The 71369-nt window shown below is 40.5% G+C and overlaps 5 protein-coding genes and 2 non-coding genes across 7 annotated transcripts; 1 reads left to right on the top strand and 6 right to left on the bottom strand.

The window, feature by feature from the left end:
• Positions 1–842: 842 nt before the first annotated feature.
• Positions 843–6580, bottom strand: tm4sf21b (transmembrane 4 L six family member 21b). Its single transcript, XM_026296916.1, has 5 exons — positions 6271–6580; positions 5797–5862; positions 5268–5419; positions 4944–5130; positions 843–993 (listed from the first exon to the last, which is right to left on the bottom strand). The coding sequence occupies exons 1-5, from the start codon at positions 6460–6462 to the stop codon at positions 988–990; spliced, it is 603 nt and encodes a 200-aa protein (XP_026152701.1). The 5' UTR covers positions 6463–6580; the 3' UTR covers positions 843–987.
• Positions 6581–9980: 3400 nt separating this feature from the next.
• Positions 9981–11539, bottom strand: mblac1 (metallo-beta-lactamase domain containing 1). Its single transcript, XM_026291878.1, has 2 exons — positions 11068–11539; positions 9981–10815 (listed from the first exon to the last, which is right to left on the bottom strand). The coding sequence occupies exons 1-2, from the start codon at positions 11491–11493 to the stop codon at positions 10576–10578; spliced, it is 666 nt and encodes a 221-aa protein (XP_026147663.1). The 5' UTR covers positions 11494–11539; the 3' UTR covers positions 9981–10575.
• An 8365-nt stretch (positions 11540–19904) lies between these two features.
• On the top strand, positions 19905–25118 carry mpdu1b (mannose-P-dolichol utilization defect 1b). Its single transcript, XM_026298914.1, has 7 exons — positions 19905–20062; positions 20604–20669; positions 20971–21103; positions 21259–21344; positions 22438–22556; positions 23066–23176; positions 23249–25118. The coding sequence occupies exons 1-7, from the start codon at positions 19936–19938 to the stop codon at positions 23369–23371; spliced, it is 765 nt and encodes a 254-aa protein (XP_026154699.1). The 5' UTR covers positions 19905–19935; the 3' UTR covers positions 23372–25118.
• An 11705-nt stretch (positions 25119–36823) lies between these two features.
• Positions 36824–42469, bottom strand: sox19b (SRY-box transcription factor 19b). The gene is made up of 2 exons (XM_026292820.1): positions 41430–42469; positions 36824–38590 (listed from the first exon to the last, which is right to left on the bottom strand). Exons 1-2 carry the CDS (start codon positions 42086–42088, stop codon positions 38329–38331), a joined length of 921 nt encoding a protein of 306 aa, XP_026148605.1. The 5' UTR covers positions 42089–42469; the 3' UTR covers positions 36824–38328.
• Positions 42470–61374: 18905 nt separating this feature from the next.
• On the bottom strand, positions 61375–70069 carry eif4a1a (eukaryotic translation initiation factor 4A1A). Its single transcript, XM_026333245.1, has 11 exons — positions 69952–70069; positions 68459–68501; positions 68132–68264; positions 66421–66560; positions 65504–65672; positions 64641–64750; positions 64267–64410; positions 63854–63991; positions 63421–63510; positions 62805–62884; positions 61375–62571 (listed from the first exon to the last, which is right to left on the bottom strand). Exons 1-11 carry the CDS (start codon positions 69972–69974, stop codon positions 62427–62429), a joined length of 1215 nt encoding a protein of 404 aa, XP_026189030.1. The 5' UTR covers positions 69975–70069; the 3' UTR covers positions 61375–62426.
• On the bottom strand, positions 65109–65245 carry LOC113125773 (small nucleolar RNA SNORD10). The gene has a single exon (XR_003295189.1). It is a non-coding gene; the product is annotated as a small nucleolar RNA SNORD10 (small nucleolar RNA).
• LOC113125772 (small nucleolar RNA SNORD10) lies at positions 65837–65976 on the bottom strand. Its single transcript, XR_003295188.1, has one exon. It is a non-coding gene; the product is annotated as a small nucleolar RNA SNORD10 (small nucleolar RNA).
• Positions 70070–71369: the final 1300 nt, after the last annotated feature.

Below are 71369 nucleotides of genomic sequence, written 5' to 3'. Positions count from 1 at the left end.
TTTGCATTAACTAGTTTTTGTAAATATCAATCATTGTTAGGCTCTGTTTAAATAAGGAAATGTTTTTACTCTTGATAGTATTTGAGTATTTGAAGTGAGAGTTATGTTCTATAAGTTTTAGTTGCCTAACTTTTCTTTATGTTTCTGTGTTTGACAGCTATACCACACTGATGTGTCTGATATCAAAAATATGTCTCAAAGTGAACTGGATATATAAATGTATAACAGAAGTACTTCAATAATTGATATTTAAGTTTTCAGGTATAGGTAATGGCTGGATGGGATTTCTAAAAATATTACTTTTTCTTGTGTGTGTGTCTATTTCCCCACTAAATCTTCATTTTTTTGTAGGCTATGATTGCCCAAAAACACAATTAATTAAATCAAATCAAATCAAATCAAATGTATTATATTAATAGGGATGCAGCTAGTGGAAAATGAATCAAAATGACTTCATTTCAATTGTGTAATCTATAACAATATAACATAAATTTACTTAGAAATTTATGTAAAGAAAAATGTATTATTATTCAAAGAAACGAATATGAATAAAAATTAATAAAAATTTAAGTACTGTACATGTATCCTAGACTTGTCTAAATCATTATTTAGCATCTCTTCGATTTCTGTATCTAGCAATAATGAAATGTGTTATATAGCTTATGTTCTGCGCTTTATTACAAAATAAACTCATAGTTTTACAGAAACAAATACACATCAGTTGTTCGGTCTCCAGCCAACCAATGTAATATGAAAATGATGAACAAAGTAATATTCATTTATAATCCCTTCGATTCCCCCTTGGAGAATTAGCAATAATGACAATATTTAAAGCACAAAGGGTAAACCCAAAGATAGATAAATGTCAACATGTTCACCTGTGCAGTGATGATAAAGGTAAATATCATAATAATGATGGCAGACTTAATGGTGACGATAGTCCCTTTAATTTCATCTTCAGGAAGTCATAGTATGTTGTAGTCCAGTTTATTGCTGAAAAGGAAAGGAAGACAGACTGTAGTTTACACACGGCAAAACTCTCCCTACATGGGTGTCATTAATAAGTTAACCCAAAAACATTTGGGGCATAAATGGTTTTAGGCATAAAAATAGTTCCAAGTAGCTGATTCTGCAAGACTTTTCCCTCCAATACATTTGTATTTGTAAGATATTGTAAGCATCAAACAATCAAGATCTACATTTTACTTCAAATGTCACTGAAATCGGTCGTGGTCCAACCAGGCATTAACTACTTTTTGCATTTTTCCTCTTATACTGAGATACAGTGTTGTTGAATACCTTCAGCCCTAACCCGAACCATAACCCTAGTTTATGCAGTGACCAACATAAATGTAAAACAGGGCTGACAACTGAAAATACAAAGTGCAGGATTTGTAGGTAATTTTTTCTATGTAGGGGCAGTATGGTGGTTTAGTGGTTTCCACTGTTGCCTCACAAGAAGGTCCCTGGTTTGAAACCAGGGAGGGGCCTTTCTGTGTGGACTTTGCATGTTCTCCCTGTACCTGCGTGGGTTTTATCCAGGGTACACCGGTTGATTGGTGACTCTAAATTGCCCATAAGAGTGAGTGTGTGTGGTTGTTTGTCTCTATGTGGCCCTGCGATGGACTGTCCAAGGTCACCCCTGCCTTTCACCCAAAAAGAGCTGGGATAGATGCCAAAATAGGAATAAGCGGGTATACATAATGGATGGACAAATGTTTTCTAAGTAAATAATACTAGAATGCATATGTTGTATAATAGATAATATATTTTGTTAAGCCCTGTGATGGACTGGTGAAATCATCAACAACATTAGTAACAACTCACGTGTCCTGTTTACTACAGTGAGTAGGTTAACAAACCCTCCATCTCCATTGCCACTGGAACTAATTTCAACATCTAAATGTAATGAATTTGCATTATTTTTACAATTATATATATTATATTTACAAGATTCAGGGTATTAAACAAACAATAAATTGCACAAGGCAGATACCAACTCTGCAGCCATCCAGGAAACACTTGGTAGAACTGACACACTTTACACCAGTAAATGACATAACAGTTGAAGAGATCATCTCCAGTCTGAGCTCATCCACCTGTTGCCTTGATGTTTTACCCACTAAATTTCTGAAATCAGTACTAAGCAGTTTGTTACCACAACTCACAAAATTAGTTAATAACTCATTACAGTCTGGAACATTTCCAAGGGCCTTGAAAATTGCTGTCATCAAGCCTCTCCTGAAGAAGAGCAGTCTTGATGCTATGGTACTGAACAACTACCGGTCCATATCAAACCTGCCGTTTTTAGGCAAAATCATTGAAAAAGTTGTTTACCAACAACTTACTGATTTTCTCATGCTAAACAACTGCTTTGATGATTTTCAGTCAGGTTTTAGGCCCCATCACAGCACTGAAACTGCCCTCATCAAGGTGACAAATGACATTCGGCTGAACACCGACGCTGGCAAAGTCTCTGTCTTAGTACTGCTGGATCTAAGTGCTGCTTTTGACACAGTGGGCCATGTGATCCTGTTACAAAGGTTAGAGGACTGGATAGACATCTCTGGTACTGCCCTTAAATGGTTTAAGTCCTATCTTGAAGACAGGAAGTATTTCATTGAAGTTGGTAACTGTGTCTCAGACCAAATGGCGTTGACATGTGGGGTCCCCCGGGGTCCATCTTGGGACCCCTTTTGTTCAATCTTTACATGTTTCCTTTAGGCCAGTTAATATGCAGCAATAATGTGTCCTACCATAACTATGCAGATGACACTCAGATTTACATTTCACTCACAGCTGGTGAATATGGACCAGTCGATTCACTGTGCAGCTGTATTGAACAGATCACTCTGTGGATGCAAAACAACTCTCTCCAAATAAACAGTGACAACACTGAAATAATCATCTTTGGGCCTCAGAAACAAAGAGAAAGTGTCACCTCGAGTCTCTTTCTCTAAAATTTAAAAATCAAGTTAGAAATCCAGGGGTAATCATGGACTCAGACTTGAATTTTAACAGCCACATTAAATTGATAACATTGTCAGCATTTTACCATCTCAAAACCATTGCCAGAATCAAAGGGATCATGTCTAAACCAGACTTGGAAAGACTCATCCATACTTTTATCTATATCAGGTTAGATTACTGTAATGGCCTGTTCACGGGTCTCTCAAAACGAGCTGTAAGACAGCTACAGTACATTCAGAATGCTGCTGCTCGGGTCCTGACTAGAACCAGGAAGTACAACCACATTACTCCTGTTCTCAGATCTCTGCACTGGCTTCCTGTCTCTCAGAGAATAGACTTTAAAACAGCACTGCTTGTGTATAAGTCTCTTCATAGCTCAGCACCACATTACATCTCTGACATGTTGATGCCATATGAACCATCTCGAACTCTGAGAACATCAGGGACAGGCCTTCTGCTTGTGCCCAGAGTCAGGACTAAACAGGGAGAAGCAGCGTTTCAGTTATATGCAGCTAAAACCTGGAATAGTCTTCCTGATGATGTTAGACAAGCCTCATCTCTGGCAATGTTTAAGTCCAAGCTAAAAACCTTTTTTTTTAGTGTGGCATGTAACATATGACCTGACTAGACCTGACAGTGTTTTATCCAAACTGATTTATCTGCACTCAGTTTCCTCTAATATAAAATTTTAATTAATGTTAATTGTTTTATTTATTGTTTTGTTTTGTTTTTTAAAACTGTTTTGTCACTACTTTTGTCCAGTTGGGGGAGACAATCGGACTCACGGTCAGTACTCTAAGTTGATTAGGTTAGGAACCTTCGATCTAAAGCCAATTGGGTCAGGGACTCAGGGGTTAGGAACCCAGGCGCTTTAGTGTTATCCTTGGAATACGGGTCTGAACAGCTGTAGACTTAAACAAGGGGTTTGGAACCTCCAGCTGTAGTCTACTCGATCCTAGACATAAGAGTCCGGGACTCAGGATCGTCTCCGCAGATAGTTCATGTTGAGGTCCTTTTAGTCCGTCAGGGATGGGACAAACGGAAAGTAGGGGACCCACAAATATGGGTCAGCGTGGTCTGATAGTCGATATCATAAGGGGCAAATATGGTGACAAAGCGGTGGCATGCCTTTCATTTTTATTCTTGCTTATGTATTTTTAACCTGTCTTTAATTTCTGTAAAGCACTTTGAATTACTCTGTGTATGAATTGTGCTATATAAATAAACTTGCCTTGCCTTGCCTTGCCTTGGTGACCTGTCCAGGGTGTACCCCTGCCTTTCACCCAAAAAGAGCTGGGATAGGCTCCAGCAGATCCCCATGACCCCAATTAGGAATAAGCAGGTCTAGATACTAAATGAATGAATGAATGAATGAATGTGTTGTTCACTGACATACTTGGAAAGTCGGAAATATGTTAATCAGTAAAATGTGCACAGGCAAGATATGTTTTCTGCCAAAATATGCAATATAACAAAATTTTCATATGTACTGACTACAGTATATTAAGCTATATACTATGGTTATGTTTAGCCAATCATACAAATTTAAATTTTCTACAAAAGATTTGCTGTTGCAAATTATAGGACATGGGTTTGTGATCTCTTAATATTATGGAATTTCCATTTCCATTTCCATTCATGTTGAATTGAATTTGATTTTAACATGTGGTAGGTTCTCTGACTACTCTGTCTTCCTCCCACACTCCAAAGTCATGTCAGTTTAGGGTTAGGTTAATTGGCAATTTTAAAATGCCCACAGTTGTGAATGTCTCTATGTGTCAGCCCTGTGACGAACTAGTGATCTGTCCAGGGTGTACCCTGGCTCTTGCCCAGTGTCAGCTGGGATTGGGTCCAGCCCCCTGTGACCATTGATTTTCCAGGATAAATGGTAAATGATGGATGGATGTGACAGGTTTGTAGTTGGAACAAAAAATGTCAGTCTAGTTTGTTTCTAGCGTGAGTTCTGGTCTCACCTCCTTGCTGGAGCATGTGCCACAGATACATCCAAACAGTCCATTGATCATTTGAATGAGACAGAGAACAACCTCCAAACATGCTGCCACTAGCAGAGTGGAGAACAGTCCCACATTGAATTCGACAACATTGTCAGGAATTTCACACCATTTCCACATTTCCTTATTAGTCAGGTAGCTCCCATCACTGTAGTGGAACGAAAATGACATGTCAGTGATAATATTTTATATAACAATACTTACCACGATACTAAACCTCGCAACAAATCCAAATAATGGAATATTAAACCTATGATATGTCCATGAGCACTGACTGTGCTGTACCTGTTTTCAAAGGGCCTACCCCATTGTGCAATGGGGTTGTTTACATTTCTCCAGCGACACAATGGCCCATTAGCAAGGCCCAGGGAAGCGACACTTAGACTGAACAGTGCCCCTACCACACCAACTGTGGCAAAACCAATAGACAAGAACATCTGCATGGAGAGCAAACAGTGGAGTCAGCACAATCAACATTTTGGAGATAGTTGTAAAGTCAGAAGTTTTCAGAAGCATTTTTTTATGCCAGTTTAGCTCAATTATACATTCTAGACAAGCTGTACTTTATGAAGTGCCTCTATTAACAAGGGTGTACAGCTATAAATGTGCATTAATGCCTAAATTATTTCTAAAAAGAATAAAAGTGGGCCAAGCACAGAACCTTGGGTACTCCATCAACAAAGTACACTACTTGAACTGAGCCCATTAACTTTCACATTCTGATACCTGATAGATGACTAGTTAGAAAAGGTTGGCAGATCCATTGCAAGAAAAGAGCATCAAAATTTCAGTGTCCATATACATACACACTCACCCCACAGCGGTTGGCGCAACACTTGTTAGCACTAGTCAGATGAATGTGGATGGCAGGAATGAGAACCTGTCAACAGAAACCGAGAGGCAGAGAAAACACAAAAGAAACAAGAGAGAAATATGACAGTGAATATCATAAACAGGCAAATGTGCAAATGCCAGAAAGACATGTCAACATCGATAAGAGGAATGGATAAGCAAGGAGGTATCAGATTTCCGGAGTGATCAGAAAATTTGGAACTGGTTCTAAACTGGAACCGGGTCTTGATTCCCATCCCTAACCTATATGGACCTTGACTGAACTAAGCTTCAAAAGTTGCTCTACCCATTTGAATTACATTTAACTTCAAAATGAATCCCTCTAATGCTAATTCATTGCTGTGATTTGGACCAGTTTAACACCTTCGGAAGCCTTGCAACACTAAATTAAATCGCACTTAATGAAACTAATTGTAATCTAATCCAATGTACTTACCAGGATTCCTCCTCCTATCAGACCTCCCATATATTTGACCTCTGGAGTGAGCTGTTCCTGTCCATCCATATCTGCAGCTGCATACTTTGTATCAAAGCCAGGGAAGAAAAGCATGATGTTGCAAATGACTGACACTACAGAGAGGATATAGAGGGGTATAGCAACAAATTTAGAACATGCTCCTGTACACATGATGATTGCAGATGGACGTTTTAAAAAGTAAAAAAGGTTTTTATGTCCCAACCAAAGTGATCACATAAAATAAAAAAGGATTGATTGTTAGCTACCACACATCAAATGCAACTTCAAATATCAGATGACAGAGAAGGGAAAAGGAAAAACTGTTTCAATATATAGTAGGTTTTTAAGGGCTGAAAGGTGGGGCTAGAGGAGATAAGGACATCCAGTCTGATTATCAGCCCCTTTATGAGCCTGACTTTATGTCATGGGAGTGTGTGTTTGTGTGTATGTTCCCATGAAAAACACCAAAGCATTTGGTTTGTGCTGTGCACATATTTTTTATGAATATTTTTACATTCATGAAAAATATTACAGATCGGAGTAATAAGTGAAATCTTATTACGTGTATTTTGCCTGTCGTGGTCTGCTCATCTGCACCTTCAGGTTCTCTGACTCTTGTTCTTAGTGGAATCATTTTCTTTTAACCTTAACATGATTTTAAATCAGAACACAATCACAGAACACTGATTAAAACTGTCAGCTTGTAGAAGTGTGTGTGTATTATTTGATTACCTTAGCAGTGAATTACTGTACCATTCAAATGTGCCGGAAGTGTACAATTGGACTCTAACCTCTATCTGTCATGGATGTGCACACATGCACACGTCTGTACAGCTATTTTTGTGGAGACATTCCATGACCTGATTCATTCAATAACCCTAATCTTTAACGGCCAAAACTGCTAGGTAGGGCTTAAGTTAAGGTTACTTTATAACACTGTTTCATAAAATAACCTTTATACTGTAGTAAATAAATTAATAATTAACTGCCTTTTACATGTTACAACTTCATTATTGGGTTATTCTTTGACAGAATTTCTTGTAATCATTATTAATCTACTACAGAGTTTGAAAAGATGAATATTCTTGTTTTAAATTTTACAATACATCTTTTACCTCAAGCTATACTTCACCTCCCCATGACAATCATAGGGAATCTTGAATCTTCATACAAAGCAATAATAAAATGCATGAACATAGAATTAATTTATTAACAGGAACATCTACAAATTCCCTTTTTATAAATTTTGCATATCTGTCTCTATACAAGCTCCTAAGAAATTTGTTGGATTTCTCCAAATTATTACTAAATATAGATTACATAACAGTGTAACAGGTGGATTTTATGAGCTTTTATTGTCCCTGAGGTCATTAGTGCTTTATTAGTGGTGTTATATACTGTCCATATCTACTGTTTTTGCCTAGTACCGCCACTCTGATAGTACTGAGCCACACACAAGACACCCCTGCAAACCTGGTATGACATCATATACAAGATCAGAAATAGAAGTAAAATACTTTGTCAGAAAACATTTTGGACATTGCTGGACACAATAATTTACATTTCTTCATTATCATATGGTTGTGCAACATGAGACATAGCACTCCTGTCCTGATGACACAAACTCTATTAGAACATCAGCTGTTCAAAGGTATAAACTGTATGTGTATCTTTAAAAAAGAAAAGCTTTAGCTTAGAGAGATGCAGAAATATTTTAAACAAAACTAACATATGGCAAAAATAACAGCAGCATTTGAGTTCTGCAGCATTAAAAGCACAGTGTTTAGACAGATCCCAGCAATGCTGTCTAAAATTAATACTCATGGCGTTATCTGCTAAGTGATATTTTAGTTATTTTAGTCATTACAGATCCTGGCTATTTATTTCATATAAATATTGCCATCAGTCATCATGTCAGTGATTGGACTGACCTTAAAACACATAAACATAAATGTTGCAAATTTCTTCTGTTCCACATTACTGAACAGTTCAAACTGTCCTGTTGCCACTGGATATATTTATTCATACCAGTGGGGTCTTAGCCAAGGGAATAGCAGGCATTCTGTTGGCAGTGATTTATACATGTACATTTGTGAACTTTATGTAGTCTAAGCTTCTTCAGTCTAGTCATTAAACATGTGAACTTGTTTAGTGTTGTGTAGTTCTGTGGTATGTAGCACCATGATCCTGGAGGAATGCTGTCTCAGTTCACTTTGTAAACAGAAAACAAATATGAATCACATGTCTTGGTTTGGAAATCAACAAACTAGACAAATTTGCTTCTCCTGAAGAAAAAAGAATCAGTAATGGGACCTTCTGTTGCTTCAAGGATCATATTCCAGTATATGTGTGGCATGGGTCCTCATTTATATTGCTGTTGATCAGGTTCTAGCTTAATTAAATGCTGATGACCAGACAGTTTCACCTGACACACAGGGCTTACTGTTACACTTGGTTCTGGAATAGGATTGGAGAGAAAATATAGAGCAAGAACACTGACAGTCAAACTTTTAAAATTTTTTTCAGTGACAACCTTCTGATTTTCAGTCAACATCTGCGGCGCAGACACTGAAGTGGTGCCAGCCTACAAATGGAATCTACATGTGCATCTGGACTCGTCACTGAACACAGACATTCTATGTCAAAAAGGGCAGAGATGACTTTTCCTCCTAAGTCGACTTAGGTCCTTAGACCTAGATGCTGCATATGTTTTACCAAATTATGGCAGCAAGTCTGCTGTTTTATGCTGCAGTCTACTGGGGAAGCAGCACAAAGCAGAAGGATGCAAGGCAGCTGGACAAACTGGTGCAAAAACCCACTTCAGTGACTGTAGTCACTTCAGGCTGGACTCACTGAAGGCTGTGGTGGAGAGATGCACACAGAAAAAGGTAGAGGCTATCCAGGAATACACTGACCATCTCGTTCACAACATCCTGATGGACCAGAGAAGCAGCTGCAGTGGACGACTCACCTCACTGTGCTGCAGGACTGAATGATACAGGAGATCCTTCATCCCCACTGGCATCAGGCTCTACAACACCTTAGCCAACATGAACTAGACTATTACTGACTACTTTTGTTTTTTATTTACTTATTTATTATTTATTTAGAGGAGAGAGAAAAGAACAGCAACAATAAACAACAAATAGACACTGCAGGTTGGTGGGGCCAGTAACTGCAGATCAGCGATATACAGCTCCAGGACCAGGGACACCAGCAGAAGGTACAGAGAGAGAACATAGAGAGAGGGAGAGAGCACAAACTAGTGGAGAGAGAGAGCACAAGGTTAGTGACATTCAATGGTCGAATATACATGTGGGGGGGTGTCCCCGGTCCCACAGATGTGCAGTTACTGGCCCCACCAACCTGCAGTGTGTATTTGTTGTTTATTGTTGCTGTTCTTTTCTCTCTGCTCTATCCACTCACCCCAACCGGTCAAGGCAGATGGCTGCCCAAACTGAGCCCAGTTCTGCTGGAGGTTTTTTCTTCTGTTAAAGGGAGTTTTTCCTCCCCATTGTTACCAAGTGCTTGCTCATAAGGGATTTGTTAGGTTTTTTGTTTTTGTAAAATGCCTTGAGATGATTTGTATTGTCTCTGGGATTAATAAAGTTGTTTTATCTCATTTTCTCAATCCTTTCACATTTGAAAATAAATGTGTAGTTTATTTGAAAAATTAAAAAACAAGGACGTGAAAGGGAAAAATATATTATTAATAATAAAAATTAATATTATTATTAAATGCACTTAAATGACACTCACTTAATTTGAAGTTCAATTATGATGACTGTACCTTGAGGGGAACTATATTTGTGCAGTGTGGAACAGTACAGTACTGTGTGGAAATCCCATTCTGAGTGCAGTGACATACAGGTCAGTTACAGAGCAACTTGACAACAGCTGAATTATGTTTCTGCTGTAAATATACACATACACTGAATAAAAAAATGTACAACACAACAGCTCCCTTTAAGTCTTTACATAAGGACTATGGTTCACACCTTGTTACAGGGATGTAGACATGAATACAAGCAAGAAGAGTTATACCAACATCCTGTTGATTCACAGAACTTTAGTTTGCAGCTGTAACAGTTAATGACAGTTGTATCATTTATAACTTTGGAACTTTGGAATTCTTTGTTTTATCTTGTGTAGCCAGATTGTTGTCTGTTATCTATGGAGATGATGGCACTACGTCAAACCACATCAATTATATCGTAAAAGTCCACCTAATGTCATTACATTCACCGAGTTACATAACCCTGTACTCTCCCCAGGGTTGGCCTGTCAGGTTCTGAGAACTCTAAACGGAGGTCCATGTCCCGGTATGATGACATCAGCAGTGCGCAGTGCGTCTTGGCGACTGACCTCCTGCACTGCGACGTTCATACTCAGATTCCTCCAGCTTTCTTCGTCCAAGTGGCATTCAAATAAGTCCCCTGCAACAAGCACTGTACCTGCTGAGGTTCCCTTTACCTGAACGCCAACATCTTGTCCTGTGTGGCCAGGAGTGGGGACTACATATACCTGTGTGATTAAAAAAAGACACTATCATAGTCTTAGGAACAAACAGCTAAACAACATGTGGATGCTGAGCTCCATCACGGTCCTCTTTTTACTGCAGTCCTTATTTACCAACTTTTTCCGAAGCGAAAAGGCATCTATTAACTTCATGAAGGTGCATCACCTAAGCTTTTGCCCCATAGTTTGTTTTACTGGAAAACAGCAGACCCGAAAGGGTGTTGCTTCTAGAGCTGCAGTGTTTGCTGAGGCACTTACGTGTTCATCGATGGTGTACGCCTGTCCGTCTGCCAGCTTGTTGGCCCTGTATGTGTCCCCTACGCTGATATCATACCCTACAAAAAGCAGTGCCGATGGAAACAAACCCACATTTCCTATGTGGTCCGAGTGTCCGTGAGTCCCCACGACCACGTTAATGTCTCCCGGTTCTAGGCCTCTTTCTTTCAGTGTCGTCAGGAGAAAAGCACGGTCCCACGGTCCTCCGGTGTCTACGAGAATGGTCTTGGGTCCTGTGATGAGGGTGATAGTCCCGTCGGCTTTAAAGGTCCCGTCGGTTTGTGGGACACAGTAGCCGACTTTAAGGACGGACACAGAGTACGGGTGACCAGGGAAGTGAAGCTGGGACTCTGGCAGAGAGGCTGTTTTAAAGTGCCCCAACATAACTTCACTTTCTGCCTCGATCATGTCTGCAGCGATCACAGGAAACCAACTGCACAGTCCAAAGTGTCATAACAGAGGCATACTGCCCTCTGCTGTGTCAGAGGTGTACCGGCATCGGCATCGGCGTCTTCTTCTTCTTTTTCTTCTGTCTAATGGCGGTTTTGCAAGCCAGCTACAGTGCATTTTTTTGCCACGCGCTAGCTTACATAGGCAATCACTTCAAGATAAGTTTATCTCTTTTAAATTCTATTCGTCATTTCTTTAATAAATCTAATAACATTATTTTTTACTTCATAAGAATGACTTCCTCTTATACTATCCTATCTATAAATTCAATTCAGATTAACCATTGCAATATAGTTTTTCTACATTAACATCAACATTATTTTCAACAGTAAAAATATCAAATACACAATACTTATTGTAAAATTAAAGCCACAAACTGTAATTTACGATTTTGAAATTGGTGCAGTCAATTGCAACACAAACTAAATTTCAAAAATGGAATGAGGCAGTCTCAAAACACTAATAATATCCATTAAAATTCACAATAATATAATAAATGATAGAAGAAATTCATAATTCTCATTAAAATGTACTGTATTGATCATTTGAAAATGTAGATTATCCTCTAGATGCAGTAGAAACAGTTATACAATATATTTACTAATATAATAGTTATATTGAATGCAGAGGCAAGGTGATAACTAACTAATTACTTGTTTTTTTTTCTTTCAGTTTTATTTGCAACTGATCACATTTATAGAGTTCACACAGTTCCGACTCTATATTAGCACAACAGATAATCTCACATTCATAGCAGTGTCTTTATTTTTTAATTATTTGCCATGAACAAATAATTCCACTTCATTCCGCCATGGAGTGTGCTAAAAATATAAGTCACAGAATGACTTATGAGAATGAATGAGCCTTTTGCAACTACATAGGGGGCAAGACTCCTTTCACAGAGGCCATGCTGTGCCACCATATCTCTACAGTAGCCCAGAATGGACAAAACATTGTCTCTGTAGGCTTTAGACAGGGAATAGCATTAGAATTAGAATAGCCTAGAAACAAGTGGGGTAATGTGTGAGGGGTTGCTCAGAAGGTTGTATTCTGCAATCTCACCACTAAATGCCACTCAATCTTTCACATTTTACACAATGCACCTTTAATAGGCTTTAATTTTTTTTCTTTTCAAATTTTGCTTAGAGCAATTGCGGTGCGTCGGGGGAGGCAATCCGCTCGAGGCGAGGGCCACTTATCGCCGCTTGCGGCTATATATTTTTTTCTTTTCAAATTTTGCTTAGAGCAATTTCAATTCCACCTAGTGAAATCAAAGTAGCTAATTTTAGTAATACAACACAAAATTGTGCAAAATAACTATACATACTTGAATAGAATTTAGCTACATCACACTGCTTCAGTACAATTGGGGAAGACTTTTTTGCAGACTGATCCATTCTTGGCAATAATTTACAGCATTTAAGCTCTCTAACACTAAACACTTTTGCCTCTCATGGATAAACACAGCCATTTCTTTCTGCATCCATCTGACCACCAACTTACACATTCAGTTTGAAACAAAACAGTAGCTATTGTATTAAAGTCATCAATAAATGAATTTTGAGCAGTATGTGTTAAAAGATCATCAAAATATCCAGGTTGCTACAGCACCACAAGACCAGACCAGGTGCCACTCCTGTCAGCTAAGAACAGGAAACTGAGGCTACACAGCACAAGTTCACCAAAATAGGATAAGAGAAGATTGGAAAAATGTTGCCTGGTCTGGTGAGTCTCAATTTCAGCTGCAACATTCAGATGGTAGGGTCAGAATTTTGCCTCAACTATATGAACGCATGGATCCATTCTGCCTTGTATCAATGATTTCGGCTGCTGGTGGTGGTGTAATGGTGTGGGGGATATTTGCAGCAATGTGTGATGCTGCCATGTCAATATGGACCAAAATCTCTGAGGAATGTTTCCAACACCTTGTTGAATCTATGCCATGGTGAATTAAGACACTTCTGAAGGCAAAGGAGGGTCCAACCAGAGGCGTTGGAACAGAACAGGCAAATTGGAGAAAAGCTCAGGAAAGGGGGGCCCCCTATTGGTTGGTAAAAACAATGAAAACTCCAACACTCAAGTCTAACTTATAATATCAAGATAATGAAAAATGATCATTTTAGGGGTATTAAAATGTTTGGTTGTTGCACTCATTTTATATGAGGTATTAACTACTGATTGACTTCATGAAAGCCTTGTTTATCTGAACGATAGTGTAACATTATGTCTAGTGATTAATTATACTCTTAATTTCTCACGTGTAAAGATTAATTAACTTCTACTGGCACTAGTACCCCATCAGCATTCTGCCAGCACCTAGAAGGGTCCCTTGAAACGATAGCAAGCCTATCTGATGAAGTTATCTATAGAAAGTGTCAGGAGCAAGATACTAACTACTGTCAGATACTGTGAAAATGAAGCGCACATATAAATCTGGACATCAGAAGGACAAGAAAAAGAGAGAAGAGGAAGAGAAACGACATCAGGATAGTGGTGAGTAAATGGAATAAATGAGAAATATTAGACTGACTTTACTATACTTACTGTGCTGGAAAAAATATGTTAGCTAGGTAGATAGCTCATGTTAGGTCGGTTCCTTAAAGGTGATTTGGGGTCTTATTGTAGGTTTATGCCATCAGAATTATGTACATATTCTTTCTTCTTCTTATTCATTTTGCTTCTCTTGGGAGCATAGGGCCTCAACAACACTCCTCCAGCGAACTCGATTCTGGGCATCTCTCTTCAACTGAGCCCATGTCCATCCGGCTGCCTTCATCTCTCGCTCAGTGCAGGGTCTCCACGTCTCCCTTGGCCTGCCTACTTTCCTCTTTCCCTGTGGGTTCCACTCCAGCGCCTGCCTTGTGACATTATCCGGGCTCTTGCGCAGAGTGTGGCCTATCCAGCCCCATTTTCTCTTTCGGATCTCTTGGTTAATGGGGGTCTGCCTTGCTCTTTCCCACAGGGTGGTATTAGAGATCCTTTCTGGCCATCTAATGCGTAGGATAGTGCAAAGGCATCTATTGATGAACACCTGTAGTTTGGTGGTTGTTGTCTTGGTCAGTCTCCAGGTTTCTGAACCGTACAGTAAAACTGCTTTCACACTGGTGTTGAAGATGCAGATTTTTGTCTGTCTGGAAAGTGCGGTAGATTTCCAGATGGGCCGCAGGGTATTGAAGGCATGCCTAGCTTTATTGATGCAGCTTTTGATGTCCTCGTCTGCTCCTCCATCCTTGCTCACCACACTGCCCAGGTAGACAAACTTGTCAACATCACTAATACAGGATCCTTGAAGTTGGATTTGATCTTGCTGCTTGTTGTTTATTCGTATGGTCTCTGTCTTTTTGATATTGATTTTAAGTCCAACTTTGTCTGCTTCCTCTGCGAGTCTATTCAGTTTCTGCTGTGCGTCTTGTTGTCGGGTGAGACAGTAGGCTGACGTCATCCACGAAGTCGAGGTCTTCAAGCTGCTTGGTGAAGGTCCATCGAATTCCTGTGTTGGCGTTCTTGGTGGAATTCTTCATGATCCAGTCCACTACTAGAAAGAAGATGGTCGGTGACAGCAAGCAGCCCTGCCTCATTCCAGTCTTAACCTCAAAGGGCTCCGTCAGTTTGCCTCTGTGGATAATGTGGCATGTGGAACTGGCGTACAGTTGCTGGATGATAGCAATGAACTTGGGTGGGATCCCATAGTGTGACATGAGATTCCAGACAACCTCCCGGTCCACACTGTCAAAGGCCTTCTCGAAGTCCACGAAGACTAAGTAGAGTGGAGATTGCCATTCAAGGGACTGCTCTATAATAATACGCAGAGTGGCAATATGGTCGATACACGACTTGTCTTGCCGAAAGCCTGCCTGTTCGTCTCTTAATCTCTTGTCTAGAGCCTCCTTCAGTCTCTCTAGCATGATGCGCGTCAAGATCTTGCTGGGAACAGACAGGAGCATGATACCTCGCCAATTGTTGCAGCTGGATAAGTCACCTTTCTTGGGGAGCTTGACGAGGTGCCCCTGTCTCCATTCATCAGGTACTTGTTCCTGTGTCCAGACTTTCTGTAACAGAGGGAGGAGCATGTTGGTTGTTGTGGGGACATCGGCTTTCAGGGCTTCTGGGGGTATGCAGTCTGGGCCTGCTGCTTTGCCTGCTTTAATATTCTTCACTGCCTTGATAATCTCTGCTTTAGTGGGAGGGTTGGTTTTTACGTCTAGAAGGCTGTCTGCTGGTCGTATAGTGGAGGGCTGTTCTGGTGGAGGTCTGTTCAAGATTTCTGTGAAGTGCTGGGCCCATCGTTCCCTCTCCTGGCTTTCAGTTGTGATGGTTTTCCCGTCTTTGTCTTTCACAGGGCACATTGGTTGCGTGTTCTTGCCTGCAAGAGTCCTGGTAATTTCGTACAACCTCTTCATATCTCTCTTACCTACTGCTGTTTCTGCCTCCTCCGTTAGATCATGAATGAATTTCCTCTTGTCTGCTCTGGCACCCTTCTTCACTTTTTTGTTTATTTCCAAGTACTTTGCCTGAAGATCTCTTTTCTCCTGCTGGTCATGACTGTGGTTGATCCTCTGTTTCAGTACTTTCCTCTCCTCCACGAGGTCCCAGGTGTCTGCTGTCAGCCACTCCTTATGCTCTCTTTTCTTCTTTCCCAGGACTTCTTGGCAGGCGTCTGTCCAGATCTTTTTAATCTCCTGCCAGTGTTCTTCTATCGTCATCTCCTCAGCCAGGTCTGCTAGTGCCTCAAAGCGGTTTTTCAGGCTGCATTGATACGCTATAGTTTTTCTGGTGTCCTTCAGGCATTGGACGTTATACGCTATAGTTTTTCTGGTGTCCTTCAGGCATTGGACGTTATACTTGAAGGAGAATCTCTGTGCTCGGTCCTTGTGGGCTCTCAGTTTCAACTTCACGGTAGCCTGTACTAAGTGGTGATCCGATGCAGCGTCTGCTCCACGCTTCACCGTCACATCTAGAAGGCTTCTTCTCCACTTGCGACCGATGGTGATGTGGTCTATCTGATTCTCTGTTTTTCCATCAGGGGATGTCCAGGTCTTCCTATGGATGCTTCTGTGGGGGAAAATGGTGCCTCCAATGACCAAGTCATTGAAAGCACAGAAACAGTTCCCCGTTGTCATTCATGTCTCCGATGCCATGCTTGCCCATGATGAACTCTTTATCGGTGTTGTCGTTGCCTACTTTGGCATTCAGGTCCTCCATCAATATCTTGAGGTCTCTTCTGTGCGCTTTGTCAATGGTAGTTTGTAAAGCACTGTAGAAGTCGTTTTTCTCTTCTTCCTCTGCAGTGTTGGTGGGGGCATAACACTGTATGATGGTGACGTTTCTTCCCTTTGCTTTGAATCGTGCTGTCAGTATCCTTGCAGAGACAGGCTCCCACCCTATCAGTGCCTTGGCAGCGTCTGATGTCATGAGCAGTCCAACTCCCTGTACGTGTTCTTCCTTTGGCCCAGAATAAATGATGGTTTCTCCACTTCCCAGTTTGATCTGTCCATTTCCATTCCATCTGGTTTCGCACAACCCTAAAATTTGGAGCCCATATCGTTTCATCTCTTTTGCTACTTGTGCTGTCTTGCCGCTTTCGTACATAGTACGGATGTTCCAGGTTCCGATCTTAGTTTTAGTCTTGACTGTCAGAAGATTGGTCGGCGCACTGGCTTCCCAAAGGCTTTCACCAGCTCGCGTCATGAGCTCTTCTGGAGAGAAATCCACCCCAGCTAAGCTTCTTTTCGGTTACGTTGCTGCGGTTTCTGTAACAAACTTGTTTTTTACAGGAGTGGGTTGTTAGCCCCCAGCCCAACCCCCAACCTGGAGGGCCAGTGGACTGCTCTTCGTCTGGCCTCTATCCTTCGACCTGTCTGGCCTGGGAGACCCTACCAGGAGCACACAGCTCCAGCCAGCATAGCTCACAGGGTTGTCGAGGCACTCAAGCCCCCCCACCACGGCAAGGTGGCAGTCCATGGGGAGGATGTACATATTGGTGATATACAGTGGGTACGGAAAGTATTCAGACCCCTTTAAATTTTTCACTCTTTGTGTCATTGCAGCCATTTGCCAAAATCAAAAAAGTTCATTTTATTTCTCATTAATGTACACTCAGCACCCCATCTTGACAGAAAAACACAGAAATGTAGAAATTTTTGCTAATTTATTAAAAAAGAAAAACTGAAATATCACATGGTCATAAGTATTCAGACCCTGTGCTCAGTATTGAGTAGAAGCACCCTTTTGAGCTAGTACAGCCATGAGTCTTCTTGGCAATGATGCAACAAGTTTTTCACACCTGGATTTGGGGATCCTCTGCCATTCTTCCTTGCAGATCCTCTCCAGTTCTGTCAGGTTGGATGGTGAACGTTGGTGGACAGCCATTTTCAGGTCTCTCCAGAGATGCTCAATTGGGTTTAGGTCAGGGCTCTGGCTGGGCCAGTCAAGAACGGTCACAGAGTTGTTCCGAAGCCACTCCTTTGTTATTTTAGCTGTGTGCTTAGGGTCATTGTCCTGTTGAAAGGTGAACCTTCGGCCCAGTCTGAGGTCCTGAGCACTCTGGAAGAGGTTTTCTTCCAGGATATCTCTGTACTTGGCCGCATTCATCTTTCCTTCAGTTGCAACCAGTTGTCCTGTCCCTGCAGCTGAAAAACACCCCCACAACATGATGCTCCCACCACCATGTTTCACTGTAGGGATTGTATTGGGCAGGTGATGAGCAGTGCCTGGTTTTCTCCACACATACCGCTTAGAATTAACGCCAAAAAGTTCAATCTTGGTCTCATCAGACCAGAGAATCTTATTTCTCATAGTCTGGGAGTCCTTCATGTGTTTTTTGGCAAACTCTATGCAGGCTTTCATGTGTCTTGCACTGAGGAGAGGCTTCCGTCGGGCCACTCTGCCATAAAGCCCCGACTGGTGGAGGGCTGCAGTGATAGTTGACTTTGTGGAACTTTCTCCCATCTCCCTACTGCATCTCTGGAGCTCAGCCACAGTGATCTTTGGGTTCTTCTTTACCTCTCTCACCAAGGCTTTTCTCCCACGATCGCTCAGTTTGGCTGGATGGCCAGGTCTAGGAAGAGTTCTGGTCGTCCCAAACTTTTTCCATTTGAGGATTATGGAGGCCACTGTGCTCTTAGGAACCTTGAGTGCTGCAGAAATTCTTTTGTAACCTTGGCCAGATCTGTGCCTTGCCACAATTCTGTCTCTGAGCTCCTTGGGCAGTTCCTTCGACCTCATGATTCTCATTTGCTCTGACATGCACTGTGAGCTGTAAGGTCTTATATAGACAGGTGTGTGCCTTTCCTAATCAAGTCCAATCAGTTTAATTAAACACAGCTGGACTCCAATGAAGGAGCAGAACCATCTCAAGGAGGATCAGAAGAAATGGACAGCATGTGAGTTAAATATGAGTGTCACTGCAAAGGGTCTGAATACTTATGACCATGTGATATTTCAGTTTTTCTTTTTTGATAAATTTGCAAAAATTTCTACATTTCTGTGTTTTTCTGTCAAGATGGGGTGCTGAGTGTACATTAATGAGAAATAAAATGAACTTTTTTGATTTTGGCAAATGGCTGCAATGACACAAAGAGTGAAAAATTTAAAGGGGTCTAAATACTTTCCGTACCCCCTGTATATATATAATTGAGATGCATGATATATGCTACTATTGCACTAACAAACAATACTAAATAAATACTAAATAAACTAGCATGCTTTGGCCCTAGTGAAGACCCTTGCTTTGGGGCCCTCTAAGTTCTTGAAACGCCACTGGGTCCAACTCGGTGCTAGCAAAGTGTACCTAACAAAGTGAGTGTATGTCCTCTAGGACTACAAAGATAGGAAATTATGCTAAATGACTGGACTAATTAACAAGGTCAGGAGGATGCGAAATCTTTCCAAATGGACTGTTGAGAACATCATAAAATTAATTATAGTAGCTTTTGTTGGATATATTAAGACACAAAATATAGGAGTGAATAAATAGTGCCCTACTGTTTCCAGGTCATGTGCTCCACCATGAATTCTCCCTAGTCAACCTAAGTAAACCTTGAATTAATTGAAAAGAAATAGGAAAATGACTCCCACATCAATCTATGAAATATGCATAGATCATTACTACAACAAAAGAATTAATGAAATATTAACATCCCTTAAGGCAAATGAATAAAAATAGCCTTAGAATTAATTTTCTATAGGTTGCTGCTCATGAGAGGCTGATGTTGCTGCAGAATAGTCTTTAATGGTGGAGGTAATTACTGAACCTATTCCAATAAGCAAATCTGAAATTAAGCCAGGACGCCGACACTCCAGCTCAGTTGGTGGCGGTAATGCACCATCAGTCAGACTGCGAAGTGCCAATAAAAAAAGGAAGCAAGAAGAAGTAGGGCAACGTCACGTCTAATCTCGACAATGGCGGAAAAAGCTGTGTTAGATAAAGGGTTGTCTTTTATGGATCCCTTTAAAGGGTTTTTGTTGACATATTTTATGCCAGAATCGTGTTACGATGAGTTTTTTCTCAGTTTCAACTTTTTGGATGGTAAGAGGCTCATTTTCGTCGATTTTTGCTTGCTCGGTGACCAAAAAGACAGTTGGAAGATGTAATATTGACGTTTTTGGATTATTAAATAATCAAAATAAATAATTTGGGTTTTCGGTGTGTAGGTGGTTTAGTTACTTATATGATCGCAAAATTCAAAAAGCTTAACTCTAGGCTTAGGTTAACTCCAAATGAGCAACATGTTTTATATAAAATATCTTCTCTCACCACTTTTTAGCTGGAAATGTCAATGTTGGGATAGATAGCTCTATCTATCGATAGACAGTCGGGACACGTGGGTCAAAGTCGTTTCTTACCTTCATTTGAACTGCAAAGCTTAAAGCAGGTGGACTAGGGTACAACTTTAGACGAGAACGACGTGATATTTTAGATAATTCAAAATAAAGTGCTTCCCAGTACGTAACAAATACTTTAAATATACTGCAAACCGACTCGTGTTTCTGTGTGTATGCTGCTATATGAACTATGTACGATCTAATCTGTGTTTATTGCATTTTTTATTATTTGTCTTTTGTATCAGTACCATGTCTGAAGATTATAGTGAGCAAAGGCCTTGGGATCGGTATCATTCTGGGATCAGTGATGGGTAAAATTCCCTCACCTCTGTCTTTCTCTCATGATGTAGTTTTAGTTTGCATGTTTATTATTTGGAATAAAGTCTAGTCACTGTTGTTTTAGCCTACATTTAGGCAGTCTTTTTTAATTTATCAGGACTTATGTAGCTTTAAAGTTTAAAATTTACATAGAAAGTTGATAATTAAGCATGTGTACAAAACATATCCATAGCATTTGCTTTGAACATCAAGTCAAGTTTTGTGCTTGTTGAAATGTAAACCTGTGTACTTTCTAGTTATACACTGTTTACACCTTTACTTCCTCATTTACAGTAAAGCTGCCTCAGATCATAAAGCTGATGGGAGCAAAGAGCGCCGAGGGGCTGAGCTTTAAGTCTGTGCTGCTGGAGCTACTGGCCATCACAGGCACAATGGCTTACAGTATCACCAACAAGTTTCCCTTCAGGTTGGACCATTTTCATATAGTCTGAACTCTATGTACAGGAAGCACACTGACCTCTATAGCTCTACTATTGTAATCGCTTTACAAATGCACTATATGCTGTTTTGGACATAATTCCACCTTAATTTTCTTATGTAATATACTGAATGTTGCCCTAGTGCCTGGGGTGAGGCTCTGTTCCTTATGCTGCAGACAGTCACCATTGGCTTCCTCATTCAGCACTATGGAGGAAGAACTGGTAGAGGTAAGTGTTATGCCTCTATGTAGAGGAAGCCCTGATGCAACATGAAACACCAATAATGACAGATTTCAGCTTTAAAATGTTACTTCACAGAGCTGTGGTATGGATTGGCTCTGACAAAACAACAAACAAAAAGCTAAATGAGTCAAAGTGAATTTTATCTAATGAAAAATAAACAAAATTACATAATCCAATGTAAACTCCTAGCTCAAAAGGTATTTAAACAAAATTATTTAACCCCAGCACTGTGAAGGTATAACAAAAATTCTATTTACAACATGCGAACTGAAAAAGTAGCTTGTGGGGTGTTGGCTGGTAGACTGGTAGCAGTGAAGAGGCTGTCCTTTAAACCCAATGGCTGAAGGCTACAGCCAATCCGTATAGTGGCCACCAGTCAAACTGAGTAAGGGTAGGGGAATAGGGCCTCGGTCAGGAAAATGATTAAGAACCACACAGACACAGTTACAGTAGTCATCTGCAGAAATGGGAGAACTTCCATCAATCAGACCTTCATGGTATAGTGGCTAGACAAAAACCACTATGTCTGCCCCTGGCACAGCATGTCACCTGGCAGAGAGACAGTAAGAACTCAGCAAAAGATGAAAGCCGCTACATACAGTGAGGTCCTTGAAAACAACCTGCTTCAGAGTGCAGAGACCTGGGACTGGTGCAACAGTTCACATTTCAACACAACAGAGACCTGAAGCAAACAGCCAAGACAACACTCGAGTGTCTTCAGGACAAGACTGTCTGAGAGGATCTGCCAGAAAGAAAAGGGATAAACTGAAATTGTTAGAGACTGGCCCAAGAATTAGTATAAAGTAGTGAATTAAGGTTTGAAAAAAACAGATCTCAGTTTCTGAATTTATTTCAATTTGCTCAGTAATACAAAAGATGTTTTCACTTTGCTGTTATGGTTTACTGACTGCAGATTGATATTAAATCATAAATTTAAAATGTAACAACAAAATACAACACAATAAAAAGTGCAAAAAGTCAAAGGGTCTGAATATTTTTTTTAAGCCACTGTGAAATTAACCAAAATCCATAAGAACTCAAAGCCACATTCTGTCTGAAAGAGTTTCTTCCCTGCCAGGTCTCCTGTTTCTCGTTGTGTATTTTTGCCTGCTGGTCCTCCTGTTGTCTCCAGTCACTCCCGTGTCAGTGGTTACCTCCATGCAGGCATCTAATATGCCAGCCATCATCATTGGCAGGGTAGGCAAAGACAGTTCAAGTTTAATACGTACACATATATACCGTATATAATATCATAATGCTTTATTATAATCCTATTTTTCATGTTTTTGATGTCAAGTCTGAGAGTTTTATGATGTTAAACCAAAGTCTGGTTAGCTGTTTTTCAGTATATTAGTACCATGTTCTTGTATTTATAACATTTGGGAAATTTCAAAATGAATGAGGTCTTTTGTCATTATGATTCAGATCATCTCATGATGTCCAAGGCTGCTCTATCTCAATGAAATTTCTTTGTCAAAACCCAGAACATATATCATGCACACACACTGATGGAGTCTGTCCAGAGATTACATCAGAATTCATCTATTGCTAATGCAGTATAACTTTTAATGTTGCAAGTTCTCCACAATTGAAAGAACTGTACAAAAAACCAAATGAAACCACCTTTTCTATGTGTTACTCATGCACATATACAAACTCAAACACACACACCACAGGAGAGGCTAACAAATGTGTGGTTGTCTCAGCTGATTCAGGCAGCCACTAACTTCCAAAATGGGCACACTGGCCAGCTATCTGCTGTTTCTGTGTTCCTGCTGTTTGCTGGATCTCTTGCACGCATCTTCACCTCACTACAGGTAAGAAAACACATGGTTGTGTGCTGATATTATGTTGTGAGGTTATCTAATAATGTGGTGGACATCTTACAGGAAACTGGAGACTCACTAATGGCCCTCACCTACATCATATCTTCCACTTTCAATGGCATCATTGCCCTGCAGGTTCTCTACTACTGGAAAAGCTGCCCTGAGCACAAAAAGAAGAGAGAGTAGGTGAAGGACATGGTTCACCTATCGCTTTTCTTTCCATATCCAATTTTAGACGCACTTAAAGATGTGTCTTCAAAACTTGAACGACACAATGTAAATGTAACATGCCAAGCAGATCTTTAATATTGTTTTAGTTCCATGAAAGCCCCCTGGTGTAGTGAGTGGTGTTTAGCTCTGAGCACAGCTGCTGGGTCCAGATTCCTGCTGTGACATATGCTGTTATTACATTCCTCTTGGTACAGCTTTGCTCTTTACAGTCAGACTGTGTTCACACAGGTGTGTTAAAATATTCAAAAATGGCTGTGCACTTTTTCCCATCCACTCTGATTACCAATCTTTAATAGTCAAGACTTTATGGAAATAAGTTAAAACAGTTTTGACCTTGGATGCATATAAGGAATGAAATAATGTTTTATTATCTCCCAGCAACATTTTTCACACTAGCTCCTGGACAATGGGAGCTCTACTATATGGTTCAAATTAGCTGTGACATCATTGACGTGAGCATGATGAATCACATTTGCAAATGTATCTAATATAATGCAAACAGCTTTTTATTTGTGTTATTTGATGCATACAGGTTGTGTTTGATGAAAGATCTGGGCCACTTTCTAGAGAATGACAATGTGACACTATGTGACATAAAGCTGAAATGTTCAAATTCAGACAGCAGTTTGAACTCCATTTTATTTCAAGTCTAAGATGACCCCAAAACACATTCTGTTCATGATAAACTTATTACATTGTGAAGTATCCAAAGGTAATTCATCAAAACATATTTTACATAACTGTATAGTATAAACTTTTCAATCATGTTAGCTGTTCGTGTCACCCTTTACACCATGTTCTGCTATAGCAGAAACACTGTTCGGAAACAACAGTGTGCCTGCCTGTTTTGTATGGTGGAGCATCCCTTTTATGTGAATCAGCCTATTAGAGGATGTTACTTCAATCTAAGATGACTGGAAGTAATTAAGATCATAGCCAGGCATTGCTGATGCATCAAGTGCATTTTTGCTTAGTATAGGGCACGTCAGTGTCTTTGAAGCAGACGTTTTGGTCTATTCTGTCAGCTGATGTGTTCAGAAAGTCATTGCTGTGACTACTGCAAATTCCTGGCCATTCTGTCACTGGGAGAGCACAAGAGCTGAATGAAATCCAGGGAACAAACGTTACATTTTCTAAAACGCAGTTGATCTTTTTAATGTGTTTTAATCAGTTAAAGGGTTTTTTATACTTTCACACGTACTGTAACATGTTGGAGCGTGATATGCATTAAATTGTTTTTATGCATTATATAAAAATATTGTGCTAAGAGCACATCTTTTATAGATACAGCTGCATCATTTTTGCTGTGAAGTTATTCTGTTTTGACCCTGAATTGTTCAGTATTCTGCTGACTTGTTCCATTTAACTTCTGTGACATTGTTAACACGTTTGGCGGTCCTCAAAGTTAAGTTAAATACTTGGGGACTCACCATCAGTCAGTCAGTCAAAAATATAGAGGCTTCTCAGATGAGATGTCAAACATATTCAAGAATCTCAAGTAAGCCTGGTCACTTATGTGTAGTATTTCTAATACTCTTATTGTGTAGTATTTAGGCACAGAGGTAAATGTAATATTAATTCAATAGGGAACGTGTGTTAAAGTTATAATAAAGCAACAGACTAAATGTGTAGATCTATTACATGTAAAATTATAAATGTGGCTGTACATCACATTTACATAAACAAGTGTCCAAAGATGAAATATGTATGTTTTTGTACGGCACACCACCGATTTCAGCGGGTGTGCATGTAGACACATATGGTTAAGCTTCAGTGCCATTGGCTGATTTAAAAAAAAAAGGGGTCAGCCCTGTATGGTAGATGATCTGTGTACATCACAACTATTTCCTTTTAATGTAGGGACTGACTAATAAAGCATATGTTGTCGTCACATGGGTCCTATACATGGTTGTGATCTTGTGAACAAACTTCTGTAGTTAAATAGATATACATTTTGAAACCATCCACTGGGTAAATACTAGCAGGCTGTCCATACCAGAGGCCCTGGAGACTGCCAAACAACGACTCACAGCCCTGGCCACACGCCTGAAGAGGTACACCAGAGAAATAGAAGCACGGAGAATAAACAGGATGTTCTCCACCGAACCATCCAAGGTGTACTCTCAGTGGGAGGGCAGTAACACGAGGGCAGACCCACCAAGGCTGGAGACTGAACAATACTGGAAAGACATATGGGAGAGGGAGGCATCACATAACACCAGTGCCCAGTGGCTGGCTGACCTGAGAGCAGACCACAGCAACCTCCCTGAACAAGAACCAGTAACCATCGCAACGGCAGATATCCGAGAAAGGGTCTCCAACATGAAGAACTGGACAGCACCAGGGCCTGACATGATCCACACCTACTGGCTAAAGAAGCTAACTGCCCTCCATGAACGCCTGGCAGCTCAAATGAACCAGCAGCTGGTTCTGATGGATGGGACTCACCCAGAGTGGCTAACTGAAGGCAGGACAGTCCTGATCCTGAAGGACCCCCAAAAGGGAGCAGTCCCATTCAACTACCGTCCAATAACCTGCCTCTGCACAACCTGGAAACTCCTGTCAGGCATCATAGCGGCTAAGATGAGTAGGCACATGGCTCAATACATGAGCGGGGCCCAGAAAGGAATAGGTAAGGACACCAGGGGAGCAAAACACCAACTACTGGTGGATAAAGCGGTCGCTCGAGACTGTAAGACCAGGCAGACCAACCTGTGCACCGCCTGGATTGACTACAAGAAAGCCTACGACTCAATGCCTCACACATGGATCCTGGAATGCCTGGAGCTGTACAACATCAATAGGACCCTAAGAACCTTCATAAGGAACTCAATGGGACTGTGGAAAACAACCCTAGTAGCCAACCTCAAGCCAATAGCACAAGTCTCCATCAAGTGCGGCATCTACCAAGGAGATGCTCTGTCCCCGCTGCTGTTCTGCATAGGCCTGAACCCCCTCAGCCAGATCATCACTAAGACTGGCTTCGGATACCGACTGCGAAATGGGGCAACCATCAGCCACCTCCTGTACATGGATGACATCAAGCTGTATGCCAGGACTGAACGAGACATCGACTCACTGATCCATACCACCAGGATATACAGCAACGACATTGGAATGTCATTCGGACTGGACAAGTGTGGTCGAATGATAACAAAGAGAGGGAGAGTTGTCAGGACTGAAGGAGTTGAACTCCCAGAAGGCAGCATAGCGGATGTTGAGGGCAGCTACAAGTACCTTGGAATCCCACAGGCAAATGGGAACCAGGAAGAAGCCGCAAGGAAAGCAGCCACAGCCAAATACCTACAGAGGGTAAGGCAAGTCCTAAGAAGTCAGCTAAATGGGAAGAACAAGGTCCAAGCCATCAACACCTACGCCCTGCCGGTCATCAGATACCCCGCTGGCATAATAAGCTGGCCAAAAGAGGACATAGAAGCCACTGATGTCAAGACAAGGAAGCTCCTCACAATGCATGGAGGACTTCACCCCAAATCCAGCATCCTGAGACTGTACGCTAAGAGGAAGGAAGGAGGCCGGGGACTGGTGAGCGTCAGAGCCACCATCCAAGATGAAACGGCCAAGATCCATGAGTACATCAGGAAGATGGCCCCAAGCGATGGAATACTTAGTGAATATCTCAGGCAACAGAAGCCCGATGCAGAGGACGAAGAGCAAGAACCATCATGGCAGGACAAACCCCTGCACGGCATGTACCACCGACAGATACAAGAAGTGGCTGATATCGAAAAGTCCTACCGGTGGCTGGAAAAAGCTGGACTGAAAGACAGCACAGAGGCACTGATCGTAGCGGCACAAGAAACAGGCCCTGAGCACAAGATCGATAGAGGCCGGGATCTACCACACCAGGCAGGACCCCAGGTGCAGGCTGTGCAAAGATGCCCCTGAGACAATCCAGCACATAACAGCAGGTTGTAAGATGCTAGCAGGCAGAGCGTACATGGAACGCCATAACCAAGTGGCCGGCATAGTGTACAGGAACATCTGTGCCGAGTATGGGCTGGAGGTCCCAAGGTCAAAATGGGACACGCCTCCAAAGGTGAGGGAGAATGACCGAGCTAAGATCCTGTGGGACTTCCAGATACAGACCGACAAACAGGTGATGGCTAACCAACCGGACATAGTAGTGGTGGACAAACAACAGAAGAAAGCCGTAGTGGTAGATGTAGCGATCCCAAGTGACAGCAACATCAGAAAGAAGGAACATGAGAAGCTGGAGAAATACCAAGGGCTTAAAGAAGAGCTAGAAAAGATGTGGAAGGTGAAGGCAACAGTGGTCCCCGTGGTAATCGGCACCCTCGGGGCTGTGACCCCCAAACTGGGAGAGTGGCTCCAACAGATCCCAGGAACAACATCAGAGATCTCAGTCCAGAAGAGCGCAGTGCTAGGAACAGCTAAGATACTGCAAAGAACCCTCAAACTCCCAGGCCTCTGGTAGAGGACCCGAGATTGAGGAAGACACACCACCCATAGGGGTGAGACGGGAAATTTTTTTTTTTTTTTTGTATGTTCTTTGATTAACTATCTAAAGGCTGTCATTTCAAATTTAAAAAAAAGTTATTCAGGTTTTTCCTTTAAATTGTGACCCATATAACTTCCACTGCCAACAGACGAGTACATAAGATCCAGTCAGGTTGTTAGACATACGTCTGCACACCAAGGTATCACGAGAGTCTCTTATTTTCATTGCGCTGGTTGCAAGCCAGATAATGGAAAGTGAATTCAGGAACTCTCCCTAGTTTGCTAACATGCTGACTGGATTTTTAACAAGACCAAGGTTGGCTTATCAGATTGATATAGTTTTCCATCTAACAAGCTAACCTCATATATGTCAGAGATAAATAACCACTTTCAAGATAAAGACCCGAAAAATATAGTCTCCCTATTTTAGATGCAAATTTTTTTTTGACATGAGCTTTCAGAATGGATGCTAGAGGGTGTGTTGCATCAACTGCATCACCATTTTACTTTATATTTAACTACCTTTTCTTCACCATAATGCCAGAGTCAGGGAGGGGACCAGGTAAGTTGGATGTCTGGGTTCAACAACAGCACTTTGTGAAAAGGAAAAGAAAGGGATACTGCATTTAATGAGAGAGATGGTGTGGGGGTGGGAATGAAAGAAGAATAGCTGCAGGCTGTCTCATATCTGATCGTGTAGCAGAGATGGTATAGATTGGTGTGTTTGTTAGGTCCATTCACCTGCCACTTTTCATCTTGGGAGGTCTCTCTTCATCCTCAGCTCCTGGCTATAGGTTTAATGTGCCAGAGTTTAGCACCATAAAAACTGAGTTATCATAAAATCAAAACATTCTAAAGTGTTGTCACAGAGTCGAAAGTTGTGGCATTTATGTACTGTCTATAAATCCAAATGTTTTCTTTCAGGAAACGAGCTGAAAACCTCCACTTGTGCTCCATTAAAAGCACAGAAAGCAAATGAGTGAGTTGATAGGGCACAAAATAAACACATAACGCTATACAGAAATGGCCAAAACTATGGTTCTCTGATGTCTGCATCAGAAACCTGGATAATATTATAATGACACAGAGGTAGCCAGGGATTTTGTGTTTCATATATATTTAAATCCAAAATAAGTCTTTATAGGGGTGATAGATTTGCATGGAAAAGTACTATGTGACAGACATGTTGTTTGTCACAGATTAGAAATTGAATAAATTTGAATAATGTGGATCTAAACAAAAAATATTGTTAAATTAGTTGGTTATGATCTTCAGCTCCAAACAGATCTGCCAACATGACTAAACAAGGGAGTAGCTGTTCAGATATTTTCAAATCTAAAACTGGGGAAGAAGTTAGGTTAAGGCTTGTTCAGACTTTTGAGGCATTTATGAATAACTACAGTTAAAGAGTTATTGTTGTTTGGCTTTGATGCACAGTAACGATAGTGCCTTTAAAATCTTTATCACACCTATAATCTGTTTTGTGTGTGGGCTGGTCATATCAGTCATCAACAAGCTGCATTTCCCATCTCCTTAGACTAAGCCATGCTGAACACACCAGATATGATGGGTGGGTGTGGGGGACACCTAAGGAGTGGGGAATAATTGATGACCATGAAGTAGGCCCGATACTCCTTTGATCTGCTCATAATGCTTTGCATCACTGAAGTTCACGATAAGTGTGGCAACCATCTTGTCTTTTCAATCAGTTTATCAGAGCATCTCAAAATGCAGGGTGCTTTCTGTGCTGAAAACAAAAGCAGCTATGCATGATACAGAAAGTCTGGAGGGTCAAGAGTCAGCTGCAGAGCTAAAACATAAGTGTAAAAAAATACTAAAAAATATATCTTTAATAAAGAAATCCTACCATTTGTTCACTATATCTCTTGAATGTCATACTTATTCCTAAAGTGATATCTGATCCCTATCCCAAATGGATGTTCATATTCCTATAAATTTTAAGCATTGTATTTATAGCTAAAGATTGTAATTTTGTTATTCCATTTATCATTTAAATTGTTATAGAGAATCAGTATTGTACGGAAGCCCTGAGAGGCAAATGGAAAAAATTAAAATTGCGTTGATCTATTTTCAAAATCTGACGTGTTGCTGGTGTTTATGACCTAAAACATGGAATTTTTATTTACCTTGGCACCTATTTCATAGATGGACGGAAAATTAAGGAACTTGAAAAGATTGGGTCATGAACAGAATGGATAACTTATATAATATAACTTATATAGAATAATTTTTTTTTTCTGATTGTCCTGTTAGGGCTTCAATGATGTAGTGTAATAGGTCTACCTATATTATCCAATGACTGTCCAATGGGGAATGTGAGGCACAATATCAACAATATACCGATACACCTTGAAACATAAATTAATCACACAAAAGAGATGAAAATCCTGTTTTACTATAGGAACTGGTTTGTCCTTCTGTTGTCCATCACAGGTGCTGCAATAGTCAGTGGAGGGTAAACTATTCCAATCCAGCACTTTGGTAAAAGCACTTCACTTTAATAGTGTAAAAATATTCTACTGCAGGCAAAGGTCCTGCAGTCTAAAGCCTAAATTTTAGATGTTTTCATAGCAGTGTAGTTTATGCTTTGTTCAATGGTTCCATATTCATGTACCAAAAACAGTCAGGATGGAATGCATGCAAGTGCACTTAGTGATTATTACAGAGCTGGGAAGATTCCTGTAGGGCTGCACATCCATATAATGCCAACCACTGAGAAGAGTGGAAGAAGATTTCCACCAGAAATGGTCTGAGACTTAATGCTACTTTTTAGTCTTACACAACTAAAATAAACATGGAGCTCAGTGGAGAATATCATACAGATAGAACATTAATAATTTTCAGATAAAAAATCAATGTATCCAAATATCAAGAAGTTTAAGAGGGATACCATGAAGCCACTGAAACATTACAGAAGCATTCTTCAAGAGCCTGTCCAAGCACTCCAGAAAATGAGGGCCCTGCTGTCCAAGGGACTGAAGCTCTGACAGAGAACAGACTCCAACAAAAAAAAAACATCATAAATCCTACTTCATTAGAGTTACCTGTTAGTTTGTCTTTATCTACTGATTTGTTGGCCTTCACAGTGGTCCATCCGATTCAGAGGAAGAGCTGACTGATATGACACTCCGAGAGACAGACTCAACCCAAGGGACAAAAAGGAGGCAATGTCTGATTGAGGAAATGCCACTAGAGGGAGTGAGTGAGAACTGGTTTGAATGAACTTACTCTAAGTTGCACATAATATGAAATTTATTAATTTAATACATACATACTCCAATATCAAAACTTCTCCTTTCAGCTACATTTTATATTTCAGCAGAAGATTGTTTGCACTTATCTTCCCTCTCCTAATGTGACTGGTGGTTTTCAGACAAAACATTGATTCTTATCATTACAGTTGGCCTTAGTGCTATGCATGTGTGTGCCCTCTCAGTCCCATCCAGGTATTGCATGCCACCAGCTGCACAATGTGACGCTGACTCAAAAAATGCAGCATATCTTGTGTTCAGGGTGATGTTCACTACATATAAAATGGCAATCTGCCAAAAAGGCATCCAACCATCTTATTCACCTGTGTACTAGCAAACAGTGAGGCTCACCAAACTGCCTGTGGAGGAGGGTGTGCATGTTTGTCAGTGTAATAGCCATTGCTGCAGCTGCTCAGGACAGAGTTGGGGGTTTTAGTACCTTGCTCAAGGGTCTCACCTCAGTCATGGTAGTGAAGTGACTATTCACTCCACCCCACTGACAATTCCTGTCAGTCCTGAACTCGAATCTACAACTTACGGGTTATAGGTCCAACTCTCTAGCCATTAGGCCATGACAGCTTCTTTATGTACCCTTTCTGACAAGACTTAACACAATAGATTCAAGTACAAAATGGTTTAAAAAAAAAAAAATCAAATTCATGGCATGTCTCCTCATTTACATTTATTTTGACCATGTTCTCTTCCCCAGGTAAAATCTCAGTCTTGTGGTTGTGCCAGAACAAACACATCTTCAAACACCAGTATTCTGCACATTGCCTAAAATACATAAATTCCAAACAGAGCCACTTCTTAGACATGTTGTTTTTGGGATTGATTCTGTAACTGAAAATATTTTAGGATTTTCTATTTAGGGCAGCATGGTGGCCTAGTGCTTAGCACTGTTGCATGTTCTCCCTGAGCTTGCATGGGTTTTCTCCAGGTACTCTGGTTTCCTCCCACAATCCAAAAACATGTATGTTAGGTTGATTGGTGACTCTAAATTGCCCATAGGAGTGAGTGTGAGTGTGTGAGGTTGTTTGTCTCTATGTGGCCCTGTGATGGACTGGTGACCTGTCCAGGGTGTACCCCTGCCTTTCACCCAAAGAGAGCTGGGATAGGCTCCAGCAGATCCCCATGACCCTAAATAGAAAAATAGCAATAAAATTTATTACATATACCTGTAGTTTCCTAAAATACCATAGTAATACCATTACAATGATGGTACAGTAGCTGGTGACTGACCTGAGAATACCAGAGCTGAAAGAAGAGCTAGAAAATATGTGGAAGGTGAAAGCAACAGTCACCCCTGTGATAGACACACATGGGGCTGTGGCCCCCCAAATTGGGAGAATGTCTCCATTTTGTTGTCACAGGAACAACATCCATGATCTCCATCCAGAAGAATGTAGTCCAAATGTGTTTCAATATTACCAATGTTTTTATTGCGAAATTCATTGCAATTCATTACAAAAATGCATTTAAAAAAAGCCAGACAACTAAATTACTGGTACAGACCTGTGGTCATTAAAGTACCCAAGCAATCAATCCAGAAACATTCCCTCTGTAATAACATTTTATCCCAATTTCATTCCCGCCTAGAATTTTCAATAATTTCAAATTTCTCCAAATTGCAGCTCATTAGCTGTGTGCTTAGAGGAATTAAAATGCTTGGCTGCAGAAGACCTGTCATCATGATTCTTGAAGGATTATGTATTTTCCAAAATACTTGTTTTTAGACTGCACAGGTTTTCAGCACTGTTTTCAGCACCACAGTACATTATGTGCATGATGTGCAGTACAATGGCTAGCATCAAAATGTAAAAACTTTATTGTTTTAAGTTGAATGGCACATTATTTTTACCATGGAAAGCATGCAATGTTGCAGAGGCATGTCAACCATGACAGCCCAACAATCGGCAGTCCCAGCGTCTTCTTCCTCTGTGGAAGGTGCACCAGTGGGGTTGAGGAGATCCTCGAAGTATTCCTTCCACCGTCCAACAATATCCCCAGTTGAGGTCAGCAGCTCCTCACCTCCACTGTAAACAGTGTTGGCACAGCACTGCTTCTCCCTTCTGAGGCGCTGGATGGTTTGCCAGAATTTCTTCGAGACTGACCGATAGTCCTTCACCATGGCCTCACCGAACCCCTTCCATACCCAAGTTATTGCCTCCACCACTGCCCGGGCCGCGACAGTACCTGTCAGTTGCCTCAGGAGTCCCACAAGCTAGTAAAACAATGTCTAAAACAATAATTTCCACCTGATACTTAAGGTCAGATCTGTTTCACTTAAAGAGGGGAAAAATAATATTCAATTTAACATGTAATTTGAATGTAGCATAACATACACCAGCTGGCTTACCTGGGGTTCTTTAACTCTACACAAGGTATTTTAAAAAACTGAGTGAGAAGTTTTATGTATCTGCTAAAAGGGTCACTGACATTAACTAATGCAGCATACACACCACAGGCAGTGATGATAATGAAGATAAAGACTGAGGTGGAAAATTGGTACCAAAAGCATAGTGGCATCATGACTATCATTCATGTATCCCTTAGGTGATCAGCCCTAATGCATTTGTTTAGTTCTTGCATAGTGTGTTCAGCACCACGTGTTGAATTGGAAAGGTGGTCTTGTTCATGTCTTTACATGTGCATGTCTATGTGAATGTGAATGTATGCATATGCCATTTGTGCTGCTTTATGTGCAATTAGGAGTTGTGTCTGGCTTCCTGGATACCGTACATTAAAATCCAGGCAGTACTTCCATGACCGCTTTTATAATGATGGTTACCTTTTGGAATGTTCACTGAAAAAGAAAACAATAGTAGGCACTGAATGAGAGCTTGACCTGCCAGTGAGTGAGCATAAATTAATTTCGGAAGAGAGGAGCTGGGATTCAAATCCCATCACTGCAAAAAAAACATGGTGGTTATGTGTGTCACCAACGTAAAAGCCACTTTAAAACACTGTTGGTAACTGCCACCTGATTCTCACATACACACAGAGGTGGACTACAGCTCTTTGTAGGGACTTTTAAGTCACTCTCTGCAGATCCATGGCAACCACTTGTTGAAGCCTCACTGCTTGTTGCTAAGTGATGGGATGTATTGGACCAGAAAATCCTTTCTATTGACACTCCCTCCACCCCACCCCCCACCCCCCCTCTCCCCACCCACCCACCCCTCCATCCCCATGCCCCATCCCCTACCCACCCATGTACTGCAGCCAAAACAACCCACATATATGCTGCAACTTCCACCAAGTTAGTAAGGGCAAGAAATGTTCATCTGATATTTTCCCAGATTTAACCTGTATTTAACAGAAAGAAAGAAGCGGTAGATTTGCAACTTCTAATAACATCTTAAGTTTTACTTATTCCCTTATATCCCCATGCTAAAGTACTATCTAAGAATGTTTCTATTTACAACCTAGGTTAGGGTTAGAGTTTTTACTCATATGCTTACTTTTTTCAAATCAAAGAGACTTGGTTTATACCACTGACAATGAACGCTTTAAGGAACCTTACTTTATGTCTATATGATCTCACTGGGTCCTTTAAACAGTTCCAGACGATCCTGGGAGCCATAAGGCTCAGAAAGATCCAGAGGTGCTTCCTGGATTTCCTTCATGGTGATTGAATCTAGCTTTGTCCATAGTTTAAGAATGTACTAGTCCTAGTTTACTCACTCCATGCAGAATGTACTGTTGCATCCAGGGTCAAGCCTCATAATTAAATACTAGCTACATTAACTAAAATGTTCCACACCGGTACCAATTAAATGCACTCTCACTCAGATATGTGCTGCGTGGGAAGCATCTGTTCTCCTCCTCCTCCTGTTGATCCCGGTGCCCTCATCTTTTCTCCCGCCATCCCCTCCCCTCACTGACCGATTAGCCAGTGCGGGCTTCTTTTCCATTTCCATGAGAAAAGGCCGCGGTCGGTGAAAGGGTTAAGCCCGAGGACGAACCCCACCCCCCTAAAAGCAGCACTAATTTTCCGCCCGGCGGGAGGGTGGGGGGCAAGAGGAGAGGGAACAAAGGCCCCCGGGGGAGGAGCGGAGACTCCGGCTTTACTATATGCACCTGCGGCCTGAAAAGCCGCGGACAATGCGCCTCCGAAACGGCCAATTACGAACGGGCCATCCACCCGCTTTCTCTGTGGTGAGACGTTGGAGGAGGGGGGACGAGGAAAGTGAATTTTAAAAGAGGGTAAAGATAAGAAAGTAAATAATCGAGCTTTAAATCATTCTAGACAATATAGACCTTCCCCTCCCCATTCGCCCTCACTCATCACTTCGTCCTACCTCGTCGAGGCACCGGTGTTGCCCCGCTAATGTTCACTTCTGTCCAGAGTTTCGAGCATCCCCGGGCAGAGCTGAGGGCCCCGCCTGTGAAGTCGCTGTGATAGTGAAAAAAGATGAATTTTCATTGCTGCTATGTTATTTTCTATAATAATTTGGATGGACGAGGTCATACTTGAATAAACTGAGAAGCAAACGACCAGCATTTCCAATTCACCTGAGTAGAAATGACTACTTAACCAACGGAAAGATTTAATAATAGGTTACTGCCAGAAATAGGCTATCAGAAAAATATATAGCTTTATTGTGACTAAATCAAAGTTACTGTATTTACAGTTGCCTACAAAATATGGAAACGTTAGAATTCTAGTTGTTTGTCATGTTTTTTCACCTTAACACAAGATCCATCTTTTTGCACTTTTTGTGTGTTTTTACTACTGTTCCAGATTGTAACTGATTTCCATTCATTTCTGTAGGACATGGACATCTGTGAGCAGAACACTTGCTTGTGTGTAAAACATTATCATGTCGCAATCTAGACTTTTCCAGTCGACCTGAATTTCCAGTTGTATTTTCCACTGACTGGTAAATATATTTTAATAACCCTACAGCGGATAATGATTTAAATATTTGTTAGTAGTTTGCTAACATTAAAAACCAAAATCTGCAGTATGGTCTGAAAAATGGTCGGTATTGCCTAAATCAAGAGCTTTATAAAATATTTACTGCATGTTTTCAAGGGGATAAAACATACAAAGTGGAAGAAGAGTGGTATGGTCTCTAGCAATATATTCAACCTAAAAGTGCCAAAAAGTACTTAAGAGTCAGTGGCCACTATAATAGGTAGCCTGCACCTAAATTGAATGCAATCCCACAGCACAGCCATAAATTCTACCTTTATAAAAGTTGATGTGCACTTTTAGTTGATATTGTCAGCAAAAATAATTCAGGTAGTTTCAGGATTATTGGTGTCATTTTATTGGACTATTTTACTTGCTGCTTATGTATCCAGAGCAACAACCCCCCACCCACCCCAAAAAAATCATACAGCTGAAATAACACCTCTCTGTGTCATCAAAAACTAAATATTATTTGAATGTATTACAATGGCTGTATTCTATTGAAAAACTAAAATAGCCACTATATATATATATACACATATATATAGAGAGAGAGAGCATAAAACACACACCCACATCAATCATGAAAATGATTTGTACTTTTAATATTGTCATGAATCTCATATCAAAGATTTTTTAAATCAAAAAGAAATCAAGGTTCTTAGTATAAGAACCTAAAAATGTATACATTATTTACATGAAAGCTACATACAGTAATTCTAGAACATGGCAGCATTTATATGCAAGAATTCATTCTAAAAATAGAGATACAAGTCAGTAGAAAAGTTAAGCTTTCAAACATTTGGGGAGCAATGTAAACATTTATGTATTACTTCTATGGAATGGCTCTCCATTTTTCAAAAATACGTCAGACATCCATTTCCAGTGCATGTTCAGTTACTAATCAAATACTTCAAACTGAAGAACTGACCACCAGTCAATACTTTTTTTGTAGGTTGGGAATATGTTTCCTTTCGGTCTATATAGCAGCACTATTAACCAGATAGTAGACTAAACAGACAAATGACATTATCATCATTGTTTGAGAGAACCAGGATTAAAATGTTGATTTCTTATTTTATAAATTTATATGAGTATCCACAGGTAAAGTTATCTGAAAATGTTTAAAAAGAAGCTACGTGTGCTGGAGATTCTGAAACATTCTCTTTAATGCTGATAAAAATAAAACCATTGACAAGTCACCTAAAAACACCTGGAAGGTCATTAGTTAATCCAGTGTACTCGGAAGACATAACTTGTGTGTCTTAAACCACAATATAAAACAAAATAAAATGACTGAAATGTAGCATTTCATATTAATTCACTTAAAGAAAAGCCTAAAAAACAAAACAAAAAAAATACTACTACTGGAAAAGGTCAGTGAACACAGAGTGACCCAAACAATGCATCCAAATATTTACATCAAAGATAAAATCTAAAACTAATAATTGTACTGAATTAAATTGATACAGACAGCATAAAAAGAGTCACAGCTGTTAATGCAGGAGTGTGGTGTGAGTGAAGACACTGGATGTGCTGGATGGGGAACCAGTATGGTTCTAGATTCTAAACACTGCAGATTATAGAAGGATGTGTTATATTAATTTCCTTTTGATGCAGTGCTGATTGTCCAACAGGTGTTTTCCATTCCTTCCAACAGGGTTTCATCAGTCAAAATAAAATATTTAACCAAAGCCAAAGGCACAAAGAGTTTGTATTTTAAATAGCTCTGTTATTCAAGTTGTGCATATACTTCCATTTTCCCCACTGCCACCCAGCTGTGACTGGGTATGATGGAGCTGTCATCAGTGCCAGTGTCACAGGTGTTTAGGGTGATGATCAGGAGTCTTTTGACTTATTATAGATAACTCCTAAAAATATTTTTTAAAAAAAATCAAGTAACATTTCCTAATATGTACAAAACAAACAGGCGTTGCCCCTGTCTTCACTGCATGAGGTCTGATACAGTGGGGGGCAGGAAGGAGTCTCAGCTCTGTATGTGTGCTCTGGGAGAGGGAAACATTTCTTTGAACTGACGAGACACCAAAGAGGTAGGAAAACAGCAGTGATAGAAATGTTTGTGTGTGTCGAATCACAGGCACTGTATGACTACTGAATGCAGGAAAATGTGTTTTTCCTTCACATCTTGTTACACCCAATTCCATCTCTTGTCCAGATAGTTGTGCATCACAACCATCTCTGGTCTTCCCATTTCTCCCACTCCGATTCCTGCTTCGGTCCTAGATGTGTGTGAGTGGAACGGTTCCAGTGAGGTAGTGCTGCTGGACACTGGTGTAGCCCCTCTGTGCTGTCATGGGGTCACTGGCATCCCCTCCTGGTCCAGGAATGTACATGCTGATCATGTCCCTGAGGTCACCCTGCAAAGGCCCTCGGTGGTGGGTTGGTGTTCCTGTTGGAGGCGAGTGGGACACGGGTTCTGCTTTCACCATGGACATGGTGACGGGGCTCGGCTGCTGTGGACTGCTGCTGTATGACATGGGGCTGTGGGTTGGAAAAGACAGTACAAATTAGACGATATCAGATAGTGTGAAACACACACACCCACACAGCCACACAGACAGACACAGACAGACACCTAATTATTTCCCATACTCACGGTAAGGTAGAAAGTTAGACAATGTTTGCACCAGTTAGTCTAAAACCCACATTCACACATGCTACGTTTGTCTCCCAAAAAATGCACAAATGTAGGATACGCAGCAATGTAGCTCTTCTGGTGCCGAACCAGGTTATAACACAAAACACAGGTTTCTGAAGTTTCTTCAAGGCATGTAAATGAGAAGGAGAGTTTGCCATGTATGATCTGTGACATCAATCTACTCTCTTCATCAATCTGAAGAGAGTAAACAACAGAAATTCTGTCTCCAGTGACATTTTGATTAATTTTATCTAATAAAAAAGACAACCAAAGTCTATACCAAAGGGTGGGAAAAGGTTTTGGTAGGGTGGAATGAGAAGGTGGTACACATGGGCCCTTTTAACCAGTAAAAATATAATTCTATAAGTAAATGGGACAAAATATTCAGAAATACAATATATCTATACTTAAATTATATTGATAAACACTTCCCAGACCTTAATTCAATTCAGTTTTCAATTCAGTTTTATTTGTATAGTGCCAAACCAGAATACAATCAGCTCAAGGCAAAATACCATAGAGTTTTAGGGGAGCTAAGACATTATTTATATTTACTAATATTCTCTTTCTCTCTTGTTTTATTAATTGACTGTGTGTGTGTTTTAATAATTACAGTTTTAACACTTAAAAAAATGGATGGGAGCAGCTGGGGGACAAACCCTAATAGGGGGGCAGCTGCCCCCTCCCCTTGCTCCACCATAGATACACCCCCACTTAAAACTAATGGCCTCAGCTTTAACGTCATCCAATTTCACTTATACTTGAGTATGGAACGAGGAAAAAAAAAAAAAAAAAGAGTTGCACTTTCTGCAGTGTAAGGATATTTGGAGTCACATAATTGATTATTGTATAAATACTATTAATAACGAGGATATTTATTTTGCTCTGTAATCTCTGGTTAAATGGTTACTGTTATTGTAAATGTCAGTGAGGCAGAATAGTTGCTTTCAGAGGTTGAGTGAAGTTACACTATTAGTCTGTGCTTCATGATTTTACATGTACTAGATCTACATTTCCACTTGGAGGTTATATTGCAAATATTTTCAGGCAAAACCAACACTTTGAAACACCTCATAGTATTTAAAAAAAAAAAAAAAAAAAAAAAAGGTTGGTCAGCATCCGGGGCAGCCACAACATTGGAAGTCAAGGAATTAGTTCAGACCAAAGCATTAATGATGAGCATGTTGAGATGATGATCGATTAAGAGCAATGGCTGCACATTTGGTCTACAGATCAGTGACAGCCTAGTTTACTATGCTACCTCCAAACTCTGTCTGCCTTCATTCAAGCACTTCCTCAAACATTTCTTTATTTTATATTTAAGGCTCATGTTAGTCTGTCACTGCAATCCACTCCAAAACTGAGAAGAAAACTGTTAGAAATGGGTCATTCTACTGGGACCATGCAATGAGAAACAGAGCCTAAGAGAATGACTCTTGATGTAAAATCTAGATGAAAGAGTAATGTTAAAATCACAAAGATTTCAGAGTATGTTCTTACTTTAAATTTTAAAATAATGTGTTAGACCACAGTTACAGTAAGTCAGTGGGACAGTGTGATGTGAGCCGTCAACGCATTCACATACATCTGAGTCAGTTAATGGGCTCATGGAAATGATGAGATACTGGAATAAATTTCAATATCAATTGTACACTGAAGTACAATTTGTAGTTTACAGGAAACAAGACCTATGACAGGAGGCAAAAAACCCCAGAAGTGAACTGGGGACAATAGTTTTGCAGGAATATGGGATTGTGGGTGTAGGACCACACACAGAGCAGTCCTGCTGCCATCAAGTTTTCCTGATCAACATTCCATGCAGGACCCAGCCCAGAGCAGTATCGCACGCATAACAAGTAGGCAACAGACTGAAGCCTGTTGTTCCATCATGTGCATGTTCCTTACCTATTCTGTACCAACTGAACGCACTTTATCTCAATAATTCCACCTGATTTAAGGCTTTTTTTCCTTTTATGTCAGCTTTTATACAGTTTGAGATACTGAGTAGCTTGAGAGGAGCATTTTACACAATTTGTCATTCCTGTAGTTTTGTACTGTATTCCTCATTCAATCAACACTGACCATTTTCAAACAATTCAGATTGTTGATTTACCAAATCACAGAACTGAATATTTTAGTGTTGTTTTTAAGTACATTTACTGTCCAATACTACTGTCCATAATTTTTTAATGAACTTCTTCACTAGTAAACATATTTGATGTCTGTTGCTGCTTTCTCACTTATCTGAAGTACATTCCTGCCCACTGCCATTTTAAACCATTCACATAATTACATCCCTCCTTCTTGAGGATAAACAACTTGCATCTCTTCAGGACGATAGGAATTCGTACAATTCGATAAAACCGAGTTTAAAAACTACCTGACAAAGTTTGGCAAGTGGATTTGGCCTACAGTGCATGGAGGACTGCCTTATCCCATTGCATATGCCTAACCTTTCATTAGGCATGTTGATATGTTTTGATATTATAAACACACTGATGAAGTTGTGTTAATAGTTGGCTATGTATTTATGTGGTATCATTATCCTTTCTCCAGACAGTGATTAAAACGCCATGGGTATTAATATGCAAACTTCCCCCAACTGTCAGAAAGAATACCATTACCGTGAAAAACTGCCTACACGCCGATGGTTCTCATGATTCCCAAATACACACGTCTCACCTGTATGAGTTGGCTCCGTTCATGTACGTCTGTGCTGCCGTCATCGCAGGCGGGTATTGGAGAGCTGACAGGTCGTACCGGTGCAGCTGCTGCGTGTAACCGAGTGCCTCGCCCTGCATGCCGGCATAGCCCCCGGTGGGGCCCCAGCCGTAACCCTCCATTCTCGGACTCCCACCTTGGCCTTGAGCTGCCGCCAGCAGATTTCCTGCCGCCAGCGGGTACTTGCCCACCTGGGCGTCCTTCTTAAGCAGGGGCTTTGTCTTGCGCCGTGGCTTGTACTTGTAGTCAGGGTACTCCTTCATGTGGACGGCCCGGAGCCGCTTCGCCTCGTCGATGAAAGGCCGCTTCTCGGCGTCAGTCAGGAGTTTCCATTCAGCCCCCAGCCGCTTACTGATTTCAGAGTTGTGCATTTTGGGGTTTTCTTGAGCCATCTTGCGTCTCTGCCCCCTGGACCAGACCATGAAGGCGTTCATGGGCCGCTTGACTTTATCCATGGGGTCACTTCCAGGCGCGCATGTCGTTTTGGAGCTCGGGTGAGAATTGCCGTTGCTGCCCATGTTTGCGGTCATGTTGCCGGTAACCGGTGACATTCCCTGTGTGGCCTGATGAGAAGGAGGCTGGCCGGTCGGCTTCAGCTCGTGTTCCATCATGCTGTACATATTGGAGAGATGTATTAACGTTAAGAAGAGTTAGGTAATAGTTGGAACACTGAAGCGCGCACGCAGCAGCCTTTTGTCGCCTTCCACTTGGCGACTTGTGGCCAGGTTTTCTTACAGGTTTAACCGGGAGCGCCGGGTGTTCCAAATGAATTAATTACTCGCAACACACCCAGGAGACAAAACAGACCGCAACGAACCTCCGGTTATTATTCCTAAACTATAAGTCTGTTTGTGGCACTCATTACTTTGTTACTGAAATACATAGGAAATCAAGCGAATACAGACGCTTCCCGTCAGTGCTGTGAAAGTGATCTCAGCGAAAAACCACTTGTTAGACGGCCAGGTCGTACACTGAACTCATCTGCGTCTTCACTGAACAAGTTTCCCTACACTCGTTCACTCAGTCGCCTTTTGACCAATGAGAGAACAGAATGCTCCTGTTCGTGCGCGTGCATTTGCAACTGAATGGTCTCCGACCGTGCGCGAGACACTTGTTGATGACGGAGGTGGAGATACGATAGGCATTCCAGACAGATGAGTGTCTTAATAATCACCCCATACCAGATTATGTGACTAAAAACAATGGGTCTAAAGTGTAAACATCAGCGCCGACATTAAATTGAGAAGCAGCAATTCTCTAAATGTTTTTTCTGTGCATTTTATTCATTCTGTTCTTCATGAGACGCACAAACATTTCGGAAAAAATAATTATCAACGTTAGCCTACATAGCGTAACAAATTACCCACCGAGTATTTTAACCCTAACCATAGGGTTCTAAATGGGATTTCACTAAACCAACCATGGCTTTGGCATACCGTATGCGGGGTACTTTTTTCGCTGTTTTCTCTTATCCCATTCTCTATGTCATGTCTCCTGTCACCGGTAGGGGCACAAACTCATGAAACACAACTGTAGTGGTTTGAGAGGCTATACTGTCGTTTATGTTGGAGGACGTGTTGTTTTAGGTCTTTTAAGAAGCCTGACCCTCTTTTCAGATGGCCATGAAGACATGGCCCTACACATGGGTTAAAATACAATGGCACACAGAATTACTCTTTTCATGTAGCAGAGTTAACCTGAACTGAAAGAAATATGCTGTGCCTGAGTCTAATAAACTTCATCCAAAGTTGGCTATGATGGTTATATCCTGTTGGCATAACATACGCTATTCATCCTGACAGGTCCGATGCTGCTGATTATGCTATATGATTATATATATGATTATATAGCATAGTCAACAGCATCATTTAATGCCCAAATTATAAAAATAATTCAATTCAATTCAATTCAATTCAATTTTATTTGTATAGCGCCAAATCACAATACAAATCATCTCAAGGCACTTTACAAAAACTAAAACTAAAAACCCAACAATTCCCTTATGAGCAAGCACTTGGCGACAGTGGAGAGGAAAAAACTCCCTTTAACGGAAGAAAAAAAAAAACCTCCAGCAGAACCGGGCTCAGTTTGGGCGGCCATCTGCCTCGACCGGTTGGGGTGAGTGGATAGAGCAGAGAGAAAAGAACAGCAAAAAGAAACAACAAATAGACACTGCAAGTTGGTGGGGCCAGTAACTGCACATCAGCGATAAACAGCTCCAGGACCAGGGACACCTGCAGAAGGTACAGAGAGAGAGAGAGAGAGAGGGAGGGAGAGAGCACAAACTAGGGGAGAGAGAGAGCACAAGGTTAGTAACATTCAATGGTGGAATATACATGAGGTGGGAGAGAAGGGGGGGGGGGGGGGGGGGAGGGTAGGGGAGCTCAGTGCACCGATGGTCCTCGGGCAGTCTAGGCCTATAGCAGCATAACTAACTAAGGGATGGTTCAGGGTTGCCTGAAGCCAGCCCTAACTATATGCTTTGTCAAAGAGGAAGGTTTTAAGTCTAGCCTTAAAAGTACAGAGAGTGTCTGCCTCCTGAACCCAGGCTGAGAGCTGGTTCCACAGGAGAGGAGCTTGATAGCTAAAGGCTCTGCCTCCCATTCTGCTTTTGAGAACTCTGGGAACCACAAGTAGGCCTGCACTCTGAGAGCGAAGTGGTCTATTGGGATAATATGGTACTATGAGGTCTTTAAGGTATGAAGGAGCTTGATTATGAAGGGATTTGTATGTGAGAAGAAGGATTTTAAATTCTATTCTATATTTTACAGGGAGCCAATGAAGAGAAGCCAATATAGGAGAAATATGATCTCTCTTGCTAGTTCCTGTCAGAACTCTGGCTGCGGCATTCTGGATTAATTGGAGGCTTTTTATTAAGATATTAGGACATCCAGATAGTAATGAGTTACAGTAATCTAGCCTTGAGGAAACAAACGCATGGACTAGTTTTTCTGCATCATTTTGAAACAGGATGTTCCTAATTTTGGAAATGTTGCGCAGGTGAAAGAATGCAGTTCTAGAAATTTGTTTTATGTGTGAGTTAAAGGACATGTCCTGGTCAAAAATAACTCCAAGGTTTTTTACAGTAGTGCTGGAGGCCAGGGCTATGCCATCTAGAGTAGCTATAATTTTAGAAAAGTTATTTCTGAGATTTTTAGGCCCAAATATAATGACTTCTGTTTTCTCCGAGTTTAAAAGTAAAAAGTTACTGGTCATCCAAGCCTTTATGTCAGTTAGACAGGCTTGAAGTCTGGTTAACTGATTTGTGTTAACAGGTTTAATAGATAGATATAACTGAGTGTCATCCGCATAGCAGTGGTAATTAATAGAGTGCTTCCTAATGATATATCCTAAAGGAAGCATGTACAGGGTGAACAGAATCGGTCCTAGCACAGAACCTTGTGGAACTCCATAACTAACTTTTGTTCGTGTGGAAGGTTCATCATGGACATGAACAAACTGGAATCTGTCCGATAAATAGGATTGGAACCACTTTAACGCTGTTCCTCTGATACCAATCACATGCTCCAGTCTCTGTAATAAGATGTTGTGGTCAATGGTGTCGAATGCTGCACTAAGGTCTAGGAGGACAAGTATCGAAACAAGTCCATTATCTTATAATTCTTACAACTTTATAAAAAAGATGCAGCGTTTCCTCAGTCCACAATGAAATACTGTGTATTTGTCTGTTTGATCACATACAGGACCTCAGATACTTTTTTTCTAACCATTATTATTAGCTGGGTCATTTTCACCATATCTGTGAATCTACTTTCGAATAATGCACATAAATTTGTAAGGGAAAATGAGCCACCTCCCACCTTCCTCTGTACAATTTATAATACGATATGATGATTGCTATGTAATAATTTTGTTCATTTAGGAATGTGCAATATAAGCACAAAACTGGAATATTTAGAGCACAGGTATCAAACTCCAGTCCTCGAGGGCCACAGTCCTTCTTGGTTTCCAATTATCTCTGTTGTATTCACTGCTGATTACGTGGCTCACGTCTTCAGACAATCAGAAGCTGCAAGGACAGGGATAATTAGAAAACAAGCAGGACAGTGGATTGTTCCCTCTAAACCTGTTTTTACATTTATATATGTATATTATTTCAGTGTTCGAGAGCTCTGTCAGTGGAACAGGGAATTTGAAATTTCAAATTGGGAGAGAATGGGAAAGAAATCACACTGATCACTACGTTGCTGTGCTTAGACAGATATGCTTAACAATATTTTCTCTTGAGTTTCTTCATCTGGAATGCAGGTCCACTAGTCTTGTAAAGATCAACTGACCCCACTCACTGACACACTTGTTCCAACTGGCAACCAACTGTTTGCCAGTTCGTTAGCACTGAGTCTTAGCACACAACCTGCCTCCCAGGCAGTTATCGTAATGCCTGCTAGTCTGCATTACAAGTTGTCCGCTCTTCAATTCAATTCAATTCAATTCAATTCAATTCAATTTTATTTGTATAGCGCCAAATCACAATACAAATGGGGGGGGGGGTGCCAAAAGTACAGAGTGTCTGCCTCCTGAACCCAGGCTGGGAGCTGGTTCCACAGGAGAGGAGCTTGATAGTTCTGCCTCCCATTCTGCTTTTGGAAACTCTGGGAACCACAAGTAGACCTGCACTCTGAGAGCGAAGTGGTCTATTGGGATAATATGGTACTATGAGGTCTTTAAGGTGTGAAGGAGCTTGATCGATCACGACGGGATTTGTATGTGAGAAGAAGGATTTTAAATTCTATTCTGTATGTTACAGGGAGCCAATGAAGAGAAGCCAATATAGGAGAAATATGATCTCTCTTGCTAGTTCCTGTCAGGACTCTGGCTGTGGCATTCTGGATTAACTGGAGGCTTTTTATGGAGATACTGGGACATCCAGATAGTAATGAGTTACAGTAATCTAGCCTTGAGGTAACAAATGCATGGACTAGTTTTTCTGCATCATTTTGAGACAGGATGTTCCTAATTTTGGAAATGTTGCACAGGTGAAAGAATGCAGTTCTAGAGATTTGTTTTATGTGTGAGTTAAAGGACATGTCCTGGTCAAAAATAACTCCATGGTCTCTCACAGTAGTGCTGGAGGCCAGGGCTACGCCATCTAAAGTAGCTATAATTTTAGAAAAGTTATTTCTGAGGTTTTTAGGCCCAAATACAATAACTTCTGTTTTCTCTGAATTTAAAAGTAGAAGGATACTGGTCATCCAGGCCTTTATGTCAGTTAGACAGGCTTGAAGTCTGGTTAACTGGTTTGTGTTAACAGGTTTAATAGATAGATACAACTGAGTGTCATCTGCATAGCAGTGGTAATTAATAGAATGCTTCCTAATGACATATCCTAAAGGAAGCATGTACAGGGTGAACAGAATCGGTCCTAGCACAGAGCCTTGTGAAACTCCATAACTAACCTTTGTTCGTGTGGAAGGTTTATCATGGACATGAACAAACTGGAATCTGTCCGATACATAGGATTGGAACCATTTTAACACTGTTCCTCTGATACCAGTCACATGCTCCAATCTCTGTAATAAGATGTTGTTGTCAATAGTGTCGAATGCAGCACATTCTGTTTTTCCAGGCTAGAAAAAATCCCTCTAAATTTGTGGAACACCACTTCCTTTCCAGCCTCCGTGATGCCTGCTTTAAGGTATGAATATGTAAATTATACCATGGGGCTAATCTCTTCTGATTCACATAACTACTTTTTCAGAGGGGCCACAGTATCAAGCGTTTCACACAGTGATGCTGCAGCACTGTCAACAATATGATCAATTTGGTAGGGAATGGGATTGAGGCAGCTGCCCTCCACTGTGTTCGTACTTGGCATAGATGTAAATAAAGATGGAATCATTTTCTTAAATTTATTAACACCATAGTCAGATAAACATCTGCTGTAGTGGAATTTTCTTCCAAATGCTGCATGATCCATCATCTTAAATTCAAAAGTTATTAAAGAATGAAATGACAAAACAGGATTTTGGGGAAAAACTATTAAATGTTCAATTTCATTTGCTCAGGTTTCAGTAAGACAGAGTAAGTCAATTTGGTAATCAGTTATCAAATCATTTACTAACAGAGATTTAGATGAAAGAGACCTAATATTTAATAATCCACATCTGACTGTTCTGTTTTTCTGTTCAGTAAGAGGAGTGGTCTTAATTTTTATTAGGTTTTTATAAATAACTCGTGTTAACTTCTGATTTATTTGATTTATATGTTCGAGGGGCAGACACATAGAGATTCTATGTGGTATGAGGGGGGCAACGGCTCTTAGGAAACTGCAGAGAGGCGATTTAGACTGAGTCTCTGCGTCCTGGTCCCCGCTCTGGATTGTCAGGCTTTAGGTCGGCTAATAAACTCATCCAAATTTCTAGAGATGAGAGCTGCACCATTCAAAGTGGGATGGATGCCGTCTCTCGCTACCAGACTGGGTTTTCCCCAGAAAGTCGCCCAATTGTCTATGAAGCCCACATCGTTTGCTGGACACCACCTAGACAGCCAGCGACGGAACGACGACATGCGGCTAAACATGTCATCGCTGGTCAGATTGGGGAGGGGTCCAGAGAAAACTACGGAGTCCGACATTAATTTAGCAAAGTTACACACCAACTCAACATTAATTTTAGTGACCTCCGATTGACGTAATCGGGTGTCATTGCTGCCGACGTGAAAAACAATTTTTCCATATTTACGATTAGCCTTAGCCAGCAGCTTCGGATTTGACTCGATGTTGCCCGCTCTGGCCCCAGGAAACATTTGACTATGGTCGCTGGTCGCTCACGTTTCTGACTATGGAATCGCCAATTATCAGAGTCGGTTTCTCAGCGGGTGTGTCACTGAGCGGGGAAAATCTATTAGAAACGTGAACAGGCAGGTGATGAGCCATGGGCTTCTGCTTAGGAGTATATTTCCGTCGGACCGTCACCCAGGCTAATTCTCCGGGCTGCTCCAGAGCTGCCCTTGGACCGCAAACAGACCCTGAGCTCGGTGGCTCCACACCTGCTAACGGGGCTAGGCTAGCTGGCTTTTGTTCAAAGGTGCGGAGCCCCGCTTCCAAATCAGTGATCCTCGCCTCCAAAGCTAGCAGAACCTTACACTTATTACAGGTATCATTATCGCTAAAGGAGGCAGATGAATAACTAAACATGTGGCACACTAGTGATGTGTCATGCGCAAAAGATGCGGCTCTGAGAGCCGATGCTTTGTAGTGAATCAGAAGTGAATCAAAAGGCAAAAAACTGGGAGTCGGCTCGCTCCCAGTTTTTTGCCTTTTGCTGCTTACCTCAGTGCTCAGCCTGAGCTCTGCTGGTCAGCATCGCGGCCAATCAGATGTGAGGATATTGGATCATACAGAGAGGGGGGCGCTAAGAAGTGCCTGCCGCTCCACTGCAAGTTAACTAACTAACTAACAAGTTATCCAACTGTCTGTCAGACAGCGGTGAGGAGAGTGTGTGAGTGCCTCGTGTAGTTGCATATTGAAGCTGTGAGTCTAGTTTTTTGAATGCTACCTTCACTGAGGACATTAATACTGTTTGCTTGAGTTTGGTTCTGTTCTGTGGATTTGTTTGCAGTTTTTTGTTCATTTGTGCAATAAAAATGTTTGATTAAAATATTAAACAAAAGGAAGAACTGTTTTGTAACAGAATAAATGCACAAAATTAGGCAATTATAAGGCTTCTCATAAAAACACTGCACATGAAAGGGTTTTCACCACACATTCATTGTTGCAAAGTTATGGTAAAATAAAGGCCTACAAAAAATCCTAAATTAAGAGCCATTCAGGAGTCGAAAGAGCCTCTTCTTTGGGAGCTGAGCCAAAACAGCCAGCTCTCTGAAAAGAGCGGAACTTCCAATCACTATGGCACACCGAGCAGGAAAGAGAGAGAGAGGGAGAAGCCATGTTACTAGCTAGCTAAGCTAACTGGTAGGCTAATGAGCGCTAAGTCAGGAAATATCAATAACTACTCACTATCAAGCTTGCTGAGCCACCTGCCTGTTTCTTTTATGGCTAATCACTGCCCTGCAGTTCAGACAATTAACACAGTTTGTGCCAGCCTCCACCTGGCTTTTTAGTCTATTAATCTCCAGCCAGCTTTTCCTACAACTAGCATCAGGCCTGAAAGCCTCCAGCAGCCTTTCCTGTCAGGTGTGCAAGTAAGCAGCTGACTTCCCATTTAGCTAACCACCAGTCTTCATCCCAAATGGTTAGGCTTGGATTGCTTCACCTGTTGTCTACTCCCAGATCAGTCAGATTTCAACCTGCACCCCTGCATTCCTATGTGGGTAGCCTCCAGTTTGCTAGAATTCAGCCTGTTTCCCAGTTGCAAGCTTCCAGTTGGGCAGTCATTTGACTGATCCTGCCCATGTGTTGGCTTGCCTTCTGCAAACCCACAGTCACCTATCCTGAATTCCCATTTTCAATAGGAATTCTGCTGTTGGAGCACTCAGAAGTAGAAGACATGGTCCTCTCTGACACAGAATCAGCCTCTGTTCCACAACCATTGGCTGTCTCCATGATACCAAGCCAATTCAATTCAATTCAATTCAATTCAGTTCAATTTTATTTGTATAGCGCCAAATCACAATACAAATCATCTCAAGGCACTTTACAAAAACTAAAACTAAAAACCCAACAATTCCCTTATGAGCAAGCACTTGGCAACAGTGGAGAGGAAAAACTCCCTTTAACGGAAGAAAAAACCTCCAGCAGAACCGGGCTCAGTTTGGGCGGCCATCTGCCTCGACCGGTTGGGGTGAGTAGCCACTGGAGTAGTTGCTGGCTCTCACTGATACCTTTGGTTTCCCACTGCACTCTACTACACTCTGCCTGTACAGCCAGTCTTTGAGTATTGGGTAATAAAGTCAGCAGTGCAAACCAATGCACAAAGTCCCCAACCCTGGTGTCTCTGTCACTGTATACTTAAAATCCTCTTCCATGTAGGGCAGAGGTTGGGCAAATAGTGTTTCTTGCTATCATAAGTCTTGTCAATGTTTTTCCTTGGTTGTCTCTGTAGCTTCCAGTCTCTGTATTCCCTGATTGCTTCCTTGGATGACTGCCTGTGAGTTTTTCCAACTCTGTTATTTCCCTTTCTCTGACAGAAATCAGTCTGCCACTCTGTTTTGACCAGAAATACTTGTCCAGAGGGTTCAAAAGAGTCACCAACTCCCTATTAGATAATTATTTAGTTAGATCATCAAGGCATATTGTTAGAACTGTAACCTGTGTATATATTTGGGGCAGTCACATGATCACCACCTTTGAACTGGTCTGTTGTAATACCATCCTGTCATGGTCAAAACACTGGTTATGTGATTGATGTGACAGCTTGCATCAACAAGAGACATGACACATTCTGTAAGCTGAGGGAAATATTGCAAATTTAACACATACATCCTGCATACTAACTCAATAAAGAACCCTGCTGAAGTAAGAAATTTAGGAAACATGTAAATTTAATTCTTTCTACATTTGAGCATGATGATCAGTTTAAAATGTCCCTCAGCATTGCTTTCACTGTGTTGAAAGACCTCATAGTACCATATTATCCCTGCTCTCAGAGTGCAGGTCTACTTGTGGTTCCCAGAGTTTCCCACAATTTAATGGGAGGCAGAGCTCCTCTCCTGTGGAACCAGCTCCCAGTTTGGGTTCAGGAAGAAGACACTCTCTGTACTTTAAGACTAGACAGGCCTCTCCTCTCCTCTCCTCTCCTCTCCTCTCCTCTCCTCTCCTCTCCTCTCCCCTTCTCTCCTCTCCTCTCCTCTTCTCTCCTCTCCTCTCCTCTCCCCTTCTCTACTCTCCTCACCTCATCTCTCCTCTCTTCTCTCTTCTCCTCTCCCCTTCTCCTCCTCTCCTCATCTCACCTCACCTCTTCTCTCCTCTCCTCGTCTCCCCCCCTTCTCTCCTCTTCTCTCCTCACCTCAACTCTCCTTCTCTCCTCTCCTCACATCATCTCTCCTCGCCTCTCCTCTCTTCTCATCTCCTCTCCTCTTCCCCTCTCCTCTCCTCTCCTCTCCTCCACTCCTCATCTCACCTCACCTCTCCTCTCCTCTCCTCATCCCACCCCCCTTCTCTCCTCTCCTCTCCTCACCTCAACTCTCTTCCTCTCCTCTCCTCTCCTCTCCCCTTCTCTCCTCACCTCATCTCTCCTCCTCTCCTCTCCTCTCACATGCATATTCCACCACTGAATATCAATAACTTTGTGTTCTCTCTCTCTCCCCTAGTTTGTGCTCTCTCCCTCTCTCTCTGTACCTTCTGCATGTGTCTCCGGTCCTGGAGCTGTATATCGCTGATGTGCAGTTAGTAGCCCCACCAACCTGCAGTGTCTATTTGTTGTTTATTGTTGCTGTGCTTTTCTCTCTCCACTATCCACTCGCCCCAACCAGTCGAGGCAGATGGCTGCCCAAACTGAGCGTGGTTGTGCTGGAGGTTTTTTCTTCCGTCAAAGGGAGTTTTTCCTCTCCACTGTCGCCAAGTTCTTGCTCATGAGGGATTTGTTGGGTTATTTGTTTCTGTAAAGTGCCTTGAGATCATTTGTATTGTAATTTGGCGCTATACAGATAAATTGAATTGAATTAAATTAAATGTCAAGTTTACAATATTGCAAATGTTCTTTATGCCCTACTTTGGAGAACATGAAAACTAAACCTGGCATAACTAAGCTTGCCCTTTTACAACAAAACCCAAAAACATCACTAGCTTATGTGTAGTGTCTTCACAAATCCATGTGTAGTGATTTACTATCCGATACATTAGAGCAACCAACCAATAGTGCCAACAAAAAGTTGCTCGAACATGTATGTGGTACCCCAGTGTTAAAAACTAGATTACCTTCATTGTCATGGTTACAATAACAAAAGAGGTTCAGGATAAAACTTTGAAAACTTGTTGGTTTAGATGAGAAGGGTGAGATTTCCCAATGCTTGGCTGGATCTGCATCAAGTGAGAAGGAGAATTATAATATGTGTTGTGCAGATGTGTGATGTGTGTGTGTGACATCTTACTAGAAGTGTGTCTCACAGTGGGTTTCTCTAAGTCATTTGATGAATGCATGATGCAGATGTGTGTTTGTGTGTGTGCATGGGGCAGGTGTGACCATGTGTTTGTGACTAATTGGGAATTGTGAGGTTCCAGTCTCCCGTTTCCATCTCCATGACAATCTTGTGTGGAATCCCTTCCAAACCTTGCGCTCTCCCTCCTCCTCCCTGCTCCCCTGGCTTCACTCTTTCAAAAACAACTGGCCAACACTCAGACTCTCAGCTTTTCTTCATCTGCCTGTTTTTTTCTGTGGCTGTAGGCAGACTGGAATGGCAGCAAAGTTTTTCATCTCTGTCTCATCAGAGTGCTCCTATAAGCCTATGTACACATGTTGCATTTCTGTGTGTCATATTAAACACGAAAAGGTAACAGGATATTGAGGTTCCTTCATTAGTGCCATCATCACAGAGCTATGCAAAACTTTCTTGATCCACTTGCTTGTGAAACTTGGGAGAATGGTGTAGTGAATCATTTTGAAGTGAATGACTGTGTCCATGTGACTGGAAACCTGTCCTTCATGAATTCTGCCTTTCATAGTCAACTGGAATAGACTCTAGTCCCCCTGTGACTGCCAAGAATAATGGATGGATGTATCTAGGCACCCCTCACCAATTTCCAGACAACACACCCATTAAGTCCACAAGCACTAGAGCTGTAGTCCATACCAAAAAAGTATAATTTTTTTTAAGTTCAGGTATATTACACAAATATACTTTATATAGTAAGTATACTGTCACACAAGTATGATGTCAGTGTACTAGTACATTTTTAAGAGTACCACTTCAAGACTAAATTGGCCTATATGACAATATCACCTGTGCCTCCTTGTTCTCCAGTGAATCTAGAACATTTTGATCTCCTTGATCACAGAGCTCTGGCAGAAACGCTTCTACAATTAAAATCTACATCATGCTGCCTTGATATTTTACCAACAAATTTTTTTAAAAATGTTTTTAACAGCTTAGCTCCAGATGTATTTCAGATTGTCAATAGTTCTCTTCAGTCAGGGGAGTTTCCCCAGGCCTTAAAAACTGCTGTTATAAAACCTCTTCTTAAAAAGCCTAATCTAGATGCTTCAGCAGTAAGTAACTAAAGGCCAATATCAAATTTTCCATTTTTGGAAAAATAATTGAAAAAGTAGTTTTTCAAAAAATTCACAGTTTTATTGTGCAAAACAATCTTTTTAATGCACTTCAGTCTGGATTTCACGCACACTACAGCACTGAGACTGCACTTATTAAAATTTTAAATGATTTACATTTGACTAATGATAAATCAAAAACCTCTGTTTTAGTACTACTGGATCTCAGTGCTGCATTTGATACAGTTGATCATGATGTGCTGCTTGATAGACTAGAAATGTGGGTGGGAGTTACTGGCACAGTGTTAAATTAGTTAAAATCTTACTTACAAGATAGAGACTATTTTGTCTCACTTGGTAATTACGAGTCTGAGAGAACAAAAATTAATTGTGGGGTTCCTCAAGGGTCTATTCTTGGACCTCTCTTATTTGATGCTGCCCCTTGCTCAGATTTTGGAATACTACCACATTGACTACCATACCTATGCAGATGACACCCAACTTTATATATCAGTATCATCTCATGATTATAGTCCTCTAATTTCATCATGTGAGTGTATTAATCAAGTCAAAGAATGGATGTGCCAGAATTTTCTCCAGCTCAATACAGACAAGACAGAAGTGATTGTTTTTGGCCCCAAAAATGAAAGGTCAAAGGTCATTGCTCAACTTGACTCCATGTCATTGAAAGCTACAAATCAAGCCAGAAACCTTGGTGTAATCATTGACTCAGACCTGAATTTTAACAACCACATAAAATCCATCACTAAATCTTCCTATTACCACCTGAAAAACATTGTTAGAATAAAAGGTTTTCTGTGTAAACAAGATGCAGAAAAACTTGTTCATGCATTTATCTTCAGTAGGTTAGATTATTGTAATGGCTTGTTTACAGGTCTTAGCAAAAAGTCAATCAGGCAGCTGCAGCTAATCGAGAATGCTGCTGCCAGAGTCCTTACAAATACCAGGAAACTGGACCATATCACACCAGTTCTCAGATCACTACACTGGCTTCCCGTTAGTCAAAGGATAGATTTTAAAACCTTATTGCTAGTTTATAAAGCACTAAATGGTTGTGGACCAAAATATATTCAAGATGTATTAGTTCTCTATGAGGTTTCCAGACCCCTCAGGTCATCTGGGACAGGTCTACTGTGTGTCCCCAGAACTAGAATCAAACAAAGTGAAGCAGCATTCAGTTACTATGCTCCTCACTTGTGGAACAAACTTCCTAAACACCTGAGGTCTGCTCAAACTGTCAGCTCATTCAAATCAGGACTATAAACACTGTTGTTTACTGCTGCCTTCAAATAATTGTTCATCCTTGTTTTCTTAATGTGCTTTTACATCTTATTTTAATTTACTTTATTTTATTTAAATTTATTTTATTTTAAATGTCTTTGTTTTTAAATGCTCTTTTCCATGCGTTTAATGTAATTATATGCCTTGTAAAGCACTTTGAATTGCGTAGTGTATGAATGGTGCTATACAAATAAATTTGCTTTGCTTTACTTTTAGTTTCAAAAAGTATACTTAAAGTAGTAAACTTGGTGTACACAAATAGTTTGTATATTTCATTTTGTATTGAAACTCTACTATGTATTAAACTAGGCACTTCTTATATAATTTTAGCCCACTTAGTTTCTGAAAGTATACTTTGAAGTATACTGCAGATAAACTTCTATATATGTACTATTTAGTTTGTTAGTTACATAACACTCATTTCCTTTATAAAAGCATATTTTAAGTATACTTCTTTAGATATGACTAGTAAACTTTAAGTCCAGAATTAATTTACCTCTAACTTGTATTTTGCAGTACAACTAACCTGTACTGTCCTGTGTTTTAACAGGCAAACACAAGTCCACTATACAGCAAAACACAAGAATGGTTGCACTTACAGTGTGCGACACTACTTAAATACAATATAGAATGAAATAATAACCACATAAACTGCTACAGACACACACAACAAATGCAGCATAGACTATGTGATCACAAACAATAATAGTGGTCAAACATAGTTTCCATTCTTGGGGCATACTGGGAATTCTCGCCAGTATAAGGTTCGCAACCTGTCAGGGCCTTTCTGTGTGGAGTTTGCATGTTTTCCCCGTGCTTGTGCGGGTTTACTCTGGGTACTCCGGTTTCCTTCCACATTAAGCAGGTATAGATAATGGATAGATGGATTTCTGCAAATTTTAAGTAAGCTTATAATGTATTGAATCACATCTGACAATCATGACAACTGAGTACAAAGTGAAGCTTAAAAATTGACCCTTTCTTGCAATGTAGACAAAATTTAAAACAATCATCTGTTCACTTGTTCCTTGGCTTGTTTACTAGATATCATTGAAGTCTCCTACCAGGTTGTTGAGGTATATAGCAAATAAACAAAAGTGACAGACTAGTGACTGAACTGTATATTTATAATTCAGACTTTGTCTTGACTTATAGTAATCTCAACCCGAAAACCAGAAACCACATCTGCGCAGCTTTCATACTAAGTTGCTGTGTTAAATTTTGAAGGTAATCACAGCCATCAAGGTGAAAGTCATATCACTCCAATGTGTGGTGCTTTAAATTGTACTGTGCCATAATGAGAGGTGTTTCTTAGGCTTTCTCTGCCCTGTTTTTCTGTATATCACCAAGATTTGGACTGATTGCATTGTATTTAGCATGTTTCCATCACAGTATTTGCTATAAATAATATGCTACACATGTTTCAGATATTTTGTCCTCCTGTATTGTATAAACAGAGAGGGTATATCTGTTTGCTGTGGAAGCATGCACAGACAATGCTTGATTTAAGTGTAAATTTACAAAATCCCCCCCTGTCCGGAGCTTTGTTTTTTGGGGCTAATGTTTCTACATGTGATTTCTCTGTAATATCTGTGGGTACAATAACAGCTTGTCAAATTATTTTATTACACTGGAAGACACCAAATGTTCTATGGGCAAAGGAATGGGCCAGCACTATGGCTGAAATCGCGTCTTATTACAGTATGCTAAGCAGATTAAATGACAGGGCAGGTTTTGGGATCACATAAAGGTGGAGAATCTACCCAATTAAACAATTCGCATGCTGCTCTTTTGCCAGTGGGATCCTGTAGCATTATAATATTATCTAACATGGCTTCATTATTATTATTATTATTATTATAAGTTTACTTCCTTTTTGGCTGTTACCTTGTTCATGTTTCCTGCAATCTGTTTCCATGTAATGAGTAATCCAGTATTTTATTTTATTTCTTTTTCTTGATGTACCATGTGCCAAACTGTGGAAAAACAAAAAGTTGATAAAAAAAAGTAAATTTGCAGTACCTGATGAAAAATGGCTGGGAGGTTGCATTAGTTGACAGAGTGAAGAACAGATGGTGGTTGAGGAGCCAGAGGAGAATGGTCTCTTGTTCTGGGTCTCCAAGAACAGTAGCACTGGGTGTAAGAACATCTGTACCTATATGACCTGCAGTATCTCCCATAACTCTATAACATAAAAGGAAATGACAAATCACCAAGTTATATGTGTCTGAATGGATCATGGGACTACAGTTGCAAATTAGCTCAGGGATAATCCCAGCACACTTGCACTCATATTGCTTAATGTCTATTATTGATTAATGTGTACACTTCATTTATAGAATAATGATGAGTGGTATAATCTACCTGAGGTCAACAATGGCTCTGATAAACATTGTGTATATTGTGTCTGCTGTTTGTCAATCAGCAGACAAAAACAATGACCAACCAGAGAACATGGTCTTATTTAGTGTTTTTTCCTGCACCCAAGTGACTAAAAATGTTGAATGCATCTTTAACCTAATTATGCCATATCTCCTGCTAACTTAAAAGCAGACTCAGTCAGCATGTCAGAGCATCAAGTCACATGACTTCTTTTAGTGTTAAAAAGCTTTGACCATGACATTTCCATTATAGGTTTTTATTCACAGTGCCCACCAAATAATGAGAGGATTCAAATGTTATGGAACTCAGCGAGGTAAAAGAGCGGCTTGATGGAAAGAAGGGGAAATCTGAATGAACAGAAATTGAGTGGATGAAATAAGAAGAAGTAAGGAGGGCAGCAGAGTGGGGGCAGGGTGCAGATTATAGGGTGAGAAAGAAGCAGTGAAGACAGGCAAATGAAAGCCACAAAATGAAGGAAGAAAGGGAGTTTGAGATGGCGAGAGAGTACAAGGGAGGAGGAGGAGGGACGAAAGGATGAAGGGATAGATGATGAAGGGGTGGGGTGTGAGGATTGTGAGGATTGGGTGGTTTTGGGTGACAGGCCTCATTGAATAGACTTCTATTCTCCCCTCTGCTGGCTTCTCTTCTCATGCAAAACAGGCCTGTTCAGCCTCCCAGCCATCCGTCACAGAACAGAAAGACCATGGCAGGCCCTTTACGAGTCTCACACTTGCATAATCCCCCCCCCCAAACCACCCCACCATTTCTCAACCCTACAATCCAGCAACCAACAGGGGGTGGAGAGGGTAACAGGAGTGTGTATGTGTGCTGGGCAGCTGGGGGATGGTCATGGGCATGGGTATCTTTGCCACAGCGAAAGTGCCTTTGGAAGAAAGGCCACCTAGTCTGAGAGCAGGACAACAAAAATGTTTTGAAGCTGGACAGACCTCATATTGGGACAGCAGGCAGAGATTAGGAGGGGTTAACCAGCCCAGGATGCGACATGTGTTTATGTGTGTGTATGTGTGTAAGTGAGTGTATTTGTGTGTATGGGAAGTAGGGCGGGGGCCATTAAAAGTTTAAGCTGCAGTTACAAGTCAGTGACAGCTGGGGCACTTATTCACTTATTTTATGTGTGGCATTCATACATACCAGTGCAGGGCTCATATTCATATTTACTGTGCTGTGTGTGACAAGTGTGACAATGCTCTGTGTATGCTGCACATATGTTACACATAGAAGAGGAGGAGAGTAGTATACATTGTGAAGACCAGACCAAGGTTTATCCTAAGTAAGGACAATTTGGCTGGTCCACACTTCACTTCAAAAGGTTCTTTGAGGGTTAAGATTAGTTAAGGATTAGGGAAGGTTTAGGTATTTAATTGAATGAAGACCATTTTAATCCTACAGATGAATTGTATATGAATTAGACTTATCAGGTATCTCTGTTCAGTCATAGAGCTGCCAACTAGCCAGCTAAAAATATATTAGATTCTTCTTAGCAAAGCTTTTCTGTTTGTTGTGATCACATTCATCAGAATCAGAATCAGAATAAGTTTTATTGCCAGGTACAGCAAAGAACACTTTACAGTACTAGGAATTTGTGTTGGTGTCTGGTGCAAACATATACAGATATGAAGTATGTATACAATTTTAAAATAAACTACAATAAAATCAAATAAAATAAATACTAAAATACTGCTATACACAGAAAAGTTAATAAAATCCTTCCCATTATTGCCATAGAGTTGTGTTTTAGGAAACTTGGGACCAATTTAAAAGGGATTTGGACTCTATAACCATTCCTGTGGAAAATCAATGAACATTAAGCATGACATCCCAGTGTGAAAAAACAAACATGACTGTAAATGTATCTGATCACAGCCAGGTACATGAAGGGACAGGTCCCTAATTAGTTTTTAACTCATGTGCATCCAAAAACCAAAACTGATTGGATGCTCAAACGTTTCTGAGTTTATCACTACAGGGTTTTGTTCAAATGGCAACAAAATCTAAATGGGAACTGGAATAGTGTGCTGAAGTCATGAATTTTTTTTGATGACATGAAATAACTGAAGGAGACACGCCATTTGCATAAGATGATGAAGAATAATACTGAAACAAGGCTGAGAGAAGACAATAGTGATTCCACAGACTACTTGAACAAATAGATGATATTAAATGTAAAGTTATTCGGATTTACATCAAAATGCTGGGCGAAAAGTCAGAGGGAAATAGGTTGTTAATCAGTTTGTACTGGGTCAACTGTGAATCAGTTTGAAACACAAAGAGAAGACAAGATAACTTAACAACCCTGCCATAGGGTGGAAAGAACAATGTCTCCCTCTACAGGACTACTGGTGTTTTTAAATTGTAAGTATTGAGTCATGGGTAATTCTCATGACCTTACTTTTAGTCTCCTCACTCCTTGGGTGACCTGCAAATCACAGAAACACTGGGCCCTTAGGCACACACATGTAAAAGGCCCCTATATCTCTTGCACTTATATGAAGAACCACATGACTAATAGTCAGTTTGTGTCTTCTTGTGGTTGCTTTATGTCTATAGTGATGTCTTTTTTAGCCATTTTATGCCCACTTGGGCTTGTTTTGCATATCTTTATAGTCATTTTGCACCAGTGTTGACTTGTTTTGTATCTATTTTTTTGTGGTTTTTCATATTCATATTGATCATCATTTTGCCATGTTTGGAGTTGTTTTCACACTCTTCATTTACTGTTTGTTTTTAGTGGTGTTGAATCTCTTCCCCTCACGGTTCTTGTCTACTGGCTCCTGGGCCCGTGCCCGTTCAGCAATCTATCCGTGCTGGAAATCATTTGTTCTTCACCATCAAGAATAATAAACCAGTCCAGTGTGTAACAATCCAGTCCACTACCATCACTTCTCAACTGAGACAAAGTTTAGATTTTATTCGTACTCTGAATCATTAGTTTTTTGCAATGATCCTGATAACATTAAGTCTAATTAAAAATAGAACATAAAGCTTTCATCATTCATTAGAAAGATTCTTTTAATTTATGCTCATCTTCCTGATTGATCCACTATCATGGATAATCTTATAGTCACAAAGGAGGAGTCTTGTCTATCAGCAGTAAAAAGATTAGTTTTGACATAAATTGTCAACATATTTTCCACTTTCCCTAAAACATATACAATATGATAGTAAATAATTTCTGTATGATAAGGTGGATAATTTTATAATGACTAGAACCAGAATATAAATGCTGATGCAAAACAATTTAAAAAAAGCTTATTTTTTAGGCCTGATAATCTTTGAATGAACCATTTCAACAAATGCACCCCATTTTCACAGTTTGTGTATATTGTAGCAAGTTGTTATGAGGCATGCAACTCTATCAGAGCTCATAAATTAAACATAAAATGAGCTGCAATTAACCTAATCATACAAAAAATATGCAATCATAAGAATTTATTAGGAAGACAAGACAGTGGCTCTTACTCTGGCTGTTAATTTGTTATAATTCCTAGCTTTGGTTATGTTTTATATAGAGACATATTTGACTTTGATTTCATGTACAAATGTATTGTCTCTAGCATTCTGCCAGTCATGGCCAAACTTCATATCAAATCTGGACCATACAAATTAAAGCCCTATGGAAGAGATCAATTTCCCAAATCCTGAAAGATATTTATGCTTGCAGAACATTTACACTGCATGCAAACTTTGCTTCCATTTTGGATGCAACACCAAACTACTTTGGCACTGTATATGCACAGATTGTGGTCACCTTTCCAAATAATCAAGGTGTACATGTGGCTAATTAGACATGACTCCAATATATAATCAAATATTTATTGTACAATGTTACAGTGTTCTAATGAACAGGCTGAAGAATGCTACCACCACTCTCTGAAGCAGCACAAGAGAAAAAAAAAAAACAGAAATTGGGAATAAATAGCCTTACTTTGCTGTGAGTACTTATTTGTCAGTGTAGGTAGTGCATCGCAACTACAGCATGTTTCCAAAAGGTTCCACAAGACTGCCGGATTTACTTTCCCACACTGCATTTGACCATAAATGCTTTTATGCTATCTAAAAATGCAGAGCCAAGTTTACACTGTTAAAGGAGTAACCTTTATTTAATTTTTTTTAAAGACCATTAAAATAAATAATATACAGAATCCAATGTAAAAAACCTGATACGCCGCTTCTGCCTGAAAAAGGTTAACAATTCCATAAATTCAATTTAAAAAAAAAAAAAAGAGCACTGACCACATACCCCAAAACACAGTGGCTCTTCTAAACCAGACATCACACCTCTTGATCACAGGTATCTTAAAAGTTAGGACTTGGTAAGAGACGACAATTTTATTTCTGGGTGTGAGGAATGGAAGTTAATCTCATATGTATTCAATCATCTGGTTTGGTCCTTCCAGGTCAACTGTCTTCTCCCCCTCTGACATTTTGATGAGGTAGGTTACAAAAAAAAAAAAAAAAAAAAAAATCCAATATTTTTTCAAAATGAAATTTAAGAATGTTGAAATTCCACCCAGTCTAAAGAACTCACCATTGTGTTTTTGTCTCCAAACACCTGTGACCACCACTCAGTCTTAAACCGAATGCTACTGGACAGATGTCTGTACAAGTCAAACAGTTTGTGTGTACAAAAAAAAAAAAAAAAAACACTACATGGATCAATGTGGTAAACAACTCATACATGATGGATTTTACTATAGTTTTTTTTTTTTTTTTTATTGAAGACGTCCTGTGTGCTCTAGCCCTGAAAGATCTGTTCTTACATGATCATGATATATGTTTAAAGGCAGTTTTGAAGTACACTGAAGGTTACTGAAATACTGATGTGGTCAAATGCAGCATTTCTCATTGCATTTAGATCATTGTGCCAAATACACTGAACTGCAAATCATCAACGTGGAAATTCAAATCAATGCTTTAAGAAAAATTTAGGTGACAGTTCTATGGCAAGCAGGTCAGTAATTCACCCTTCCAAGGTTGCCAAAAACAATTTCAAAATTAGACAAGAATAATGGTGGCATTTCTACCTTTTCTTAGACTGTAGGGTAAAAGATGTGGTTCAGACCATATAAAGAAACAAGGTATGACTTCTAAAATAAGGAGTAAAGGCTGGACAATGGGGTCAAATCTCCTAGATAAGGTCAGCCACATTCATTGGCATCTCCTCAATGGTGGTGTTGTAGAATGTCTCAATGTCCCTCAGGGTTCGCTTGTCATCCTCAGTCACCATATTGATGGCTACCCCCTTTCTGCCAAAACGACCACCCCGACCAATCCTGTCAGAAAAAAAAAGAATTACTTTCACAGAGCAAAGAACTCTACAGTCAAAGCAAAGTTGGTCATATACTTAACACTGCATTAGAACCTTTGAATTTCAATTGAACTACACTGAATGACAACCATGGAAACAAAACTAACTGAATCACATATGAAAAAATTAAATAAGCACTTCGCTAGCATGTACAGTTCAAGCCAATTTTGCACTTTACACCTATAGCTGTGTTTTTACCTGTGGATGTAGTTTTCTCTATTGGTTGGTAAGTCATAGTTGATGACTAGGGACACCTGCTGGACATCAATACCTCTGGCCTGAGGAGTAACAATGACTTAGTTAGCACAGGCATTTGTATCCTAAAGCACAAGAGGTGACATGATTAAGGTCTGCCACTTCCTGTTTGAGCCAAACACCCAAGATGCCAGTGTTATTGGGTGACCATGGCCAAAACTCATTGGAACCAATAGTGAGTTCTATATAAAATATGTATAAATGGAAAATATTCTGAGAATTTAATGTAATCTGCCAATTAGTTGTGAGTCAAGGACTTAAACCCTGCCACAGTGGAGGGCAGATAGGTTTCTCTACCAAGGAACATTCAATCCTTCACCAACACAGCAGATGGGAGGAGAGGGATCCTTGGACATTCAGCACACCCCATATTTGATTTGAAGTTGCCTGGGTTGAACAGAGCCAAGAGTGGGTGACTGGTTAAGGAGGAAAAAAAAAAAAAAAAAAAAAAAAAAAAAAACAAAAAACACTTCACAACAAAAACACTACCATCAGCAACCAATGCACTGTTAGAACCTCCCATCTGTCTCTGAAGGCAACATAGAAAGACTGTACATACCAGCAGGTCAGTGGTTATAAGAACTCGACTGGAGCCAGAGCGGAACTCTCTCATGATCAAGTCTCTCTCTTTCTGGTCCATGTCACCATGCTGAAAGGCAAGTTTGGAGGAGGCAAGTGGAAACAAGGTAGAGTGAACAAATGTACAACCAGGACTGTATTACTACAGTGCAAGAATCAATTCTCCAATCTTTAACAGGTTTTATGTGGATATTTGCTTTTAAATCTAATGTGAGGTTTCTGTAATTTTACATTTACACTTTTAATATGCATATTTATTTAGATTACAATACTGATCAATGGGGCTACCAAAAAAATCTGTACCAATACATTTTGTCATACCAATCTGGAATTATAGTATCCCACTAGTGTACCACAAAGAACCTAATAGCCATTTTAACAGTTTAATAAGTAGAAATAGTCCAGCTTCTTACAAGAGCAGACACAGTGAAGTCTCTGGCATGCATCTTCTCAGTGAGCCAGTCTACTTTCCTCCTTGTATTGATGAAGATCACAGCTTGTGTGATGGTCAGGGTTTCATAAAGGTCACAGAGTGTGTCCAGCTTCCACTCCTGAGAAACACCACCGAGCCAGATACTGTCATCTTGATCAAGCTCTATTTCTGTACACAGCATGTTCCACAAAATTTCTGTACACTACAAGTTTCATCAGGTACACTGACCTAAAACTAATGCAGTCTAATACAGAGGTTTGACAATAAATTCTCCTTCACAAACATTTATAATAGTGTTACTTAATCTGAATCTGTATGATCATTTTGTTTAAGCAGTGTAGTTATCTTACAAACCTAGTTTGCTGAATAAACATACTGCTAGGTGCTCCCCACCTCTTTCTCCACATTGATGTAGAATTGGCGGATGCCCTCAAGGGTCAGCTCCTCCTTCTTTACCAGGATTCGAACAGGCTCGCGCATGAACTTCTTTGTGACCTCCAAAACATCGGCTGGCATGGTGGCCGACAGCAGGACAACCTAGAGAAACCAAACCAGGGAGGACTAGTTAAAACCAGACCTGACAAATGGTTTGTCAACATTTCTTGCAGTCCTAAATTATGATGCATTTTTCATCCCCCAGTGCTGGTAGCTTGATAACTGCAACTCATAAGGACTAGAAAAACTTTCCATATGCCTGCAGAATTCAGCTTAGCTGAAAGCAGTTCCAAAATTTGTCTCAGTAAATCATTCTTCGTTGCAGTTCTTACCTGTGTGTTGCTCGACAGTTTCTGAAAGATCTCGTAGATCTGATCCTTGAACCCCCGACTCAGCATCTCGTCAGCTTCATCAAGGACAAACATTTTGATGTACTTGGAAGCTTTAAAAAAAAAAAAAAAAAAAAAATTGGGTGGGGAGTTTGTCTTCATGTAGTAATGCTTTCATGGTTGGAAATAAATGGTGAGGAATTCACTGTTACTCCATCAAAAACATCCATAAATGACATTTCAGTAGAGAATACCCAAGCTGACTTGAAAGTTAAAGAAAATGGGGATACAAACCCCCATCTGATGTTGGAAGGGTGAGTGGGGAAAGCACTTCTGACAAAGTTAAGAATATAAACCCCACTTCAGTATTTGTGCTTTTTAAGTCATTCTCTCAAACATATTCTTCTGATGAGACCAAACTGTCAAACACTAGCCAATGGCACAAATGCTTTTAGAAATGTGATGGCTGCTGTACTCAGTAGTGATGTATGATCATGCCTCTGGATCCCTGCTGTGTTTAGGACTCAAGCCAACAGAACGCCAGTGAGATCAAAAACAAACCAGTGGTGTACAGAGTCAGCTGACACGCATGGGTTTCATCATTATACAGCAGTATGTCACAGTAGCACCAGTGAACTGACCACAAGGAAGTGCACTAAAATAGAGTGGTTTTATGGAATGACAAACTATCAAATTTTAAGTTAACCTTCCAGGTCCTGTCTCCCACATCCACCTGCAGCCAGCAACTGCATAAATGGACAATTCTGAATATATAACTCCATGTTGAATTTATATGTTTGACAGCAATTCTGGAAACTGTTTAAATTAAAACTTATTCATTACCGTTTAATCCCGGCTGTACTTACAGAGGTTTCTGCGGGTTAACATGTCAAAGACACGGCCAGGGGTTCCCACAACAATGTGAGGGGCTTCAGCCTGAAGCTTCTGGACCTCACTGCGGATGTTGGTCCCTCCAATACAGGCATAGCAACTGGCTCCCATGTAGTCACCCAGGGCCAGCACCACTTTCTGGATCTAAATTATAAAGGAGGAGAGAAAAAAAAAAAAAAAAAAAAAAAAAAAAAATGTGTTGATTGTGTTAAAAACCTCAAACAAGGCATGTTGCAAAGATTATGTAAACAGTCACCTACATCAACTGTAAACACTTGCATTAAATGAACTTCCTCTCAAAAGGTGCTGTATTCAGAAGCAGTGATTTATGATCATGCCTCTGGATAACTGCTATGTTCAGGACTCAAGCCAGCAGAACACCAGCCAGAGCAGAAACACACCAGGAGTATACAGAGTCAGTTGACACGCATGCGTTTCATCACTATACAGCAGTTCTGACTGAATGCAGCTTCAAAGATGTATTAGTGTTCAGATGTGTCACACTGCTTAAGCAGAGAAAAGTTGGTGTCCCAGCTAAGAAATGTAACTACACTGACTTTATAACCATCTCCTTCCAATGTCATTGTGCATTATGCAATTAAATACCCAATGTATACAAGCTTGGCAGAAATGTGCACTTACACTGTTCTATACAATAAACAGCAACTACAGAACTTAAACAGCAGTGTGTTGTGTAATTACTAAGCTCCTGAAGTCTATAACCACCATCTAAATCCACATTAACTTAATCATAAACAGAGCTCAATGCTTTAAATACACAAGACTTTGTATACAAAACATTGATCAATTTTGTCAATTCGTGATATACAAGGACATGTATAAAGACCTTCAAAATAAAGTAGATGAAAATACCATTTTAGCACAAACCCACCTGCTGAGCCAACTCCCTGGTAGGAGCCAGGACCAGAGCTTGAGTGGCTTTTAGCTCCACATCAATCTGCTGGAGAATGGAAATAGCAAAGGTGGCAGTCTTCCCAGTGCCAGACTGGGCCTGAGCAATCACATCATAACCTTCAAAAAACAAAATACAGCAAATTGACTCAGATTCAACACAGAAAAAGAAAATTAAACCACAAAATATTTACATTGGCTTGTTACAACTTTCCCTACAGTGCAACCATGCTAATTCTATCCAGGGTCTACACTTTCAAATTCAACATATGTCCAGTAGGTTAGGTAGAGATGGAGGTGAGTTTATGTGCAAGGTGACCAGTGTTTCAATCCCTCAATTGATAAGCTATATGGGTGGTGTCAACTTTAATTTAAACTAGGACAAAGATGCTTAGGAGCCTCCAGAGCCCAAAACATTATGGAAAATAAGACAGCAGAGGCACTGACGAGAGAAAGCAAATAAAGAACTAGTTGAACAGCTTTGAGCTAGCACCATAAACCCACAAGTATATGCGGACTGGCTAATAAACATTTTGGATTTGTAAGTGGATCTTGTGTCAACATGCCGCTTGTTACATAGTGGGAGGGGTTGGGGAAAATCTTGAATAGCGTGCAGGAGACATGTCATCAGCTGATAGTGTTTATTTGAGACAAGAACCTTTGACATTAGGCAATATAAGGCAGCTTCTTTTGAGGTACCTTCTCAAACCCCATTTAGAACCCTCTACAAAAACTGACATTGGATTGTTTTAAAATCACCCCAGGCTAAGATAATGCAATAACAGGTCTTAGAACCACCATATAAACCCCACACAAAGTAACAGAAACAGGTTCAACTCATCTGTTATGAATAGCTGTTGTACTCGTTTACCCAACCTAACAGCTCAACTGTCGCTCATGCCCTAAATCATGATCATTTAACACAATTACTTACATTGATTATTGCATAGATATTACACAACTTCTGACAGCATAGGCTGAGTGAGTTTAGGTTTGGGAGGGGTGAAAATGTGTGTAATCAAGCAAAACTAGCAAAATGGAATGTGGGGGAAAATATAAACATATCTCCCACCACATTCCATTTTGCTTGTAATCAGATGTATATAGGATGTGCAAGACTAGCAAAAGCACATCAATTCTTTGCTCACCAACCACTGTTCTGGAAGCAACTGGTGTATGCTTCCCATTTCTGATGCATGTTCAGTGCCACACCTTGACTACTAGAATACTTGCTGGACAACACAGACTAGTGTATATAAGCCAAGTCATCATAAATGGTTGAATTAATGTCAATATACTAGGCTCTCTGTCCTTCATATAGCTTACAAATATTTTCTTGTACCTCAAAAGATAAGATGCTGGGTTTATAATTTGATGAGAAGGTAATGATGGCATTTTTATTGGCTCATTATACACAGCAAAATGGCAGGCAGCAAACCTTTACATACCAAGTTGCCTCAAAATCAAGCTACAAAATTAAAGGGAGGTGACAAATCAAGAACAAGGTAACATGTTTCTGATTGTTGCCAAATATGGGCAAAGCCCACTAAAGTATGTTAGCAGGATTTTGTAAATGAACTATAAATATTTCTTTGCCTGTTAATTTAACATCAGAGAGAAAGGATGAGATACATATACACACACACACAAAGAAGTTAAGAGATTTCATAATAGGGGTATGCCTTACTGACCCTTGATACAAGGGAGAATGGCTCTCTGCTGGATAGCAGAAGGCTTCTCAAAACCATAGGCATAAATTCCCCTGAGCAGAGCCTCCCGTAGGTTCATCTCATCAAAACTGTCCACGATCTGGTTCCAGTTGCTCTACAGAAGTAAGAAAAACAAAGGCAAAAATAAATAAATCAGACATCTCAAGATTTATATAATTACACTTAGGAATGCTGTAATGTTTGACACATTCACAGTACTGAATCTTCAACTTTATCTGAATGTCATGCAACTACATGGTGGGTGATAGGGAGGTTTACACCATCTTACCACAGACACAGGGGACTCACCTCAATGATCCCATCTGGCTCCATGCCCTCTGGGCCATTGTCTCTGAGAAGGACCAAACAAAGAAGTCATTTGTATTACACACTGCAATTCTTCTGCACACTTCAGAACATACTTTAATATCCCAAAAGAAATCAAAGAGGAAGAAAATCCACCATGTCAACTTTAGTGACTGGCATTTCCAATGCAAGGCCTGCTGTCCATACGGAACTGCTAGAAGCAGGATTTAAAAAGGACAAAAAAAAAACAAAACAAAAAAACTACCATAACTAAAGTTACTGCCATATTGTAATGGCTGGGGGCTGGATTAATAAAAACTGAATATTTAACTGCAGATCTGCATTCCAGTAGGTGAAATTTACTCTATTCTTACTCATTTAAAAACGAGCTCAACCGATAAGTTAATGATGTCCACTACCCCTAAACATGGTACTTTCCCTTATGGGCCGCAAGGCTGACTATTCTGTTCGCTGTTTCTTCCTCGTACATTTAAGTTAACGCCTTTTTCAGGAGTCCGCCATTTTTCCTACATACATTCAAGATGGTCGTTTTTCCAGACAGTGGAAGAGCGAGTGGGTCAGTAGCGGCGGGCAGGTTACAGACCATGTACAAAATGGGACTTTTAGTTGTACCAGCGGGGAAGGCTGGATAATAAGATACGGCCACGCGGTGAAATGTGGGACCAACAAACAAGAAACGCGTACCTGGATGTAGCCAACAGTTAGCCCCGGCCCGCTAAAGTTACGGCCCCCGCAACGGGCCTGGCTTGTCGTTATGTGGCCTTCCATTAGGCCCTTTAGGTCGGCGTAGTCCATTTACAATAGCACACACCGACACGCAGAGTTTGTTTCTCGAACCTAACGTTCAGTTCGCCAGCTACTAAGTAAGAGAGCCACAGCCGGTCAGGGCCCAAACCACCGGCATTGTCCACAGTACTACCGCGACCATGTGCGTCCATAGTAGAAAGAAGAACAGATATCTCTGCGTTTACATAGCCAACGTCGAAAAACATCATCCACTGTGTGATAAATACAGTTCCACGTCTGCCATACACCTTTATGTAAGGGTTGGTCTAATAACATCAAAAGCACATGGCACAGAAATCGTTAAGGCCTAGATCGTGCTCCTTCACGTGCTACTCACAGCGCCGGCTGCCATTTCAATTCACTCTGTCCAGCAGCACCGGCGATCGCCATTATTCGTTTCCTCAAACGAACAGGTTGCCTATAATTTAGGTAACCCTAGCCCACCATAAATGCCCAAACCCTGACATAAGTGTTCACAGTAATGGTTTATGGAATGTAACTTAAATGCCTGTGGTCTCCGCCGCACGCGGGCCTTAGCGTTAACTCTTAATTCAGCACAGAAAGACCAGGATGCTTTACTCAGTGCGTTTATCATGAACATCAATCAATACCAATGAATAAAAATACCGACATAAACAAAAACACCGCATAGGACAATTTAAAAATATATTTAAAAAAAAATCCCTTACCTATTATCATACTCAGCCGACATTATTCCAAAGAAAGAAACTGCGGCAGAAATGTCTTATATACGTTGCAACACACAAAGACGCTTTCTCATTGCAACAAATCGCCGTCATTTAGCTGATGTCCCACCCACACTGACTTATTATTGGTCAATTTATATGTCATATGAAAGTGGGCGGGTCATATCATTTATAGTGGGCGTGGTATTTCTGTTAGCACGCCAGAGGGGCGGGCTTTGCAGTTTCATAAGCGACACATATCCCAGATCATATCGTTTCAGCCATTTGTGAATGTGAATGAAAGGCCGATACCTTGGCTACAAATGCTTTTCTATTGTTTCTGAACCATGTTCTTTGGCTTTAATTCGCAGGTCAAACAACGGAATAGTGCAGCAGTGACACATCTCATGATAATGCAAACTGTTGATGAGTCACACCGTGGTCTGCCCAAACACAACTCACGAGAATAACTCGGAAATTTACTTTTACGTAAGCTACTCTAGAGAACATTGCCCAAGCTGAAAGACATAGAGCTCTGAATAATTTTTTAAGTATTTCTTTCTGAAATTCACGTTAGCATGCAAAAAGTTTTGCGTTACCTCACATTACGTTTTTCATCTCGTCATTTTATTTTGCATTCCCTTAGATTCAAAGAGGACCTGTAGTCTGACATAACAGCTGAGCTGTTTATTACAGAACAACATTTAAGTGAATAATGCCACAGAAAGATGGCAGTGCCCCATCAGGTTTAAATCATTTGAAAATATGCATAGTATGATAAAAGGGGACTGCATTAAATAGATACAGGTGTGTGTGTGTGTGTGTGTGTGTGTGTGAATTGATATGTTTGTGCTCACTGAGTGTACTCCAGCTATTGTGATCTTCATGCATGGTAATGGCATGGCTGATGGTAACATTAATATCTGATATGAGCACAGCATATTCAAACCCTCGGAGTTATCAGTGTTTTCTTGGCCAATGTTAACTGTAGCTGTAATAGTACAGAACAGATAGCCATAGCAATACCATAATATACAGCTCAAAAGGGGAATATTTATATCACATATTGCATCTTGATGAACAAATTACTCAAGTTCTTTATGCATGTACTTTGTATGAATTGTTTAGGACAAAATGACATAAAAATGTGACAACCCATATTAGGGCTGTATTCAAAATCACACAAAAAAATCAAAATTAAAAATTAAAATTACAGGCTTATTCCAAGTTAAATCAGTTTCATGACAGTAACTCATAATGTGACTCAGAAGTGTTTATGCCCCCAATATGCCTGTATGCATGCCCAACAATGTCTGCCCATGCTCCTGATAAGTCAGCAGATGATGTCCTGGAGGATCTCCTTCCAGAACTGGATCAGGGTGTCATTGAGCTCCTGGTAATGTGTCATAAATGGTCAGTTA

Source organism: Mastacembelus armatus, chromosome 18 (assembly GCF_900324485.2).
Source record: "Mastacembelus armatus chromosome 18, fMasArm1.2, whole genome shotgun sequence".
In the NCBI taxonomy this organism is placed as follows: domain Eukaryota; kingdom Metazoa; phylum Chordata; class Actinopteri; order Synbranchiformes; family Mastacembelidae; genus Mastacembelus; species Mastacembelus armatus.
This window is presented reverse-complemented; position numbering and strand designations above follow the sequence as displayed.

Coding starts and splice junctions, on each gene's coding strand:
- tm4sf21b (XM_026296916.1), bottom strand. CDS start 6,462: ATGTGTACAGGAGCATGTTCTAAATTTGTTGCTATACCCCTCTATATC. Junction 5,420..5,796: donor GTTGCGCCAACCGCTGTGGG/GTGAGTGTGTAT, acceptor CTCTCCATGCAG/ATGTTCTTGTCTATTGGTTT. Junction 5,131..5,267: donor GGTAGGCCCTTTGAAAACAG/GTACAGCACAGT, acceptor GTTCCACTACAG/TGATGGGAGCTACCTGACTA.
- mblac1 (XM_026291878.1), bottom strand. CDS start 11,493: ATGATCGAGGCAGAAAGTGAAGTTATGTTGGGGCACTTTAAAACAGCC. Junction 10,816..11,067: donor CGTACACCATCGATGAACAC/GTAAGTGCCTCA, acceptor TTAATCACACAG/GTATATGTAGTCCCCACTCC.
- mpdu1b (XM_026298914.1), top strand. CDS start 19,936: ATGGCGGAAAAAGCTGTGTTAGATAAAGGGTTGTCTTTTATGGATCCC. Junction 20,670..20,970: donor CATTCTGGGATCAGTGATGG/GTAAAATTCCCT, acceptor CCTCATTTACAG/TAAAGCTGCCTCAGATCATA. Junction 23,177..23,248: donor GCATCTTCACCTCACTACAG/GTAAGAAAACAC, acceptor GACATCTTACAG/GAAACTGGAGACTCACTAAT.
- sox19b (XM_026292820.1), bottom strand. CDS start 42,088: ATGTACAGCATGATGGAACACGAGCTGAAGCCGACCGGCCAGCCTCCT. Junction 38,591..41,429: donor AACGGAGCCAACTCATACAG/GTGAGACGTGTG, acceptor TCCAACCCACAG/CCCCATGTCATACAGCAGCA.
- eif4a1a (XM_026333245.1), bottom strand. CDS start 69,974: ATGTCGGCTGAGTATGATAATAG. Junction 64,411..64,640: donor AACTGTCGAGCAACACACAG/GTAAGAACTGCA, acceptor TGGTTTCTCTAG/GTTGTCCTGCTGTCGGCCAC. Junction 62,572..62,804: donor AGAGAAAACTACATCCACAG/GTAAAAACACAG, acceptor TTTTTCTGACAG/GATTGGTCGGGGTGGTCGTT.